The sequence below is a fragment of the Thunnus albacares genome, chromosome 11 (genome assembly GCF_914725855.1).
Source record: "Thunnus albacares chromosome 11, fThuAlb1.1, whole genome shotgun sequence".
Lineage (NCBI taxonomy): Eukaryota > Metazoa > Chordata > Actinopteri > Scombriformes > Scombridae > Thunnus > Thunnus albacares.
In genome coordinates, this window is record NC_058116.1 from 22,991,969 (window position 1) to 23,044,337 (window position 52,369).

At 40.6% G+C, this 52,369-nt stretch overlaps 1 protein-coding gene across 1 annotated transcript; it reads left to right on the plus strand.

Moving 5' to 3' along the window:
- The first annotated feature begins 12,103 nt into the window (after positions 1-12,103).
- On the plus strand, positions 12,104-44,381 carry wnt6b (wingless-type MMTV integration site family, member 6b). The gene is made up of 4 exons (XM_044366784.1): positions 12,104-13,205; positions 24,932-25,152; positions 39,759-40,063; positions 41,385-44,381. The coding sequence occupies exons 1-4, from the start codon at positions 13,126-13,128 to the stop codon at positions 41,844-41,846; spliced, it is 1,068 nt and encodes a 355-aa protein (XP_044222719.1). The 5' UTR covers positions 12,104-13,125; the 3' UTR covers positions 41,847-44,381.
- The last annotated feature ends 7,988 nt before the right edge of the window (positions 44,382-52,369 follow it).

Here is a 52,369-nt window from a genome sequence, read left to right on the forward strand (position 1 = left end):
TTCAAATCCACCCCCCCCCCCCCCCCCCTTCAGTCCTCAGTGTCTGTCATGTACTTTTAACAAATACCACAAGATGGTGCTGCATACAAACAAACGGACTTGCCTCATGGTTCACATCGTTTCAAGTCACAGCTGAGCTTAATTTCATCCACATGGAAAAGGAGGGAATAGGCCATGTGTGGGTATGTTACAATAACAGCTGGGAAACAGCATAAATCAGCATTAAAACGATCTCTCACACCTAGTCACACAGATCTTCTGTCCAGTAAGAGCTTAGTAATGGAATCACAAAAACAAAAACAAAAAAATAAAAAACCAAAAAGAAAGAAAGAAAGTTTCTCTTACTAGTCAATTAAAACGAGAAAAGAAAATCAGCTTTTAATTGCTGTAAGTGATGCTTAATATGTATAAATGCACCTAGTTAAAGCAATACAAATGCAGTGATTTTTAGCAGAACCTGCAAAACAACTGTTTCAGTTGAAAATTCGTCAGTTATTGAGGTTAAATCTTTGGAATCAAGCTAAGAAATGATCTTTGAAACTGCATCACTTATCAGACAATGAAGCACTCAAACGTCACACTGAGATTCTTCAAACATAAAGAGGAAGGGAATTCACCTCTATGATTTTTGTGATAAGCATATATTCTGATATTGGAGTTGAAGAGAGAGTCAATACTGCAACATGCTTCTTTATTTTAAAAGCTATTTGTCTATGTTGAGTGCCTTGTATGTGAGTGTGTGTGTGTGCCAGGTATTACTCATGTTGTGGGGACATAAACCCGTTTACAGTCACATTGTGGGGACTCGCCTCCCTTTTGGGGATAAAAAGCAAGTCCCCATGAAGTAAATCATTAAATTTTAGGGTGAAGGCTTGGTTACGGTACGGTTAGGGTTAGGAAAGTAGTGGTTATGGTTAGGGTAAGTCTCCAGGAAATGAATGTAAAGTCAATGTAATGTCCTCTGAAGGGATGGAAACACGACTGTGCGTGTGTGTGTGTGGCTGGTGAGAGACTTGGATGAATGCTGATCCAAAAGTCATCTGCACCCTCTATCTCCGAGACAATCTGTGTGTGTGAGAGTGTGTGTGTGTGTGTGTTTTTGTCTGTGTGTGTGTTACCCATCTGGCTGGTTCCCCTCTATCTCTTTGTAAACAAGCGGCAACACCACAAGCCCTCTGGACACGAGTTGGACAAAGAAGAAAGAGTAAAAAGACCTGGAGCTTTCAAATGGTGAGCAGGGACTTGATAAGATCTGTTATAATAAAGTTACTGTTCTGCCGGTAATGCTGATGAATCACACTGAATAGTCAGTCTGGCTGTGTGTGAGGGCGTTGTAAGAGTGAGTAAAAATTATGCCAGTTTTCATATCTTGTGAAAAATCCAATGGGAACAATTTAAAAATACTTTTCTAGCTAAATTAATACATATCATCATCATAGTCAAAATCATAAAAATAAATCTACCTTAGGTATGTTTCGGCTTTGAATTTAGATTAAAAACTGAACATTTAAAAAACAGCATAAGGACAAAGAGAACCTTTCTTTTTCTAGTGAGTGAAACTGGCAAAAGTGTGGGAAACTTACAAAATGTTATTAACACAATGGAAACACATGCCAGTACACACATCTGTCTATGTACACACAAACACACAGTGTATGGGAATAGCATCACACCGTGCTTTGGCCAAATCTAATCTAATAATCAAAGGTTCAGCTGTGATGTTATCATTACTCACGAATGGATGTGACGCATTTGGAGAACATGTCTACTCTGTCCCTCTCCTGCCTAAATTATTGCAGCTATTGGATTAAGAATAACACAGTCCAAATGGTTAACTTTTATGGGAAAATAGGAAAGTCTGGTAGTTAATCACATCAATGCTCAACTTGACAGAAGATCTTTAATGGTTTTCTGGGGTTGTGACAGTGGTTCCTCAATTACAATGTAAAGTTTCAGTTCAAATTATAAAAAAGATCAATAACATCGATCTAATTAATATAAGAGTTATTAGTTTTCACACAGTCGGTATTTCTATGTTCTCAACAGCTCTGCTTCTGTTTAAAAAAAGGCTTATTAGCTGCTGAGGGGTTGACGTCATAACCTGTAAAAATGCTGAATGCGTAATAGCCTGCATGCCAGCTGTTCCTGTTATTTTGTCCACCCCTACAGAGTAATGGACATATTTCTGAGCGTGTTTGTTCTTGTGGAAGCAGTACCAAAATACTTAACTTTTAAAAGTAGCAATATCACAATTTATTACAAGCAAAAGTCCTACATTCAAAACTTTACAGGCAATACAAATGTATTGTCAGCAAAATTTACTGAAAGTATGAAAAGTAACAATAATCATTATGTAGCAGAATGCCCCCTGTCAGTTTATATTTACTGTATAATTAGATTATTATTACTGTAACATGTTAATGTTGTAGCTGGTTGAGAGGGAGCTAATTTTAAAGGACAGGTTCAGAATTTTTAAGTGTGTCTTAAAACAATGGTCATGCCCCTAATGAACACTGACACATGTTTTTCTCGCTGTAATCATTCCTCTTGTTCATACTGGACATTAAGAGATCCCTTTATACTGCACTTACAATGTAAGTGACAGGGGACAAAATCCACAGCCCTCCTTTCAAGCAAAAATGTATTTAAAAGTTTATTTGAAGCTAATATGAAGCTTCAGCCATCCAAATGAGTGAAATTAAGTGAAATCTTTCAAATTCCCTCTTTTTGTTACGATCCTTCCACTGCAGCTGAACAGGAAAACACTGTCCGCCAAGATACAAAGAAGGATTTTTTTTTACTAAAACGACTGTAACTGTGGAAGATATCCACTTTATTTGACTAACTCAGACTGCTAGAGTTTCATATTATCTTCAGATAAACTTTTACATCCATTATTTACTCAAAACAAGGATGGTGGATTTTGTTCCCCATCCCCTATATTGTAAGCACATTTAGAGGAGATCTTCTAATGGTCAGTATGAACAGGAGGAATAATTACTGTGAGCAAAACCTGTTTCAATGTTCATTTGGGTGCCTGACTGTTGTTTGAAGACAAACTTGAAAAATTGTGAACCTATCCTTTAACTACTTTTATTTACTGTCGGGTAGTTTAATCTGCATCACATGTTCATAAAAAGACAACGGGTTATGTAGTAAAATCTTAATTTGCAAAGTAACTACAGCTGTCAAGTAAATATAGAGGAGTAAACATATTGAATACTTCCCTCTAGAATGCTGTGGACTAAAAGTGAAAAGCAGTAGAAAGTGGAAGCACTCAATAAAGTAGTATAATAGTAATAAAGTATCTCAAAATTGCACTTAAGCACAGTACTTGTGGAAATGTAATTAGTTACACTCGACCACTGCTGCTGGGCACAATCATTGACTGTTTATAAATATGGATGTCATGACTGTTTCCAAAAAGTGAAGCCAAAACATCTTGATTGCCCCCTGGTGGCTGGCTGCAGCACAGGTCTTAAGCCCTGCCCCCTCCATATTAGTGAATGGGATGTTAGCCAAACTAAAAAATTAAAGTACATGTCAAATAAATTGAACCCAATTCTGTCATTTTAGGTAGTTCTTATCACCCTGATGTTTGTCCAAGTACTCATTTTTCTGTTTGTTTCTAATAGTTATTTGACAATATAAAAAAAGGGGTGTGATGTCATGATTGACAGCTGTGACAGCCGCTCTCAAACCTCCATCAGGCAGTGGGATAGTTGGGGGGGTGTGTCCCGTGGGCCGTCATCCTCTGTTGTGCAGACTCTGGCTCCAACTGCCGGAGAGGAGATATTTTGGCTTCTTTTTTGCATAGCGGTAGGAAGTCGAGATGCATCGAACATATTTATATACAGTCTGGGGGTACAATTCACTGTGAAGAAAGCTCAAGTGCTTCCCTGGAGTCAGAAGTCATCTTGTGAACTAAGAATGTAAAAGTGTTTCCAGTTTTTTTTTGTTTTATATGTGGCTTCATCTTTACAGTTATGTCTCCAAAGCAATTAAATAATCCTGTCAAAAGAGGTCACAAGAAATCCTCTTATAAAATCAATCAGTCATTGAGGGGCAAGCACAGACACCATCTAGTTAAACTTTCCTCATCTATACTCTCTGTCTGTGTTCAAATATGGCTCAGCAGGAGGCGATTCTGTCTGAGATCTTGAACAATTCAAATTCCTCTGGCATTTCAAGTGATATAAGTTAGATGTTAGTGAGAAAAGATCTGTACCTGGTTTATTGGAAACTTGAAGTTCAAGTCTTTGTCATCGCCTCTCAGCATAGTTACAATTTATTCTTCCGGATAAGTGATCAACTGGTCTATTCCAAGTGTCTGCAGATTGTTATGATCCAAATAATGTGTGTCCAATTATGATAGGGTGTCTGAGTCAGCACTGGGTCAACCCTGTATGAGAGAGAAAGCAGAATATATCTGTATCACACCAAATTATGTAGCTTTTGTTGACAGATTACAACCACTCTCAGAGAGAGACAGTCGCCTGGAACAGGGTTTACTTCCATTACTTGCCCTAACAAGACCATAATTTCGCATATCTTCAGTTCCTTCCTTCTTTCTTTCCCTCTCGGTTCCTTGTGGACATGTAATGTCATGTAAGGTCATGTGGCGGCGAGAGGTATCAATATACTACAATACAGTGGAATATACTACAAACTAACTCACATTTTCAATGTGTGTGTATGTGTGTGTGTGTGTGTGTGTGTTTGTGTGTGAAGGAATTTCATGAACATGCCTTTCTTCTGGGGATTCCAGGGATGACTGTGGTTTGTTTTAAAAAGGTTAGGGCTGTCATGTGTTTCTGATTTAGATCTAATTCAAGTTGTCATATAAAATATTATCTCCAGTGGGATTTGTAATCATTCTTAATCATAATCACCCGGGAATGTGTTTTGTGTACTCTGCAGGGCAGGCAGGCATTTTTCTCTGGAAACAAAAGGGCACACGTGTGGCACAGAGGAAGAAAAGGAGAAAGGGGGTGAAAGAGAATCATATCCAGAGATAGGTGGTGCATTCTGGCAGACAGTAGGAATCCATTTCACGCCCAGAAGAAAGCAGTGTGAGAGGGAGAATGTGTGTGAAGCGTGTGTATGATAGGTGTGGTAGGACAGGGGTTAGGCCTGTTAGCTTTTCGGAGGTGGAGGAGGGAGGGAGGGAACACTTCATAACCCGGACCAATGCTCTTTCGGTTCAATCAATAACAGACCCAGGGGGAAACCACAAGTTATTGCAACTGATTGTTTATTAAGTATTGTTTCTGTACAGATAGGTCAAGTCAAGTCATGTCAGTTTTATTTATACAGCCTAATATCACAAATCACAAATTTGCCTCAAGGGGCTTTAAAATCTGTGTAACATGCAACACCCACTATCCTTAGACCCTCGATTCAGATAAGGAAAAACACCCCAAAAAACTATTTTAATGGGGATAAATGGAAGAAACCTCAGGAAGACCTCACAGTTTCAGCATGGATCCCATCATGCCTCGCTAAAATCTCGGCATGGATGAAGAAACACCACCTTCAACTTAACCTCTCTAAGACTGAGCTCCTTGTCATCCCAGCCAGTCCCTTTAAATAACAACAGATCAATGTCCAGCTCGAATCAGCCCAACTCATGCCCACGAAGTCTGCCCGAAACTTGAGTGTCATGATTGATGACCAACTAACCTTTAGGGGTTCACATGGCCCTGCAATTGCTTGGTCGTGTCGATCAGCCCTGTACAACATCAGAAAGATCAGACCCTACCTGTCTGAGCATGCAGCAAAACTCCTGGTACAGGCATCTGTAATATCATGCATTGATTACTGCAACACCTTACTGGCAGGTCTCCCCGCATGCACGTTCAAACCTCTGCAGATGATCCCAAACGTGACGGCATGTCTAGTCTTCAACCAACCTAAAACAGCACATCACTCCGCTGTTCATATCTCTCCACTGGCTCCCAGTTGCTGCCCGCATCAAATTCAAAACCTTAACTAAAATGCAACAGCAAATAAAATGGCTCCTGCCTACCTGAACTCCCTCATTCAGGTCTACACTCCCTTCCACTCACTACACTCTGCCAATGAAAGGCATCTGGTACAACCATCACAACAGGGCCATAAGTCGCTAGCCAGACTCTTCTCTTCTGTAGTTCCCCAGTGGTGGAATGAGTTACCAAATTCCATTCGATCTGCAGAGTCCCTCTTGATCTTTAAGAAAAAGCTAAAGAAACCAGCTATTTTGCGAACACCTCTGTACCTGATGGACTTATTATCTGCTTCTATGCACTTCATGGCAATCCATCTCATAGTTGTCATGTCACTAAAGACCAAAACTGCCTCATGATGGTACTAGAGGAAAAGTCAGGGGTTCACCGAAGTCAGTAGGATTTATCCACTGGGACCATAAATGTGTGTATAAAATTTCCTAGCCATCCATTCAGTAGTTGTGATGTTTCAGTCTGGACCAAAGTGGTGGACCGGTTGACCGGGAGACCAGCATTGCCATCAATAGAGTCATGCAGCTAAATATGGTTTCCACAGCCCTTTGGTCCTAAATCTAATATTGAGAGCATTCTTGAAACAATTTTATGAAATTCTTGCTTCAAAACACTTATACTCATCAGTTGACTGTCCCGGTGTGATTGTGTGAAATTATATCAGTTTGGACCAGTGTGAAATTAAATAAATGTGTTTGACAGAACATGCCCATATACAAAGTGATGGAGTTTAGGAATGCTGAGAGAAAACATTAGGAGTATATTTAAAAAGGGAGACACGTGGGGCACGGGTTATGCTGTGAGATCAAGTTATATCACAAGTACTAAATCTCTGCTCCACCCTTGACAGTCTTCTCTTTCTCTAATACAAATATCATACTGTATGTTTCACCATTGTCATTCTTCTCTTCTTTCTACTATAAAATAATTTGTAGAAGAAAAGATCTATTATGAGTTCAATGTAATGAGATGTGACAGCTCCTAGTCCTGTATCTATCAAGGCATTCTAAGATGAGACAGTCAGGAAATAAACAACTTGCGGGACTCCAATAAATCACAAAGCTGTTGAGGTCAACTTGGCATCAGGGGAAGGGAAGCAGGATGGTTAGAGAGACTACGCTTAAACCAGTGAACCCTGGTTCCAGCTCCTGTGTTGGCGGACGTTGGGTCTGCTGAAGTGTCTTTGAGCATGACACTGAGTTTCTGGCTCTCAGAGTTGTTGTGAATGCATGTTGCGCAATACAGTTGCCAGCACTGAGTATTTTGAAAAGTTTCTCATTTGGTGTGTTCGATGAAACTTCAACTTTTGAGAGTCAGCTGCTGAATATCAATTTTTTCAGGCAAAATCCATCTAGACACATTGTTTATCTTTTATTTTCAGGCAAAATATCTTGTGAGTGAAATGCAATATACAGTACTGTACAATGTGAAAGTATTAAAACATTGAAGCTTATAGTCATTTAGTAGCTCTCAGTGACTCTGGCTGACACCACAGTGGTGAAATACAGTGCTGGACACATATAAGAGTATGAACCATACACATATTGTACAACATGTATCTTCTGTATGTAGGCTGATGATGGCCATCTGGTTAGGGGCTGTGCAGTGTCTCCTCCCAGCAGGCAACTAAAGCTGTGAGCCAAGACCCCAGGCCCAACACCCTGCCGGACTTTGAAATCAGATCTTTATTGTCCATAAAGCCTCAGCCAAGTATGAAGAATCAGCCCTCCCTAACAAAACACACTCATCCAGCAGAGAGAGAAATTGGGGGAGAGTGAGAGACAGACAAAGAGATGGAGAGAGAAATTGGGGGGGTGGAAATACAGAGTAAGGTGACTGAGAGATAGATGTAAAGAGAGAACAGACAGTACAAAGCATAGTGTAATTGTCATGCTCATGCTCACAACTATGCTGCAGTTATTTATAGGCCATCGGGAGATAACTCAATTTTCATGACTTTCTAATTTTGTTGTGGTTGGTCCCACTTCACCTGTCAATAGAGAGCTCTCTATGGAGTTAAGTGTTCTCTGCTAAAATATCACATGTTCTGTTTTAGCCGCTGCACGCTCATTATTCACCTGTGTGTCGTGTTTTGGTCGCATATGAAGTGAGAAAAGGAAGGCAGTGGAGACAGAAGTAAAGAAAGCAAAAGACTGTAACAGGATAAAATAATAATCTAGGTTTGAAATAAAGTTTATATGCAATGATATGGAGAGGAGATTTTTTGTTAAGTATAATATTACCTTCACTTACTGTGACTTATCATAGTGTGATATTTTTGGAGATTTTTTGGGAAAGAAGACTTATTTTTGCCAAGTTTACATAAATTCAGCTCCGCATTGTTTCTGTAATGCAATATACAACGAAAGAATCCTGGACACACCTGGAGGAATAGCAGATACTGCATGCATCACTTCTGAAGAGTTGTGAAACTAGAAAACAATAGGGTGGATTCAGAAAGGCCTGATCACAAGATAACCAGAGGCTGATTTTCCATGGCAGGGCCAAGCCTGTCCTAAACGGATTATGAGAGAAAAAAAAAAGTCCAAAAGACCAAAACTGCACAGACAAATCAATGAGCTACTGGTGACAAGATGCAAGAAGTATATATAAATATATTATTTGGAAGGTTGTGTGGCTCAGTGCTAGAGGAGGAGATGTTTGAATAGAATTAGGCCTCTCTCAAAAAGTTGAATTATGAGGTTTGCTAGACACCACTTATTGAATAAATCACATAATCTTCATTACATTAATGCAACAATCTTACAAATCCAATATTGCAATTTCTCATCGATTTGCACAACCAAAACTACAATTACATGGGAAATCAAATCTCTATTGTCATATAGCCCAACCCTACCTGGAACCCCAGTAAGCCTGGAACATATTGAGGATCTAATGATAGAGAATGTCATATGTTTTACACAAAGCCCTCTGAGAGAGAGGGATTTGGGATTAAGGACAAAATTACTTTACATCAAAAGAACTGTTTGGTGTTTCACTCATTATCTAGCTAACTTTATAACACAGTAATATTACAGCATGAGACTTGGCCTCTGGGTTTTAAAATTAACTCAAAAATGTCTGTTTTGTTCAGGAAAATCCACTGAGATCCACACTCTGTCCAAATTGGATACCATCTTCACAATTAATTTAATTAAGCACGCAGTTTGAAAATGTCGGTCTTATGTTGCTTTTGGGTCATGTGGAAGTCACAGAATTAATAAGTGACCTCCACAACAAGCTGCTAGGACACATCTAGCAGACACGTAGCAATATTAGCATTCACTTGGAGTTATGTTTATGCTGACCTGACAAACAGTGAGTCTGATATTCACCCAAATATTTATACATTTACATTTATAACTTTGTTCAGTGACGCCTGAGAAATATTTGTGTCTTCAGCTGCTAGATGCTCTGCTATGTTCACAAGCTAATCACTAACTTTGTGTGTTGGCAATTTGGTTCTTTGCAGATAGTTTACAGCGAGTTTATCAGAACAGCTGGAAACAAGGTTGATGAGATCTGTGAGACTGAACCAAAACAGTAAAGTCTTAACACCAAAATAATGTGCTAAAAGATGCAAAAAAAGTTCTGCAAAGTTATTACTGAGATTAAAACCACAGATGTGACATGACCTGTTTTTAAGGTGTTGTTGCTATGTTGGTTATACTGACTGCTTTGCTATCTTTTTCTTGTAAGAATCATGTGTAGTGTCTTTTTGTTTTGGTTATCATAAGACAATTTTCCACCCTGGTCAACAGCAAACATATATTCTATTCTATTCCTCTCTTGGCAGAGTTCAGGGGAACTGCAGATAGTTATTTGTCGGATTGTCACTACAAGAGACCTCCCTAACATTATATATAGTAATTAGATCCATTTGTAATATAGAATATTGATTAGTGCAGCTTTATTATTTGAGGTAACATCCAACTGGTAATCACAAAGGTTAATTTTGTGTTTTCTACAAGTCTAGAATGCCAGTAAATAATACAGCAGGGTGTGGAAAGCATATTTACACGGATCTCTCACATCAGCGATAGTAAATTACTCAGGGTAACTGAACCCAAATGTAATGCTGATCAGGCACATTACTCTGCCTGTCAAACAGCAGGAGACAATCATCATCTTGATATGCACACTTGCAAGTTATAAACATGAAAATCATCACGTTCCATCTGACATGGTGGAAATGCTGCGTTAAGCATAAACTCTTTGCAATGAAATATAGCTCAAGTTATTAGGGGGAAACTCTTTCTATTGGATAAACTCAGAGGAACATTCTGCGACAAACACCTAATTTTTCAATGTGGTGGAATATTATATTATTTGATAGACCTCTTTCAAATTCTATATGGCTCTATCTATCAGAGAGGAACGTCCATTTAAAAGACTGAGATAGATCTGGGTGAACTGAAATAACGAATCATGAAAATGACTCACTAAAGTGTACAGGCCAGCTTCACCAAGCAGGAAAAGAGGCTGTCTCACAGATTTGCAAATGATTTTGCTTATTACTGTGCATCTGATTAGCTGACAGGCTAGTGAATCACTTAATCCTTTCTGGAGTTTAAAGAGCAATCTGCCTTTATTCAACACTGTATAGTCATAATCAGTGGCATGTGCACACCAGTGTGGATAAATTTATATGTGAAAGGTTTTTGTTCAAACCTGTATTTTCAGATCCTTTGCTTTCGCTAGCCATTCACACTGAAATGCTGAAATCTAAATGTGAAAACTGTTAAATTTTGTCTTCTTGGCCCTTTTGACAAGTGTGGTTTCAATGGACAGACTGACATTCACAGCCAGTTACAATAGCTACCTGATTCTCTGAGTGAAGCAGTCTATCAGCTCCGACTCCCTCTATGATTACGTTGTGTAGCGGTTTTCTCATCGACACCATTCCACTTCTATTGTCAGACGAGTGCATGGGTTTAGAAGAGAGACGAGGTGTCATAAATGCTACTGACCTCAGCAGTGAGATCTGTGATCATTGTCATTCAACAGAAACAGACAAACACAGTATGTCAGTCTCAACACTTCGTATTTGTATTTGTGTTATTAGCAAACACAAACTCAAACGATCACAGATAAAGCTGAAGCCATATTTATAAATGGTTGACAAGCTGTCAGTCATCAGCAAATTTGAAAAATGTGAGGGCCATTTATTAGTGCCAAAAAGGAGAAAAAAGCAATAGTGCAGAAAAGGTCTGTGGGCTGATTTGGAATGTGTTCCAATGGATAAATGAATGTTGGGAAAATTGCATCAGAAAGTTATGGTGTGCTTTGGTCAGCAACAGTGCAAAGTATACTGTACATGATTTAAATCATGCAAAAACTCTAGTGTGTTTTACATGGATTTGTTTCAAGTTGTTTCAACCTCTCCATATGGCCTGACACACAAAATGATGGAAAAGTCTGAATAAATACATGAAACCTACCGCAGGTTGACTATCTGACTCCATATTTTACTGAGGTTGACCGGGCAAAAAATTACAGTGGAGAGTTGTTGTTGTGTCTCTTTTTTTTAATTTTTGGGACTATAATCAGGGTTAAAATATGGTTAGTAATGACTGACTGAAGGTATATTATTAATGAGGGTTATGTGGAATGGAACAGAGGCCCTCATGAAAGACAGCGGTGCTTGACAGGGTGAGTTTGCCTTGTGTTACACTTGTGATTGATTGCATCACTGCAGTGGAACGAAGGTGGGTGTCAGGGCTTTTATGGGCGACCACAGTACAGTGGTGTTGAATTTCAATGGATATGCCCTTGGCCAGATAAGTGAATACTACCCAGTCACTACACACACACACACACACACACACACACACACACACACACACACACACACACACACACACACATTCAGTAATTCAATTCAATAAATTCCTATTTCCTATTGAGAGAAATAATTAAACTTTGGACACTTATGTGTACAAAAGCCTGGTGTGAAACAACAGGACACCTACAGTACACCATTGTCTGTATTTTTTTGTTTTTTTTTTTTTAAAGAAAAGAAACGAAAATAATGTGAATTTTTCAACATCTAAAGAAACACACGACCAACCTACACACCCACCTATATGGTTTCACAAAGTGCCAGTCCCCGATAGGCTGTTGGCACAAATATCAGAAAGGTACTACCACACCTGTGGTGACATCACCTCATTCCATAGACTCTGATTTCTGGTCAACCGTAAACACACATTTACATTATGGCAAGGCTCTGAGTATGCGTGTGTGTGTGTGTGTGTGTATGTGTGTGTGTGTTTACCCCGTTTCTGTTCTCAGCCGCGTCCTCCTAAACCTAATTGCAGTTTCTTTCTCTCTCTCTCTCTCTCTCTCTCTGCCTCTCTCTCTCTGACTGACAGCGAGGATTTCGCTTCGCCCGGAGCGACGTCACACCAAGGTGGGAGAAGACGAGCGCATTTTTCCTCACTTTGGATGTTTTCATCCAAAGAAAACACCCCCGACAGACTGTGGCACAGACGCCTCTACCTGCAGCCGGTGCGCACCGAAAATTACTTCACCGAGTTCATCAGTGCGTCAGTTCAGAGCGCGTAGAGAACAACCAGCATCCAGCGGCACCAAAAACGTTTTTATTTATAAGTTTTCGTCGTCATCATCACCGGACAGGCAGCAGTGCTCTTCATATTCGTCTTTAATATCATTTCATTGTTTCAAATCTCTCTTAGCGTGGCGAGTGTGTCCACCAGAGCAACCTCTAAGCGCTGTTTTTGCGGTTTCAGACGACTTTATTGCTTTGAGTCATTTCTGGTTCTCTCAACACGGTCTGACGAGGCTCTTTAGCATGTAATGTGCTGCGACTAATGGAGCAGAACGACAATGAAGAGGTTAACCACACCTTTGAAAGCGGACATCTCTTCAGCAACCTCTTGACCAACTTTGTTGCGCATTAAGATGCGCCCGACAGAAGAGGAGTTGGATGATGAACTTTTTGCGCTCTCGTTGACAGACAGTTTCCAGTAAGCTTTTTGCTGAGTCGTACCGTCAGAAACCAAGGACCTCTTATGTATTTAAGAAAAAATCAAACTCTGTGTTGGCTGAGCTTGTCAGTGTAAAATTTTCTGGGGAATCTCCTTGAGGATTTGCGGCGTTCACCATGACGGTTCGTCTATCTCGGATCCAACTAGCCCTGTTTTTTATCTTGCTCTGTCCGGTCAATATCATCGGACTCTGGTGGTAAGTGCTCTGTATTAACCACGTGTTGAATGTTTCTGTGTCTCGTGTCAACCTGGGATTTAAATGACCTCGCCCGACTTAGTTTTATTTGATTTCTGCGCACAGACGCGGGGCGTAATCGTGTCTTCTATATTTATCCACAGCACCATCACTCAGCATTGGCTTACCGGTGTTGTGGCTTTTCACCTAAATACTCACATTGTCTTCGGGTTGGTTCCAGGGCTATCTTGGGAGCCTGCGTTTGGTTTGGAGTCTGGTTCAAAAACGAATATGACCATCATAACTGTAAACGTGCACTGCAATCAAGGCTGCAATAATTACATTATGTAACACAATATGGATAATCTATAAAAATGGACCAACTAAGCAGAAAAATTAGTAATGACAAAAACAAACAACAAAATTGCCTGTTGCTTACATGTTGAAAGTGTTCAAAAATACCGTAAAACATGATCTGAACATTATGTTTTTCTATAGTAATGAATTAAAGCTTGTATATACTTTAAAAGTCTGAAACTAATTTATGATTCCCTGCAAACTGCTTGACTTGAGATTGCCCATGTTAGCCAGGGTAATGCTCAGGGTGAAGGAGTTCATAAAGCAGCATCTTTTTTTTTTTTGTTTTGTTTTGGGGGTAGCCTAAGGTGCTCAGAGAATAACAGGCTGAAGTAGGACAGAAGAGAAAGAGGCAAAGAAACAGGGAGGTGAGAGAGCTGTCTGCTGTTCATTGCCTGCAGTATAGAGGAGAGAGGGAGATTGGTGGAGGTGGTGTTGATGGTGTGTGTGTGTGTGTGTGTGTGTATGTGTGTGTGTGTGTAGGGGGGTTTCAGAGTCAGGAATGTCAGGTGGCCCTCTGGGCGCAGTGGATATGTCATCATAAAACAATCCATATAGGCTCAACTCCACAAGGTGTGTGACAGTCGGACAGACAGACAGCCCCTGCAGATCTGCTGATAACATATTTTCTATCCATGTGGGTCTCTTTCTGTGAACTGCTTTCGTTTTCTCGTGTGGTGTATTTCATTAGACAACATCCAATGTTTCTGTCTTCATCTCTCTCACTTGCTCTCCCTCTCACACACACATACACACACTTCTGCAAAGCAGCAGCGTTTGAATGTGAAGCTTTGTGATTTTTTTTTTTCCTCAAGCGAATCCTCCCACTGTTCATTCACAGCTCAGTCAAGGTCAATGTGGGTTGTAGTGTCACAGAGGCTGTGTAAGTCTACTGTCTGTCCTTGTATGACTGGCAGCTTTAGAGGACGCGTCTCCCCAACTTTGCCATTATTCTGCTCCTTCAGACGTGATCGCTGTAGAGGTTGAGGTAAACTGCAAAACTTGTACTCCTTGGAATTATTTCACAAGTAATCTGTGGATTTATTACTATGACTAAGAATGATATTCACAGGAAAAATGAATAGTTCCCATCAGTTTCTACATAAGAACATAAAATGAAATTCTATAAAGGCCCATCATAAAATTTTTTTGTCCGTGGAGTAACTCATGGAAACATCTGTGGCCACTGACATTTTGTGATTAAAATTACTGACTAACTCAAACATAAGTATTAAAAACTGTGATGCTGTAAATGCCATATTACTGGCTCAATAATGCTACTAATGGTAAAGCTTTTCAAGCCATATACCTTTCCCAAAATCTTGATTTAGGAGACATGAATACTTTCCATCAGTTTCTCTATAATTTATAGGACATGGAGTGGAGGAAAACATGTTAAACTTTGTTAAATTTCTAATTTGATGTAAGGACCTCTCCTCATGTAAATGCAGGGTTAACAATGTGTATTGATGGACCAGCAGGATTGGACAATGTCAAATTAAAGCAATGTTTGGGCAACATGGCATCACAGTAAGTACTGATAACAACCTTTAAGTGAAGGATATGGGTTCAATCCCTCCTGTCAACATCAGTCTGCTCCATTCACACTGAAATGCTTAAAGAGTCACATTTCCTCTTTATCATCTTTTTTTTAACTAAAAAAAAAAGAGTGCTTCTGCTGAGTCTCAGCTGTTTAAACATCTGGTCTGTTCCCCCGTGGCTCTTCGTCATAATCTTTACCAACCCTTTACCAAACCTGTCTCCAAGAAACTCATGAATTTATATACAAGTAAATTGCAACAGCAAATACTTTTTGAAGGAAATATAATGCCGCCCAAATTACGTTTTCTGTCAACATGAGTAAACATTTCTTGGAGACAGGGTGTGTATCTGTAACCACCGCTTCAGCTTATTATAAAATAATTACTGAGACCATATAACTGTGACAACTCAGGAGAATTTATTTAGGGTCTGGTAGGAGTTTACTACCTATATCCAGTTATTTGTATGAATTTCTGGACTGAAGCAGAAGCTATCCTTATTATACTTAGGATAATCACAGAGTACCTTTATCCTACTTCCTCACATAGCTTATAGACATGAAATTTAAAGAAGCTTACACTTCAATTAAAATGAAATGGATAGGTATGTATGTAAAATAAATGTAACCTTAGTTTGGTAACAAATCAGTATCTTCAAATTATTGTCTTAATAACATTAACACTTACAGGTTCAACCTGAAATGTATTGTGTTACCCTTAAACTTAAGGAGTCCTTTCTGAGTCCATGTGCTAGTAGTTCAATTGAAAAAATAAAGTGTCTCTTTTAGTGGGAATCCAAAGGGAGAATTGTCTTTAACTGGGGAATGAAATGCTAAAAGTTGTCCAGGAGGTTGTGCAGCAGCAGCCGTCAGTTCCTCTCCAATACCCGCAGGGCACAAGCAGTCCCTCTTCATCCGATGTCTACCTCAAAGCTAACGGGAGAATATCACATAAGCAGGTGACTTGAGGCTAGTGAGTTCAGAGTGGGCAGCTGGCTCTCACAGGCTTACTCTGCCACAGCTACACTTGAGCCCTTTTCAGCTCAATAATAAACAGTACTGTGCTCTAGGTTTAGTACACAATACAAACTATAACTCACTGTATATTAAATGCAAAATACACATTACTCCCTAAAATAAGGAGTAAAACTATGCCATCTGAAGCAACATATTCCTTTGACATTTAGCTTAAAACAACACAGTGTTTCCCCTGTAATTGTACAGGCCTGGTGATCAAATTTTTTTTTAAATGCACAAAACAACGCCAAATATCCATTAATTCGGAAATCAATAACGTTTGGAAGCCTCTGTGCAGCGCTCCGAAACGTGAGGCAACCTATGTGTCATTGCCTGGGAAACTCTTTGTCACGTAGCTCCTTTAAGGAATAGGGCAGTGTGTAATGTGTGTGTGTAGCGAGTGTGAGAGAGTGAGTGACCGAAAAGTGACAGCGAATGCAAGTGGAGTAGAGGAAAAGGTTAGCAGTAAATTGTCAGTCTGGCTGTAAATGTACAATAGAGGCTACAGTGTGTCAGTTAATAAATGCTGCAGCTTCTCTTGACCAAGGAAAGAAAAGTCCCAACTGTTGTTTCCCCAACTGCTGGAAAAGTGAAGGGGGTTAGCCCTGAAGTTAGCAACAGTGGGTTAGCCTTAGTTGACCATGATCACTTAAGGTGGACTGATCTTTAAGGTGAACCAGCTATTCTCATTTTAGTGTCAATCTCAGCGGTTCCTAAACAGAACGGAGAAATATGTAGCTGCTGACTCTCTCCGCCGCCACAGCAGGCAACCTAGTAAAAAAACATTGCAGCGTAAATGTGCGTTTACATTCTGGACACCAGAAGAAGTAGACTTGTCCACCTAACATGGTAGCTAATTAGCGATTAGCTTAACTTGCAATTAGCTGTGTGATCAGCTACATTGATTAAACCTGAATGATCACAGAATGGGTTAGAAGCAACAAAAAGTAGTTATTTTGTCTGAGCAGGCATCATTTTGAACAGCTTTTTTTTCCTATTTTTTCCGCTTTTGAGAAGCTCCGGTATCAGGTGTGAAAAATGCCTGAATTCAATTCAAAATGAGTTACAAAATTGCTGACATAAGGAGATAATATATACATTTAGGGGTCGTTGTGCTATTATTAGCATAAGCAGAGTTATTAATATGTGGTGTGGTCAGCTGCAAGGAAAGGAAAGAGAGCACCTAACAAGGACCTAAACACAGGTGATAAATACAAAAGACACTCTGTATGTCAAAATTCATTCTGTGTCGGTTGCCCGTTTCTGTACTGTTGTCAGCCGTCTCTTGACAGTGCATACAGGACATTTATTTTAAATTAAGCTGTAGTGGATTAAGAGAATCAACACTATGAAACCAGCTACTTCCTTTTCATCCCTACTGACATATGTTGTCATCTTCTTTCACTCACTCACTCACTTGTTCGCTGGCTCTCTCTCTCACACACACACGCACACACACACACACACACACTGGCAGACTGTAGTGCAGCTAGGGTGAAACCACACCTGTGGGTTGTTCCCCCGTCTGCCCGGACAATGATGCTCTCTGTTGAAAGCTGCTGGACATACCATCGTACATTTCTTTTTCTCCGTCTCATGCTCACTCCTCTTCAATGTCTCTATCTGTCTTTGGCCATACTTGTCTTTTGAAGGGAAAATGCCTATCATATAGATATGTTGTCGCTGACGGAAGAGCGAGAGCTACTGTGAGAGGAAGAGAGTTGAGAGAGATGAAATGTTGGGAGATAGCTATGCTTTCAGAGCCTCTACTGATTAGAGCGCTCTAATCATTTGGCCTGAGAGCAGAGACTCAGAGGAGTGAGGAATGTCTTTGCTCTCTTATACTGGTTTTGACTGCGGTGCTTAGCAGGGCCAACTTTGTTCCATATGTGTGTGTGTGTGCGTGTGCGTGTGTGTGTCAAAGCCACGGTTTGGCGGACAGCCCGCCTGGAGTGTGCCACAGGCCCACAGGTGCACACACACTGCGTTTGTGTGTGTGTGTTTATGTGTGTGTCAGTCCAAATTCATCTCTAACCAGTGGATCCTGCTTAATCTGTTTAACATGCACTCAAAGATGTACAAATGCACTAATTCAGTCATACATTTACGGTAACACACACTCACACACACACACACACACACACTCTACACTCAGAGCTGCCATCATCACCAGAAGAGAGTTTCATTGTAACAGATCTTATCTTGTCCCCTCCACTCCTGGTCTGAAAAGCTAGATGTCTAATCAGGACCAGAGAGATGGGTACAGATAAAGATTAAATGACGATGTGGGTTTGGCATCAGGTCGTGAACTGAATTGTGTATTTATGTGTGTGTGTGTGTGTGTGTGTGTGTGTGTGTGTGGGCAAGTGTCTGTCTGTGCTTGTCTGTAAGCACTGCAAGCACTGCAAGCATGCGTTTTTATACTCCACTATGTTCCAGTGCCAGACATACACAGGGCATAGGGCAAAAAAAAATGGTCCAAGAAATCTGAAAATACCCTTGTACTTTGATGAACAGGGGGCAAAAACAGTCCTCAAGGTTTTTGGAGTTGGCAGAAGACAGTTAGAAATGTAAATGCCAGCTAACGTAGCCGTAACGCAGTGTTGTCGGATTTGATTCCTTGCAGTTCCTACATAAAGTAGAGCTTTTGAGTTCTGTGTTCCTGTTATTTCTAACTGTTAATATAACAAATCAGAACTTTTCAAGGTTTTCTGATCTGCTCTCCTTTGTCATGGTGCCTGTGACGGTGAGCAAGCAATATTTTGACAAATTTTGTAGAAATAGAAATGGTTTCTGCTTCAAATTTGACAAGTCAATCACTTCTGACAGAAACACCAGAGAGTCCATCAGAAAACTTTTTTGTCCTTGGAGTAACATCTGTGGCCACTGACATTTTGTTGTTAAAATTACTGATGCTGTATATTGTCATTAATGTCACATTATTGGCACAATAACTATATAATATAATAGCTACGTGGAATCCCCTGCATTACAGTAATCAGATGCACCACAATGTAACTGTACTTTTCAAGCCTTTAATACTGCATTTGTCTTTACTGATATCTGGATTTGTCTACACAATCTATATAAATAAATAACTTATATTTTAATTTACAGACATGCATAAGACATTCATTCAAAAGGCAGTAGTAGCTAGCATCCTTAAAGTTAAAGTAACTAACATACCACAGCTTGCCAAAGGCTGCTTCCTAACATTACTAATTGATTTATGTTGAAAATAATATAAAATTAATTATTAAAAGAAAAGTGATAGTGTTAGGAACCCCTGATTATTTGCTATAAGTTAACAGAGCTATCCCATTACCAGTACTTCACTTAGCTCCATGTGCTGTATGATGTAGGCTACCACTCTCAGTCACACTCAGAGGTTCTCTTTAGATGAAAAAGCACCAGTTTTCCTATCAACTAGATTTATTCTGCTTTCTATATTCCAAAGCTAAAGCTGAGCCCTGGAAATCACAGAGTATATCAACTGTACACTCCTTCCTGAATAAATCCATTCTTGAAGAAATTGTATCTTTGGTCTGTCAGTGCCTTTGGGTGTGCCACAGTAACAAGTTGTTAAAACCAAACAAACGTTGGATGTTTTTCTTATGTGAAATTGCTTTGGTGGTGTTGGTTTCCTGTTGGTCACGCTTTATTGCTACCATTTAAATTGGGTGCGTTATAAATTATGAGTGCTGAAACTTTTTATCCTGTCAAATTTTATTGTTCTCAACAACGGAAAGTAATTGTTGAGGGCACGCTGACCCTCTCACAGTGTCTATGTAACCCTGCTAAGGCACTGAAACTGTTCTCATCCATCTTCAAAAATTTGTTTCGGACATCAGACAATTTCACATTTCTTTATCATCTTGTTTTATCTGTTTGTGTCTCCTTTTATCTCCTCGTTATCTCACACGGAACCCCTCACCGTCGTTTTTCCATTTCTAGACACTCTCTCCCCAGCTGCCTCTCTTCCACCCTTTTTCTTTTTCTCTCCCTCGCTCTGGCATCTCAGACTAGCGCTTGTCGTGACTGTCTTCATCTCCAGCATACTTGAGGGATTAAGGAGGGATGAAATTCACCCATTCATGGGTGGAGTGAAAAAAAAGAAGGGCCCCGTACAGTACAGCAATTTATCTATGGTGCCGTGAGATTCTTAATGAAACCTGAGGTCGCTCTGAGCACCAGTGTTTAATCTCTTTCTGACCCACATCTGGGCCACAAAACACTGAATAAGGCATCTAGGCATCAAGTTTTTTTTCAATTTTTGAGCTATATTACAAAAAAACTATTAATTGAAGCCTTTTAAAATAGTCCTAAATCATATGTTTTTGAAACAATTAAATGTAAACATATCCATTATGTGAGCTAATATTTTATCAAGTTATAAAAAGAACAAAAAAAGAATATGGCCATATCAGAATATTGCAGACATCCTTTGTAGGTTAGATTTTGGATGGGACCTGCTGTTATCTTGTGTAGTCCTGCTATCAGTGCTTTTGATTTGGGTATTTTTGTTACTGTCTTGTTTTATCTCTCACAGTATGACCCTCTGTCTGTGTTTTAGGACTTTATCATTATAAAGAACTACTCATCCAAGACAGTGTTTCCTGAAAGCCCTTGATAATATCATGGCTGCACATTCTTGTTGGTGTTTTGTTTTCTGTTCAGGATCTGTATCATAAATGAGCAGGCTGAGGAACAGTGGCACTTTGCATGGAGAGGATCTGATTACTGTCTTGACTTTGTAGTTCCCTCTCACACGTGTATGTCAGCTTTTATCTGTGTGTCTACATGTCTGCACAGTAGCAAGTGCACCTGCTTGGACAAATGTGCATGTCTGTGTGTATATGCGAAATTGAGTGAGTGCAAACTGTACGTATGTTCAACTATGCACATATATTCATCCTATTATCATTATTTGAGGGTCACTTTGATATGACGCAGTAAAATCTGTAGTTCACTCATTTGAAAGAGTACTCCACCAATTTAGCATGACCCTCCTATAACATTGTTGGACTCAATGGAGAGTTTTGTTGTTGTTTTTTTTAAAAAATGGATCAAAATCGATGCAGCAGAAGCAGAGATATTGTTTTTATGATTCCATGCATTGTTCTTCCTTGTCAAAATCGGACACTTACATTACCCACAATGCAACTCAACTGTTGATAGAGCAGGAGACGAAAATGAGACTTTTCTTGCAAATTAACAAATGTCATTGTCACAATAATAGCAAATTTTCGTTTTACATTCATGCTTTTCTCTGCTTTTCTTAGCACCTTGGACATGCACTTTTTGGATTCTCATTCTAATCTACCTTGCCGGGATGCACACTTTTATGTACCAAACCCCAAACAAGGGCAAGAATGCTGGGCTTAAAGTCATCCTGTTATCCAATTAATGCACCCCATTTTTGGGTATATCGCCAGCGATGCACCCTTTCACCTCAGTTCACTCTAATAACTCCTCATGCCCTGTTTCTAAACTTATATTCACAACAGTCCACTGGGGATTATGAGAACAGCGTTCAACCAAAATGAAGAGATGATTTCACTCTGTCGTGTCAAAAAAATGCACAAGCATTTTATTTTGATTTACGTACATACTACATATACTTAGTTTGGTCTTAATTGTAAAAACATTGTCTTAACTTAATTTAAACCAAAGTCAGCTATTAGAAACAGTTTGAACTCCTGCTATTGTTTGTTTTTCTGCTCTGGTTAGTCAGTTTTTTCTCCTTTCACATCTATTGTGCAGCTGCTTAAGCTTAGGAAGATACTGTTGAAATAAATTAAGTTGTATGATATGACATCCAAGATAAAAGCAGATGCCAGCATGTGAATTTATTGTGTTTATGTGTTATGACATGTCTCTGGTGCCAAATGTCAAACATGAAAACTTAATAAAGAGAACATTTTTACAAAGACGTCCATGTGAAATCGCTATCAGCTCTGATCGGAGAGAGTGTGAGCTGTGACATACGGGGGAAAATGACATATTGCTCCCTATTTTGACAGTAGCAAGGGAAACATAATAAATATAAATACAGTTTCAAAACAGATCCAACAAATTTAAAGTATGTGTTAGGCATGTTTATTTGTAGTGCTAAAAGAATGTAGTCAGTTAAAGCCCAAACCTCTTATGTAACAGTGTACAATACTGGACAACTGGTCTATTTGCCAAATTAAGCACTTAATCATATCTTTTTAAATTAATGTTTCTTTAATATGCAATAAGTCAGTTTTGGACAGAACTTGGAAACAGATTAAAAACAAAATGGTTACAAAGCACCTCAGTCCACGGCAAAGTCCACATGTACGCAAAAGATGCTGTTTTATAATTATTTATTATTATTATTGTTATTGTAAGATCCGCTCCTCCACAAAATAATCTTTGTTTATCTCTTTCATCATTCCACTCTGCAGTATTTGTTTTGTGCTAAAAGAGATGATAGGGAACTTTGTGAGGCAGAGACGTTGTAAATGACTCTGCCTCTTGCTTCCAGGACTCGGAACAAAACTTCATCCAGTGCATTCACTAGTTTTACAACTCTACACCTCCCATTGTAAAAAACAGACTGGCTTTTGTGAGCTGCTGACAGAACTGGCTTCCCAGCACTGCCCTTGGTACACGCACACGCATATGCACACGCATAAGCACACAAACACATACACACACTCACACATATAGGCACAAACAAGCAAATAGAGATGATCTTTCTCACATCCATAAAAACCAGAGCATACTGCATAGAAATACACTTGCACGCACGAACATCAGTTTTTTCTCTCTCTGTGTACTTTCTCTCTTGTTTCTCACACACACACACATCCTGATGGAAGTGGGTAGATAATAAGTGGTTGTCAAAAGTGAGTGTGTGTTGCTAAGTATTGTACTGGTACCTGCTAATTACAGTAACACATACAGACTCTGTCTGTGTATTTTAATTATCTGTGTGACTGCCATACACATACGCATGTGAGAAACACACACACACACACACACACACACACACATACTGTACACACAGAACACCTGTATTGAAAATACAGCATCGTTTCCATAGCAATGTTGTCAATACACTTTCAATGATCATAGAAGGAATGCAGTAGTGGGTGTCTTTAGAGACTGTGCAGATATATGTAAACAGAAAGCACATTTAGACAACTTGAATTATTAGAATGGATTACAAGAAAGGCATAACTGTAATCCATGCTATTTGCCATTATCGTGTGTTTAAGTCCTGCTTGATAACGGTATTTGGGCAGTTTGCCTCTGGACCTTCCTCTCCATGATATTACTGTGAATAATGTTTTGATTCAATCACGGCCACTGTATGTGCCGATATGTTAGTCTACCATATAAATACCTTTATTAAAACGAAAAGACGTAGGTTTTCATAAACTTATGCATACTGATGTATGTTGAGTTGAGGGCTGAGGATACAAGTCTGTTCAACATGTGCTTGTGTGCATCTGGCTGAGAACAAGGACTAAATGTGCAAGGATGAATGTGCATGTTTGTGTGTGAGTGTGCAAATGTCTTGCTCGGTATCAGACCGCCAGGAGAGGGGATTGGCAAGAGTGTTTGTTCTGCTTCTGAAAACAAACTCACAAAGCAGATGAATGATATCGGGTGGTGAGATTAACAGGGACAAGGCTGAATGAAAACCTATAAGGTACAGTAGTCTTTTGCTCTCTCTCGCTCTCTTTTTCTCTCCCTCTGTCTTTCATGCATACCCTTCAGACTCCTATTTCATGGTAAAATTATGGATCACATCTGCTGAGACGCAGTGACTAAAAGCTACTAAAAGCTAACTGCGGAGAAGAGGCAAGAGAGAGATGGATGTAAATGAAAGGGAAAGACGGTTAACAGCATAGAGAGCATGAGCGGTAGACCGCCCAGGCAAAAAGAGGAGGAAAAGAATGGAGGGTAAAAAAGAAATAAAAATCATCTCATAAAGCCACTTTCCTGTTATGCCACTGAAGTCGCCACAGATGCTGGCAGTGTTTTTCAGTGGTGAAGCCAAACCCATATTTCTCATTAAGAGTTAGAATAAACTATTTATCCTCATTACATATACTCATCTGTCAAAGCTATAGAGGAGGTCCAGGGCCCATATTCATCAAATACATGATATATGTACATACATATTTTAATGTTTTAAATATTTGAAGTACATGTCACACATTTGATTTATTTTGCCACACATTTAAACATTCATTTTTTCTTCTTTTTGGTAATATAATATCTACACTCTTTAATCTGGGATGTTTTTTTTTAGGAATACTGATGCAAAGGATATTTGTGGTTTAAGTGGTGACGGTCTTAACTGCTACAAAATCTACAGAGAAACTGTATCATCTGGAAACATAGTGTGTCTGTCTTCTGGTTTACCAAAATCAACTTAGCATTAAGATCAACTGTAAACGGCTTGTCTGTTAAGAGACCAACTGTTTGACTTCCAACTTTGTGAGGACCACACAGTTCTCCCAAGTGCGGTCCAACAGCAAGAAACAGATTTTTGAACCTGACGTCAGAGCTAAGATGCCTCTGGGAAACTGTGCTCTGTTGTCTCCCACGTGCCTATTCAAAAAGCACATTGTCGCCTCGGCCGAGAAGTGGTGGGTAAAGTTGGCAGACTTGGCAGCCGCAGAGAAAACTTAGCTTGCATTTGGTTTGTGGCTGCTGATGAGTGCAGCCACAATGTTTACCGTGCGATTAAGTTAACAGGTGTTGCTCAACAAAAAGAGCAGTGTGAACCTTCTATTGTTGACATGTTACTGAGAGATTGTTCTCTTCTCTGATGTTGTTTAAACCTTTCTAGGGCGGTGGGCAGTCCGCTGGTGATGGATCCCAACAGCATATGCAGGAAGGCGAAGCGTCTGGCGGGAAAGCAGGCTGAGCTGTGCCAGACTCAGCCAGAGATTGTCAGCGAGGTGGCCAAAGGAGCAAGACTGGGTGTCAGGGAGTGCCAGTACCAGTTCAGATACCGCCGGTGGAACTGCACCAGCCACAACAAGTACTTTGGCAAAATACTGCAGCAAGGTGAGTGAGGGAGGAAATGATACTGTATGTCTAGTTTTTGCTTGTATGATTACACCCTTTCCCCCCTGTGTTTTACCCCTAATATCTAGTATGGAGTGCCATTCGTACCTACTTGAAACAATAATTAGACATTTATTCACTTTTTGCTGAGAGCAGAATGAGAAGATTGATACCATTCTTACACGTGCTCATTCAATATGAAGCTACAGCCAGCACCCGGTTAGCTTAGCTTAACATAAATACTGGAGACGGGGGGAAATGTGTGTGTGTGTGTGTGGGGTGGGGGGTTTCTTGGCCTTGTGGGGCAGGTGGATTTGCAAGATCACGACATCACAAGATCACCCGAGAATCCATCTTGTCAGGCTTCAAGTTATGCGCTTGTGTCCAAACCACCAGTGGTTCAGACCAATCAGTGTCATGAATCCAGCTGCCTCATAAGGTAAGACGGGGATAGACGGTGATAGACAGATGGTTCATCCAATCACCTGCCAAGTATTTTTTTTGAAAGTGCCCTTTTCAAAACAGTTTCTATGGACGACTTCTCAGATGGTTCTGTTTAACAAACCATCTGGCGCGTCAGGTTAGTGACTTCCAAGGGTCACTGCAATAAATACGAGATAGAACAGCTTTAGAGGTGTTGTTGGCTGATTTCTTTTTACTTTTGGACAGAGCCAGGCTAGCTGTTTTCAGTGGTTATAGTCTTTATGCTAAGCTAAGCTAATGGTTTCCTGTAGCTTCATACTGAATGGACAGACACAAGAGTGGTGTCAATCTTCTCACCTAAGTCACGGAAAGAAAGCAAAATAAGCACATGTCCCAAAATGTCTAACTATTCCTTAAACAGAAACAGAAACTTTATCAGGAATGTGTCTAAACAAGGTATTAAAATACATGTTTACAAAGGTATAAATGAACTAAACAAGTTTTAGCATCAACGAAATAACACTGAACAGATCATAGCAGTTGTTTGGATTTGGTAAGGCACTTGTTTAAAAATGAAAACACTTGCATGTGACTCATTTTATAAATTTTTTTACATTTGATCTAGACGTAGCTGATGGAAGAGATATATATTCTCATCTCCTTAATGGTTCTCTCCATCAGTCCTTCAAAAAGTTTTTCACACGGTTATAAGTCCTTGTATAAATTTAAAAAGAAAACACACAACATGAAAAAATACTGTCATGTTCCATTTTTCAGCCACAAGTACCTTAGGATCTGAACCCATGACCTCATGACCGCAGCCGGCGGCCTTACGCCAGCTTGAGGTCAGATCGCTGTCTAATGGCAGTCCAACAGACAAGGGCAGCTGTTGTATTTCAGACCAGACATATTCACACTTGACTGACTCTCCTCTTCATCAGATTGGGCACGCTCGAAATGATCAGCTAAAATTGCCTTTTCTCTTAACATCTCTCTTAAGATCTCTTAACATCTTCCTCCAGGTCTTTGATGTCTGTAATATAGCTGATGTTGGGTCACCGCTGGGTCTTGTGCAATTACTGTGTTGGTTTTTCTCTTGTATGATTAGATTCATAGAGAGATGCCTGTCTGTTTTTTTGACTGGTACTACAGAGAGCCTTTATCTGTGTGTTTAGTCAACAAACAGTGAATATCTTTTATTAATATACAACACAAAACGTGTCAAGCATGTTATTAAAGCCATTTTGGGTCTCATTCCTGGCAGATGTGTGTAGTGAAATTTTGTGCTCACCTATCATTAACCTCACAAGCAATAGGCACACACACAATTCTTTCATCTTATTCGCAAATTTTCCACATTAGTATTTTACATTTTACACTGGATTGCTCAAATTTTCAATCGTAAGGGGTTTTACATCAAAGCTGTATTACTTTTCCATCTTGCAAGTTCTTTGTGTAACAGTAAGCGTACAGTGCATACAATTTTCAAGTTCCATTAAGGACGCAAAATACTCAGTTGTTTTTATTTCTTATCTTATTCGAGATTACAACACTTCCAGTGTTGCCAGTATCTGACAGAGAGAGAGAGAAAGAGAGAGAGAAAGAAAAAACAAAACAGAATGAAGACAGAAAGATAGATTGAGAAAAAGAGAGAAAGAGAGGGGGAAAAGAGAAGAATCTACCAGTAGAGACAGACTAGCAATTAATCATAAATTCCTGCCTGTCTATAAGGGAAGCCAAAGTGCTCCTCTGTTTTGAAGCCTTTGTCCTCAATTACCTGGATCTACTCTTAATGGCTGTTTATCATGAACCAGTAAATGTCAAAGTAAAAGTTTCTTAATAGTAGGGAAGATAATTTCTGAGTATGGCTTTGTATTTAATCCCATCTCTTTCTCTAAGTGGCTGACTTAACTTCATTGACCTCAATTACTTCATTTAAACTAGTGATTAGTTACATAAGTTAATACTTTAAGCATCTATATGTTTAATTTCTATGTGATTACAGTATATTTCCCGTAATTATGATGTCATAATGTGGGGTTTTATTTGAAGACAAACAAAACAATCCAAGTGTAAATTGGAGCACTCTGTATGTTGCTTACAGATAATTCATCCCAGTGCAAACTTGAAAACTTAACTGCAAAGCTACACAGAGCAGTCACACAGGCAGGAAGCACTACATTAGGATTTTATTACTGAACTGTGAAGATGCAGAGTTTTTATTTCTTTACTGTATGCAAATCTGCTGTTTTCATGATCTGGAGTGGCTACTCTAAAACTTTTATTTTAGAATTTTCTGCTTTTGCTATTTTCCTTTCACTCCTCATTGCTGCTGCTGCTAGAATAACTGCTCTTCACGAGGAAGCAGCTTCTACAATGAACTCTAAGCATTAACGTTAACTGCTTTATGCCTTTGCCTGTTTCATTGAATTCCCCATGGAGGATTTTTGCTTTTACCCATCCCAATATGAAATGGCTTTCTGAATGGGCAGTGAAGTTGTTTTGTCAAAGCAAAATACAACTGAAACATGTTTTATGTTGATACATCAGTTTCTAATGAGACTTTCATTTGTCTGAACATTTTTCCTTCATTAGCTGCCAGAACAAAATCATTCTCTGTTCACAAGCACATTTGGAAAATTGTTTGAGTAAATACTACTAATTTGCTTAGCAAATATTCTGAAGTAGATGTAATGATGAGGTCTTCTTTGTTTTTGTACAACTTTGAAATCAATTTTTGGACAAAGAAGATTTAATTTTGTGGTTTAATGGTGTGGGTTATACACAGATACACACCTTCAAACTGTACAATGAAAACAAAGCCACAGGGTGTTTGGGTCTGGAGAACAACCAGCTTGGCGGAACCATCCTTTTCTGACTCCCACTTAGCAAAAATATCCCCAGGCTATCTTTATCAACTATCCAAACATAAACCTCATAGCACTTCTGTCGTGCCGTGTGTTCATTAGCTAACCTTCCTCAGAAATGGGCTTTGCTTTGTAACTGTATGCCAGCATGTGTGTCTGAGTAAGAAACAGACTGTATAGCTTGTCAGTGTAGTAATGGGTTAAGGTGAAATGATCCTGCACTGATGACAATAATGAGATATTATGTTTTATATGATGACAATAGTAATGAATGCATTGCATCTCCAGCTGTAGGGTAATAAAATGTTTACTTTACGAGTTGAACACTTTTCTGTAAACTCATCAGATTATAAAGAGCGACTGAGGGAGTGAGGTGTGTGTGTGTGTGTGTGTGTGTGTGTGTGTGTGTGTGTGTGTGTGTGTGTGTGTGTTCATATAATAGGGGTTTTAGCTGATTTCACAACATTACTGAAACTCTGCCATTTCATATCTTTATTGTGAGAAGTGTGAATGAATGAACATGTCTACACAAGGATGACTACTTCTGCTTCGGAGTCCAAGTGTTCTCTCCTCTAGACATGAACCTTTCACGTACTGTCAGCTTCAAAAAGAGGTTGAAGTTCTGGTCTCCCGTCATTAATTGGTAGTTATTATCCTCTTTTCCTTCATCTCCGCTGTGTTCAAATAACATACAAACCCTGGAGCGGCAATGGTTTGCAGTGAGAGCAGTGCCAGCATTCAGTGATGCTACTAATCACATACGGGATGTTGCGGCTCTTCTTTGAAAAGCATGATAGATTGTGTGTGTGTGTGTGTGTGTGTGTGTGTGTGTGTGTGTGTGTGTGTGTAATATAATGCTGCTGTAGAATAAACAAGTACTCTTCCTCTGGGCTGTACAAAGGTTCGCAGAGTAATTAAAGCAGCCATCATTGTGTCAAAACTTTTAGAATTTATTGGGCCTCTTATTAATGATCTTTACAGGTACACACAAAAGTATAGAGACAGGTATACACATGTGTGCACACTCATGCAAATTGAGATCTCTCTATTTAACTGGTATTTATAGTAAGTGAATATAACGTATGTTTTATGGACAATGTGATACAGTGTCTCACCCTGACCTGATAGCCAGAACACACTCATCAGTAATAGAGCTGCAATGATTAGTCAGTTGACAGAAAATGAATCACCAACTATTTAGATAATCAATTAGTCTTTTTTAAAGAAAAGATTCCAAAATTATCTGATTCCATCTTCTTAAGTGTGAATATTTTCTGATTTCCTCTATGTCCTCTATGATAGTAAACTGAATATTTTTGGGTTGGTTGGGACAAAACAATGATATTCCCAAAACAAGGCTGAACAAACTTTTTTTATAGACCAAACAATTATAAACCAAGCAATTAATCGAATAATCGAGAAAATAATCAACAGACAATGAAAATAATTGTTAGTCGCAGGACACAAGTGCACACTATGTATTTTCACATGGCGATTAAGTCTAAATAGAAATAAATGTCAGGCCCTTGTGTTTTCAAAGGGGAGGTGTTTTGGCAGCATGAGAAAAGGTGTTGTGGTTGGTTTCTAGACCTGCATACCACGTATGACTCTGTTTGGAATATCACTAATTTGTGAACCATTGCTTTAATCATAACTGTATTTAATAAATATGAGTGATCATGCTAGGGTGGCACAGTAAAGTAGGTTAGGGGGTAAAGTAGAAGGTTTTCAGAGGTAAAAAAAAAAAATTTGGAGTTGATCCAAAAGGGACCAATGGAAAATCTACCAGAACATGAAGGCAGTACATGTATTATACTAAAAAAGAGTCTGATTTGAAAGAGTTTGAATACACTTGAAGATAATTTCACCTGATCCAAATGCAATAGACCCAAACAGACCTCCTCATCTTTATTTTGCCTCAAAAAGTGATGATAATGAGGGACCACCCGATCCAATGATGGATCCACTCTGGTATTATACATATTGACAGTTACCAGGAACCAAATGGACCTGAAAGGAGTGAGAAGTGGTCTTTTTGTGTGGGGTTAGCACATTTTCCCAGTGCCTGTGTGTGTTTCATCTAGGTGCACCGGTTTCCTCCCACAGTCCAGCGACATGCAGGTTAGGTTAACTTGTGACTTTAAATTGCCTGTGTGTATTAGTGTGAATGGTTATATATGTCAGTGACAGCAGTGTGATAAACTGACAGCCTGTCCAGAATGTACCCCACCTCCTACTATTGTGAGCTGGAATAGGCTCCAGCCCCCCAGGACTCTGAACACAATAGACAGTACAGTACAGATAATGAATGGATGAATGAATCATTTAGTTAGTCATTCATTTCTTCACATTTACTGATAGGCAATGTTTTAACACCTTATCTAATTTGACCTTCCAATGAATCTCTGGCAGAGTTGGTTGGTGTGAGGTGTATGGTTGCCTCCCACTGTCCTCATTGGAGATTCTGATCTTTGTGATCTCCATTCGGAAAAGATAATTGATGTGACCCCCAGTTGCTGCAGCTGTCAACAAATCCATCAAAACAGATTATGCTCAGAGTTAACACTATGTGAAAACAAATTTGTATTATTCCAACCCCTGCTAATCTGGCCTGTGAGGTGATTTCACAGAGAACTTAACATCCCAGACCCCCCTGTATCATCACCTAAAAGTCAGAGTATTAAAACAATATGTGCTAATTCCTGCAGAAGGGCCCTCTGGAATTAGAAGCAGACGTAGACAGGCCCAGACACCCGCCGTGGCAGAGAATTTGTTTGGAATTCATGTCTCCAAGGAAAATATGAAACAGGGTGCCTCAAATCATTCGATTTTTGATAGCTTCCTTTATGCATAACAATACTCTTGTCTCTGTATTCTGCTTCTCTTTCAGCCCTCTGCTCTGTCTTTATTTCCTCATATTCTCTGTTGTTTGTCTCTCTTTCACTCTTTTAGCATGATGATAATTTGCTCCAGGTTACTGATATCATCACTTACATTTCACCAGGAAAAAATAAACCAATAAACATTTTGCAATGAGAATTAGGTTAAATTTGATATTTTCTGCTAAAAGTATATCTATATCAACATGACATTTTCCTCATGATGTCTTCTTGCACCAAATGCAGTGTTTCTGAGGACATCTGGACATTTTGACATAGACTCCCAGCTGCTTTGGACACAGTTTGTGTTACTGTCGAAATATTGTACCAATAATGAGTTGTGAGCTGATGTTTCACACACGTGTCTCTAAATAGACACAGGGATGTTTTGGAGATGACACATCTTGAATTGATGTTTCAACTCTATTCTGCTGAACAGCAGGAATAGTAAGGTGTGGTCTTCTCTAAGCTGCGTGGAAGGTACACAGCACACACATGCACACGCACACACACACACACACACATACACACATACACAGTTGCAGACAGGCTCCACATGTACCACCATGCACATGTAAAGTCACACATACAGAACAAATTCTATGATTTATTTAATCTGGCACCAATCCCAACCAATCCCAAACAAACATTATGCAAGGTGACCAAATGTGAGATGTAATAAATGCTTTAAGTCTACAAAACAATGCTTTACACACACATATGCATCAACACACGCACACAAACTTCAATTTTGCCTGCATTGGAGACATCTCTGGGTGTTGGGGTGTACAGCTGGTATTGATATCACGGCATGCTGGGGTGTGCAGGTCTCGTCGCACGCCACCCATTCTGTGTGTGTGTGTGTGTGTGTTACCATTCCTAATGAATCCCATTCACTGAATCATGCGATATGGAGTTGGCAGTGTTGACGGTGGTGACTGCACGCTCACCGCCTTCCAGCTCTTAGAAATAAAAGTCCTTCACTTCAGCTCCATACACACACACACACACACACACACACACAATGGCTTGCTAAGTGGCTATTATTTTTCTCCTTCTCGTTCTCTTTAACACACACACGCATGCACGCACACACACACATACAGACAATCAGTCCCTAGTCTCTCATCTATCTAAGCGGAGTTCTGCCATTTAAATCATCAACATCCCCAACAAAACCAACTGCTTGCTTGTTCTAGGCAAGATTTACTCTCCAGCTCCAAGTTTCACTTTTCTTTTAAGGACATGGCTGGCTTAATTTTATATTGTATTAAATTTAGATATTATTCTGTCTCTCTGCCCACTTTCCTGAGCCAAGGCTGTACCAGCTACTTACAGGCAGCAACATGCAGTATACAGGGTACTATAGGTTGTGGATACCTAAGAAAGGATGCAGGCCTTACCTGTCCTCCTGCAATGTCATGTAACACTGGTGACGAGGATGGAGTTTCAGTTCCAACCTCCCTCTCCATTCCTCGCCTTGCTCAGTGAGCCATGGACTTGCTGGCATGAATCGTTTGAAACATTCATAGCAGCCATCAGATTAACGGATGCTAGCGACGACCGGAAGAGAACCATGCTCATCCACAACCTGGGCAGCAAGCTACAGCAGATTTTTCGGATTCTCTGACCCATCCCTACATACGCTGCATGTGTCACACAGCTGTCTGGACATTTCACTGTCCCACAGGACATTATGCTCCGTTGGATTGTTTTCCATCAGCACCAGCAACAGGTCCGGTGAGTCAGTCCACCATTACGCAGCTGACCTGAGGGGCTTGGCCAGCCTCTGTAAGTTTGGGGCACTGGATGATGAACTGATAAGGGACCAGCTAGCTAAACACACTAATAACCCGAAACTTGGGCAGAAACTTCTAATGTCCCCTGATGATTAAACCCTGGCAAAGGTTGTGGAAATAGCATTCCAGCTTGAATCTGCAGTTGGTTTAGTGTCGCAACTAGCACCCTTCAGCCCCTCCCTCTCCCAGCCCATGCTACTGATGTAGGCAGTGGGGCCGTCCACAGGATCTCCTAGCCCTGCACCCATCAGGACAGCTCTGAGGTGAATTTTGCCAGATGCCAGGGTGCTGCAGCACGCTGGACCTGTGGTAATTGCGGCTTCTCATCACACCCAACCTGAGCCCCAACCTGCCCTGTCAAGGGGCAGAGGTGTCAACACTGGCAAACAGAACCATTTTGCCAGGGTCTGTCACTCTGCCCCCGCTACCGCCAGTCCAATGCAACATTCACTTAGTCTTCCAGCACCAACAATAACAATTCAGTGAGCGCCACCTCCTGGCCATCAAAGTGGTGCACAGTGGAATCACCCTGCCACTATTGCTGGATACAGGAGCTGCACGGTCATTTCTAAATGTTTCTACCTATTCGGCAGCTCTTTCCACTCTGGACACCCACTGCAGGCACTGAGGATCTTTATGGTTATGGAGACTGTAAAATTGGCATGGTGGGCACAGTCACCTCTTCTGTGTACTACAGGACTAAGGCTGTCCCATTGTTCACCTTTCAATTGAGCAAGGACTTGTTTTGTGACCTGAGTTTCTCCCTTCTGGACAACACCTGGTCCGCCATCTTGACTGTTAGCTCACCTTGGCAACAGCGCTGGCCTTCTCTGTTCAACGGCTTGGGCCGGCTCTCTACCCTTAAGCACCAGTCCCTCCTCAACCGTGAGGGGCACCCTGTCATGCAGCCCCTGCGTCGTCTGCCCCTTGTCCTGCAGGATAATGTAACTGCTGAACTGCAAAAGCTCTTGGAAGCAGGCATAATCGAGCAGGTAGGCACATCTCCTTGGATTTCCAACTTGGTGGTGGCAAGGAAAAAGTCAGGAGGCCTGTGCCCATGCATAGACCTCAGGTCAGTGAACAAGGATGTGATCCTGGACAAGCATCCACTGCCCACAGTGGAGGAACTGACCATCAAATTCTCCGCCCCCAGTTGTTTCTAGAAAATCATGGTCACCATCTTCCCTGGCATTCCAGGAGGGGTCATCTACCTGGATGACATAGTATTACATGATGTGACACTGGCACTTCACGACGAATGCCTGACTAGGGTGCTCAATGTCCTCACCAGCCACAACCTCACTCCAAACCGGGAGAAGTGCATCTTCACTGTGCCCTCCATCAAGTTTGTGGGGTTTCGCCTGACCACTGATGACCTCAGCCCACTCCACTCTAATGTGGAGCATGTGCAGCTTCTCCCTGAGCCTTCCTGCCCAGCCCAACTGGCATCATTCTTGGGGAACACAGCCCACTCCCTGTGTTTCCTTCCCCAATATTCTGCAACCACTGCCCCACTATGAGAGCTCCAGAAAAAGGACACAACATGGATGTGGACTCCTGCCTGCTCTGCTGCTGCTCCCTGTGGCATTTGCCTCTCTGTCCCTCACCTCAGCTGAACAAAAGTACTCAGTGGGGAAGCAAGAGGTGCTGGCCTGTGTCTGGGTGTGTGGTCAGTGGCACATGTATGGATGGCACTTTACACTGTGGACGGACCACCGGGCCCTCACAGCCCTGCTTGCCAGAACTGGGTCGAGGCAGAAACCACTGAGGATCCACCACTGGTCAGAAAGTCTCCAGCAATACAACTTCACCATGCTTTTTACTCCAGAACATGGTGGCAGACCTGCTCTCTTGAGCCACCCACAACACTACACTAAACCTGGGCCCAGACAGAACTGATATGGAGTGTATCTATATGCTCCACACCACACTCCAGGCCACAGTCCCCCTTCAGGATCTCCAGCTCACATCAGTGCAGGACCCCAAGCTCTCCCAGCTCCACACCTTCATCTGGTAGGGGTGGCCCTCGAGAGTCCCAGAGGAGCTTATGCCTTTCCATCACGACAGGGACGATCTGTCCTGTTGGAATTATGTCTGTGTGGCCCGAGGACTCTGCACAGTCATCCCCATCACCCTGAGAGTGTGTATCCTGTCTATGGCACACAAAGTTCACCTAGACATTGTGAACGTGAAGACTGCATAGCCTGATTGTCAGTGGGAAGACTGGCCCACTGCTGCCGCAACTCTGCAGCAGTGCAGTGGCCACCCACACCTTGCAAACAGGTCCAGGTGGACATCTATGAGGAGTTCCATGGTGTCCCACAGCATCAGCGCTTCCTCGTGGTAGCCTACGACTTCCATTCAAAGTGGCTAGAGGTGGTTGCCACAGGCTCCATTAAGGCTTGGTTGGTCACAGACTTTCTTGCCTCTCTGTTTGCTCAGTGGGGAATTCCTAACATCATCACAACAGATAATGCAGTTTGTCTCAGCTGAGTTTGTATCCTTTGCGGAGGACCAGGGACTTAACCACATCTGCACAGCCTTCTAACACCCGGACGCAAACCGGGGGTGGAGAGGTTCAACCAGACAAAAAAACAGTGCCAGAGTGCACCTGGAAGATGGTCTTCCCTTCTCAGCTGCACTGCTCTTTACCTGCTGCAATCCTGGGCAACACCACACTCCACTACTGGCAGCTCCCCAGCTCTTTTGGAGCATGAGCTGCAGCTTCTCCTGGATCTAGCCAGAGTCCAGGTCAGGCCAAGTCACCTCAAAGACTGTCACAGACTTTTGACTTTCTAAACTAGTGTTCAGGACAATGTGTTAAACATGACAACAGCAAAATAGACTAATTTAAAGTAACTATAAATTATACACAAATGTATGGACAAGAATCATGGGAGAAATTGGAAGAGTTCGCTTGGGGGAGAAATTTCTTTGGGAGAGAGAAATTTTCTCACAGTCAACAGTGGATGAAGCAGTAGGACTTACGAGGGGGAAGGTTTACAAGCCGGTTAATGGTTCGAAATAAAAATCTGGAATTGTAGTGGTAGGTGGTGATTAATTCAGAGAAATATTGGTCTCTTGCCTCTTTTGCTTTTTGATTGTAGATGACCGGTTGATATATGATTTGTAAGTAATGCAGATGGAGTTTACTTGTCATTCATCTGCATTTTGTTTTCCTGCATGCTTTTTTTTAGGTTTCAGATGTTCTCATTGATCCATGGGATGAATTGAAAACATTTTTTCATTTTAGTTGTAAATGGGGCAACAGTGTTCAGTGTAGCCAAAGAGATCTGATTGAATTAGCTTAACAGCTAGTTTGGATCTAGATTAAATCACAAGTTTCACCAGCTGTGTGAAAGAAGAATTTGATGCCACAGAGCTCCAAGTCCTGCTTTCAGAAACCAGCTGGCAAAAACAGTTTTAAACAACAAGTTTAGCTGTGCCAGTAGTGGTATTAGAGGACTTGAAACACTTTAATAAAAAGGGAATGGTTTGATATGAAGTTGGATGATAAAAAAACTAAATTTATAGCACAGCGTTCCATGATGGGAGTTGGTCAGGGGTTGTGACAGTCATGTAGATTTTCAGCCTGTCCTCACAAGACAGACGACAGTATAGGGGTCTGTTTCACAAAGCAGGTTCAACAAACTCTGAGTCTAATCCTGAACTCTGAGTTGATCTACTCTGAGATAAGAAACTCTGAGTTTCCGGTTCCAGAACAGCTGATTTGAGTCAGTTTAATCAACTCAGAGTAGTTTCACCTGGAGTTAAGCGCGTGCACCACAACTATAAAAAGTAGCAGCATCAATGGTGCCCCGATTCAATGAGTCACCATGGCAACGGGGAAGAGGAGGGCTGCGTTTTTCGCCCCACTACAACTAGAAATCTTAATGCTCTCATACGGTGAGTTTGAACATGTTTTCAGAAAGAAGTGCAACACCGCTGCAGCTGCGAAAGAGAGGGAAACGGCGTGGTAGAACATTGCTGCTCGGGTCAATGCCTAAGTTTAAATGTAGTCCTTTGCAATCACAATAATATTACAGGGGAAAACTGCTTGAATGGTCGCCTATTAATTTATTTCATTTAGGTGCAATCCCGCAGGGGAGAAGCTTAGGATGAAATATAAAAACATTGTTCAAACAGGTAAAATCTTGGCACAATCTCATGGGGGTACCTCATTTTGATCACCAGTTTTACATTTTAAAGTAAATATTAAGTGCCTGTTTGACTGTGCAGTTGTTTTATCCCCAACATAATGCTGGTTTCACACACATAAATGTCCTCTCATCTATATCATGTTCTGTTAAATAATTAAGCCTATTCAAACTAACAGACTTCTACTCAGCCAACAGAAAGAAGGCAGATGCTCGTAAAACGGGTGGTAGCCCAGCACCGCCACCTCTAACGGAGGCAGAGGAGCTGGCCCTAAGCTCAAAAAGATAATTGAAACGAATATTTAGGCTAATTCTCTGTGCAGTAATACTGCACCTTCATCCACAGGATCGTAATCAAAAGGACATGCCATGTTAGTAAAAAAAGTCGCCACCTACTGTGCCTAATGGACTTCTAATATACTGACTCTGATTTTTTTTTCATGATTTTTTTAAATGACAGACGGCAGAACTAGGCTACGCCAAAATTCACCTGCTGACTAAATGAGGAAATCAAATGGAGTGTGTGGCTCTGAAAGAGGGCGGAGACAGAGAGAAACTCGAGGTTCATTGAGAAAAAACTGGTCCCGACCAGGTTAGGTTCATAGAGTCTGTTACTATGGTAACTGACCGAGAGTTTAAGTTACCTCTCTCTCTGAAACAGGCTAGAGTTACCCCTCTTTCTCTGGTTTGAGTTACCTCCCTTTTTGAAACGGAAAACTCAGAGTTTCCCTCATTTCAGGGTTCAATTTTCACTAAACCTGCTTTGTGAAACGGAGCCTAGGTCTAAAATTCAGCCGGCAAAAATGACCTGCAGTTAAATTTTCGCCATCTAGCGGCCGTTGTAATTATGACCCGGGGAAGTGACAGTTCAGATGACGTCAGTATAAGGTGACTTCCTCATTAGGAGGAGGCAAAAAGTGGACTTTGCCACCATCTAACTAAACTGCCACCATCTTATAAGTAAGTGCCACAAATTCTCTTAAATCACCGCTGTGTGCTGTTAAGAATAACGTGTGCGTAAAAGTAGTAAGATTATTTTGAGCCTGTAGGCCTCCCAGATTCATTCATAGTTTCTTGTCAAGCAAATGACAATAGCTGCAATAACTGAGGATAAAGACGTACTGAGCCGAGGGTGAGAATGATGCTGAAGCCACTGGAGAGGACAGATGATCAATTTGCAGTTGTGGTTGTACATTCCTTTAGCCAGGAGTGTTAAGCTCCGTACCAGAAATAAACCAGCAGCTGTGGTGTGTATGAGTCGGTGAGGGTGTGTATATGTGCATGTGAGAGAGAGAGAAATAGCCATCCTCTGAGCCCTACAAATCCACTGCTGCTTGAGATTGTAGTAATGGACCAGGACTGAGAGAAAGGTGCTTTTATCCTGTTCCATGTAGCTGAGATATTGGCCCTGTTCACGCCTGGCAACATGTGTCTTGGGTAAAATGATCACAAGTGGACAGCTCTAAGTACAGATGTGACAGCACTCAAGACGCATTGAGGACACATTGAGATCCAATTGGTCAGACCACATTTGGTGGTGGTCTGGGCCGCATGTAGCCACATCCTTTTAGCAGTGTGTACGCGAATGCGTCCTGGGCCACATTGATAGACTGCCTACTCAACTGACATCCTCTGTGTAAGTATGTACTCATTTGTGCACCAACAGCATCATATTAAAGTGCTAAACAACAAGAAGAAGCCACAACAATGGGCAAAATGGATTCTTGTGGCTGGAGTTCACACAAAACACGCTGTTTGATTTCCATTTGGGCTGAAGAGTTTTGATTTTGACCACGCACCAAGGTCTTTGCAAACTTCTTCTTCTTTTAATCTCTGGCAAACTAGGCACAGGAAGTGCATTTGCTGCCTTCCGCTGGTTAAAAACATTTGGTCTTTGCAAACAGGAATGATGTATGTGTTTATTTGCATATAGAGTGTGGAAGTGAGATCCAGTCACAAGTGGTCACTCAGGATGCATATGGAGAAGCGTTCTAATGCCAGGTGTGAACTGATGTACTTCGAGCTGTCCACTTGGGATCAGATCACCCAAGACACATGTTAATGCCAGGTGTGAACAGGGCCATTGACTGACTGAGTGGAGAGACAGGTGCCTAGATGGATGGAAACTCTTTTACTTGTAGTGCTCTCTCCTTTTGTCCTGCAATTGATTGTGGAGGGCAAGGATGAATAAATACAGAGAGCTCTATGAAAAATAGTTAATTAATGAAAAGATCAAAGAATGTTTCCACTCCTGTTGAAAAGAATGGTATCAATCTTCTCATCTATCTCTTAACACAGAAGCAAATAAGTATTGCTTTAATAGACTTTACCAAAATATTGGAGTGAAAACAAGTTCCTATTCTGAGTTTTAGATTTTGGTGGTGGGCCTGTTTACATGTGTATAATTAATTATTTTGTGCATTTTGGTGACTTTGTTTGCAAACCAAACTTAATCAAATTAAAACCTCTCTTGCTCTCTAGATATCCGGGAGACAGCATTTGTTTATGCCATCACAGCAGCTGGGGTGACCCACGCAGTGACCCAGGCCTGCAGTATGGGAGACCTACTGCAGTGTGGCTGTGAGGCAACCAGGAACAGAGCACCTCCAAGGCCGCCATCGTCATCCTCCTCGGGGGACGGAGTCAAGTGGGAATGGGGGGGCTGTGGAGATGATGTGGAGTTTGGTTATGAAAAGTCGAAACAGTTTATGGATGCCAAGAGGAGAAAAGGCAAGAGCGACATCAGGACGCTCATTGACCTGCACAACAATGAAGCTGGGCGACTGGTAAGAAATAGTTTCAGAATGAGTACTACAGCATGTCTGTGCAGATTCTGTTTACATTTTCAGTGGGTAGAGTTAAAGATTAATTGAGCATAACTCTAATGTACTTCATAAAAAATATTTTAACCGCTAATGCTCAAAGATTGTTGCCACAAAGATGTTGCTTGTCTTGTGGAATGTCCCATCATTCCACGAACATGCAAAAGAGAAAGAAATCACCCCCGGCCATATTTGTGTAGCGCCGTAAGCTGATATTCTAACAAGAATCAGGTTTCTGAAACACAAAAACAAGAGCGTGCCACACATTTTGTTTTCAAGCCTCCGAGGCAGGTACCATCTAACATTTCCAGAGCCCTTGTAGAAGTTTAAAGTTCCTCTTTGTTGCACCTATGAACACCAAGTGAATTAAAGCCGCGATAAGTCAAGATGCTACCAAAACAGTGGGAATAGAGTAGCAACTTTTCCGATAAGTTAATCATGTTAATTTACGGTATAGCTCACAAAATATCCAAGATTACATTTTCTTTTAGCTGTCAGTGTTTTGTTGGTTTCAGTTTGTTACACCCACTCGCAGAAATGTTGACACATGCACAAGCAAAACACAGAGTTACAAAGTTCACAGCGGTTGGGGTCAAAGACAGGTATTGGGGAGGAGAGAAGGGGAGGATTTTGGGATATAGTGCAATTGTAGCATTAGTGAACAAACCATTTTGAACATAAGAGGAGACCTGCACACAAATGCCCAGAGGTTGAGAAATAAGTGTGCTGTGATGCGTGTAAATGTCTGTTTATGTGCATTCATGCATGTGTATGTGCGTACACGTTGTGTGTGTGTGTGTGTGTGTGTGCATGTGTGTGTGTGTGCAGTATGTGTGTGTGTGTGTGTGTGATGGGTTAATTATGTGCAGTATAAGTGAATGATCTGTTGTCAAGGCTTGTTAGATGTAGGAAGGCCAGAGGCAACGTGGAGGGGGAGGGGGGCTGGGGAGTTAAATTCCTTCTGAATAGCGTCTGCTTTTATCTTACCTATCTATCAGTGTGTGTGTGTGTGTGCATGTGTGTGTGTGTGTGTATGAGTGTGTGCGAGAACCAGTGGCTTTGTCTGTGATATAACATGAAAACACAATAATAAATTACTTCTTTAGAGAACTTGTCATTTGTCAAAAGTAGTCCTTGTTCACTTCAGGGTACAAGTCAAAAACTTTCATTTGTCTCCTTTTTTTCTGTTTGATTAACCTTCTCTTTTTTCCACTTCCTTCACCTCTCTCCTCTCTCCTCTCCCCCACCACCCTCCACCCAAAACCCCAAACCCACCACCTCCCAGGCGGTGAAACTCTACATGCGGACAGAGTGCAAGTGCCACGGACTGTCGGGCTCGTGCACCTTACGCACGTGCTGGAAGAAGATGCCTCATTTCCGTGAGGTAGGCGACCGCCTGCTGGAGCGCTTCAACGGTGCATCCAAGGTGATGGGCGGCAATGACGGCAAGACCCTGATCCCAGTTGGCCAGAACATCAAGCCGCCGGACAAGCAGGATCTGATCTACTCAGACGAGTCGCCCGATTTTTGCCTGGCAAATCGGAAAACTGGATCACTGGGGACACGGGGCCGCATGTGTAACAGCACAGCCATGGACATCAGTGGCTGTGATCTGCTGTGCTGCGAGCGTGGCTACCGGGAGGAATCAGTGGTGTTTGAGGAGAACTGTCTGTGTCGTTTCCACTGGTGTTGTGTAGTCCAGTGCAAGAAGTGCTTGGTCCGGAAAGAGCTTAGTCTCTGTCACTGATGAACTGATGAACTGGAGTTAAGAGTAGTCTAATTACTTGGTTTGTTATAATTACATCTTTTCCTTTTTGAGGTTTTTGCATTGGTTTTGCAGATGTGAAAGAAGGACAGGGTTTTGCTTTGCATCTTGATCCTTTTTGCACCAGTCATGGGCCAGATCATGCCCGCAAAATTGTAATTTCAAACTGTATGTGACACAATTTCTGGCTATGGTTCCCTGGGGTTTTGACACAACCTTTCCAGAAAGACGCAAGAGGTGCAGCACAAAGGCAAGAGGGACTAGAAGAAGTAAAATAGAGAAATGTTTCTTTTATGAACTACCTATTTGTCATTTCTTGTTTATAGAAAAGGACCAAAGAATGTGAAAGTGTTTATTTTCCATCTTAGTGAAAGAGGAGGATCTGTGCTCGGAGGACCCATATGTGACTAGCTGGCACAGTTGGTTAGTATCTCCTCCTTCCACTACCAGATCATCAGCAGTGCTTGATGTGGACTGCTTTCCAAAACCAAAACCGACATTTAGACATGCTGATGCACCTGATTTGATTATGGCTTTATATAAACTGGTCACTAATCTACAAGCGCCACACTGACTATTATGAAAAAGATTCTTTTTTTGTACTATCTGGTATTTAAAGTTCTGTAGAGACATTGCTTTCTATCTACAGTATGCTGTAGGATAATAGAAAGATTAAGGATCTCCATTGGGCCCAAATTCAGACACTTTCACCTTACTTTGATGTATGTGATCATACAATGACTGTTACCAGACAGTGTACCAGTGTAACTCTATTCTTGACTACGCATTACCTAGAGTCAAAGCATCTTTATATTTTACCACCCTCAAATCTTTAAAAAGTTTATCAGTCTGTCTCTCAGTTACAGTAACTGTGGCCTAACCTAATACAAAAAATGCTGGATCTTATTCTCTTCTGCTACAGTGTCAAAAAATCATTTATAAAAGGGAAATGGTGTCACATTATCACTTTTGAAGAATGCTGTCAACACCATGGTTGCAGCTGTGGACTTGGACCTGCCAGCGAAGACTGTTATTTATATAAAGATATGATGACAAGACTACTCACTTCCATCTCTCTCAGAAGCACTTTGGATATCACTGCGGTGGACTTCCTTAATAGCTTGGCAATAAAACCTTTCGAGGTTGGCTGTTTGTTCTAAACCAAAAGAGAAACCTTTATTTACATGACATTGGTTGGTATCAAAAAATGTATATGATGTATTGTGCTAATCTGTTATGATATACAGGGCTTATGTAATAATGCACTTTTGGTTGTTAGCTTTTTTTTTTTTATATGTGCATATGTGTGTGTGTTTGTGTGTGCGTGCGTGTGTGTAAATGTGTTAAGTATGTGTTTGTGCAGGTTGGCCAGTTACCATCATTTCCTTCAGCTGACATTACATTTCATATATCTCTAACTTGTCTGACGTTAAAGTGCATTATGTTGGTTATTGAAAGCACACTGCTCTTTGACTCTCTGTCTCCATGTGGGGCAGATAAGATCTTTCTTTTGTCGTTCGTTTTCAGGGGAAGTGTGTTTATATTCCTCCAGCATGATGTGTGCGTTTCCCATAAATCTATCATGTCATCTCATTTACACTTAAGTTTTATTACCAGACAATGTACAGTAAATATACTGAACTATAACACTACATTGCTTCAACATGTTCTGTTAAGGTTGTTTGTGTTTGAGTGAGTGTTCAGGTAGGATGTTATCTTACCCTTAAGGACTCAGAATCATCTTCTTTTGATCCTAGTCTAGTTGATTGTGTTTTTTTTTTCTTTTCTTTTTTTCAGGATGACTCAGATCTGGCTGGTTTTCCCAAAGTTACCTTGTTACTTTCATTGACTGCTGTATGACAACCTTTTTCAATGACCACATTCATTCATGACAAGTTTTCAGGATGGCTAAAGTGGGCAGTTGTTTCCAAGTCTCTTGTGTAGGTAAAATCTGTGTACATAGCTTTATTAAGTTGTAACTTTTCAGCTAGGTCAACATCATTTTAATTGCAATTTCAAAATAACACTATACAGGTAAAGTCCATTTTCAGTAATTGTGGGTGTTAGTATCTGTACATTTAAGAGACAATAGTTTGTTTTTGTATGAACAAGGTCCCAAAGTTTTATATTTTGCAGTTTAGCGTGTACAGACTCTGCAGTCTGCTGGACGTTGGGTAATTACTAGCATGATCATTATTACATCAATAAAGCACACATGTATTTCACGTTAGTATGAGATCAGTGAATAAACTTGTGTGTGACAGGGCACATCTTATCAGTACCAGCATGTCCACTTCCTTTTTTGTTCTGTGAAAACAATAAATCTATGTACATGGTTATCATGTTGACTTGCTTTTCAGTTTATTATTGTTGCCGCAAATTTGTTCATATTAATATAAGGCCTCATAGATATCATCTGATACAGTATAACAGAGCTAGTTACATAATGTGATGTTTGTGTGACATTTTGGGCTGATGTTGCAGGTATAGCTTTAACCTCTGTGACTCTCCTTGAATGAGAGAAGAACAATTAAGTCAGTCAAGACAGAGTTACATCAGCAGTGCTCGGCTAATTCTGTGTCCTTCTTTTACTGACCTGTCAAGTGATGTGAACCTCAGACCATTTCGATATCTGCATATGTTACATAAAGCACATTCCAAGCACTTCCATACATTATTCTAAACAGGTATGGTGAAAAAAAACCAAACTGTGGCAGTAAGAGAGCAAATACTTAAATTCCAGCTACGATGCCGACATCTTTAGCTCAACTATTCATCTCCAACAACTACCTGTTCACAGATGTTACACAATTCATCATTTTGTCATTTATTTTGTCATTTATTTAAAATTTGTCATTTATGTTGGTTGTAGATTTTGTTCTGCTCTTTATATTTGTGTTCTACAGAAATTGTTTCATATGTGGATGTTATGCTGAATTGTCATGAGGCATAAAAGTTCATGAGTCACATTCAAAACACTATTCAAATAAAAAAAATGAAAACATCCTTGTTCTGATTTAATTTCATTTTGTCTAACAACTTAGAGGTATAGGATATATTAGGGATTATTAGCAACCCTTGTTTTGCTCATTTTGATCATTTACATGTTTTCCAGTATATTTGAACTTATTCATTTGCAACCTGAACAATGCAACACATATCCAGGTGTATGCCCATGCAGAAAAAAGACAGTAAGAAACAGCCTTCCTTGTATATCATATTTTACTTAAGTAAGTGTTTCTGTGTTAAGTGTAGGTGTCACTCTGGATTTAATATATGGTTTTATCCCAATCGTCACAAAAATATTCCAAATCTGTTATACTGAATACTGTCTATATTCTGCAAGGAGGAACAGGAGCTTCTTGAGATGACAACCAGGTCAAATTTATATAAACTTTAAATATTTACTGACAAATATCACTTTTTTCCAGACCTGTTAAATGGCTTTTATTCACCCAGGTACAGGGTCGAGTTAGGTTTTCACTTCAGTGACGATTTTCACCAAACTAGATCCTTTCCGCACCTCTGCCTTGATTAGATTCGTTTTGCCACTCAGCAAAAAGAGGTGTTGTTTTGAGGTATTTATGCCGCAGATATGAAAAGACGTGTGGGGGGGAAAAAAAAAAAAAGAAAAGCGGGCCTGTATTAGTTTGAGCCGTACAAGTTGACACAAGTTCACATTTTCCAGGAATTTGTTGCACAGTGGTGTGTAGAAGAGTCGGGCCAGCAGTTGTGTTTAAGACACAGAGAGGTAGGCCAAAGAGGAGGAAAATGCCAAGGGGCACTTGTCTTCTCTTGTCTCCTCTCCTTTGCCCTCTTGTCTCCTCTCGTTTGCCCTCTTGTCTCTTTTCTCCTCTCCTCTCCTCTCCTCCTCTCTCCTCTCCTCTCCTCTCCTCTCTTTCTGTCTTTAAGCTGTGCAGGCATTCAGTGCTGCATGGGCAAAGCCAGAGAAAATAGACAAGTGAGCAGATAGATTTATTGGAGCATTGGTATAAATATAGTTGCCTGTCGACATCTGTGTGCATGTGGCTGCATGTGCCTGTCTTTGTCAGTCAGTGTGTGTGTGTGTGTGTGTGTGTGTGTTTGCGCGCACGTATCCATATGTGTTTGTCCGTGGGAGTGCCCAGCCTGGTTAGAATGGGTGTATTTTTCCATGTGTCCCTCTGAGACAGAAATCGTGCCTCAGGAATGTAATATCGTCCCCACTAGAGATGAGTTTTGTCTCCACCTACATTTACTGTTAAGCGCATACACACACACACCTACACACACACAAACACAGCCTTCACACAAAGCATTAATGAAGGGTTGCCACTATAAATGGGTCTATAGTGTTACGCTACAGACAGTTATTTCCGTAGATCAGTCAGATTGAGTTCTGCTGTTTCTTATCTGAGACATTGGAGCCCTGGTGGTCCGCTGCTTATATTTACTATGCATTTATAGTATGTGTGTGTTCACTCGGACAAAACAAGGGGCTTGAACATGAATAGAAAGAAAGAGATTATATAAAAATGAGAAATGAGTGGGCCAGCAGGGGGAAATGAGAGACAAGGGAGGGAAAATTAATGAATAGAGGAAAAGGGAAAAGGAGGGAGAGACTGAGAGAAAGATAACGAGAGAGAAAGAGACACGGAAAGAGAACTTAGAGGTAACCCGACACGATAATGCTCTTCCATTTGTGTGAACTCTCCTCCAATCCTCTATCAATCTAGCAGTGAGATGTTGCTTACACAAAGGGCACATCTAGAGATCAACTCTGTGTGGGGTTTCATCTGATACCAATGACTGTAATTATAGGAGTGGGAGAGACAGACACAGAAAGAGAGAGAAGGGGGGGGGGGCAGAAACGTGTTTAATACAAACTGTGAAATGAAGAAATGTTACTTCTTTTGCAGATGAAATATGCACTAATAGCATAATTTATCACGCTTTCAAGATAGAGACATGCACATTCTCACATTTGCACACACTCAACACACACACACATGACCTCCACGTTGGTTCAGTGTGTTTGGAAGAGACAGTGATCTTTATGAGTTAATGCAGTCCCTGGAGGTGATGGCTCAGCTGCTGCCTAAGTTCCACAGCCCACCCAACTAGGCTGCTTGTGCTAAGAGATTTAATAGTCCATTCTGTGCACATTGCATCTCCGCCTTTTAGGCACAGCTTGCCTCAGGTCCCTCAAATGACATTTACTACACAACAAAACACACCAGGAGTATTTGACTTGACTTGTACATGGTTGTTCCAAAACATGAGGTGAGCTGAGCGCTAAGTCAGATAAATTGCCGTGCAGATAAAGCTCAGCGAGAGTAGTTTCATTTTAAAATGTGTTTTGGCAAAAGCAAACCCCCTCCTTGAAAAACATGTGAGAAAATAGGGGTGCATAGCTGCTCACAGGCTTTTTGGAGAAACCTGCCTTCATTGCAACATCATGAAACAACACATGTCCACCGGCTGCCTCGAGAAAGACTCATTGACGCACATCATTGTCGTGGGTGGATAAACAATGAGATGACCTTGCAATGTACTCATCTCTCTTGTTTAACCCCCACTATTCTAACCCTTCCTGCATCTGTCCAGTTACTTTCTCTTTCTCTTTCTGTCACACACAGTCTTAATTGCGATTGTGTTATTCATCAAACTCCGTAACAATCTCCCGGCCCCCCTCCTCTCCTTTTCTCTGTTATCTTGGGTTGTGAAAACATGGCTGCCAGAGGTTGGTGGGAGACAGAGGGGGCCTGCTGTCTATTGTGGCTGCTTTGGCTCTGTGTCTGTTCCTGTGTGAAGGCAGGGCAGGTCTCTTTCTCTTTAGGACAGAGACAATAAACATGGTTGTTTGTACAACAAAAGTCATGGAATTCCTTGATTGGAAGCAGACAACCAGCCTGTTAAAGTGTGTGCATGTGTGGACGGGCAGCATGCAATCAGTGTATAAAGCCTTCTTTTCATTTGTATGTTTCTCAGAGGCATGGAAGTGAGCAATGGGTGCATCATTGTTCAAATGAAGAGATGTCCTTGGCTGAAACCATCAGCAAGTGAATCTTTTACAGTGTTTAAGTGAAGATACTGTAACATCCTTCTTGTTTAGCCTTTTCAAGGTAGAGTATGAAACTATTACAGTATAGCAGAGCTATATAGTGTTTATAAAATGACATCAGGTAGAGCTGCAGAACACTGTGCAGGCGTCGGACAGAGACTTTAGTGTTTGAACACAAGATGGCGTCCTTGGAGCAGAAAGTTGATGCTACGCCTCCATCCTACCAGGCATAGCAGACTGCACTGAGAGGACTGATGGTAATGGTAATAATGATAAAAAAAAAAAAAAAAACAGTATTAAATATCAACTAAAGTACATCCAACTACATTGAAATAAACTAAAGATCAAGTAAAATTTAGCATATATGAAGTAATGAAAATAATGGACTGAAAGGAAATATGGCACAAACACATGACTTGCACTTTAAGGCATTTTAAGTAGAGCCATCCTTTGCCATTTGGCTTGCCTTCAATCACCTCAGCTTTTCAGCCAATATGAACATTTATGCTGAGGTTATGTCTATGTGTGTGCTTGTTTGTGAGCATTACTGCACTGTTTTTTGTAGGTCAGAAAGAGAAAGAGGAGATTTTATTGACATTTTTAGCTTAGTAAGCCATATAATTATCCAACTGTTCTTTATACGGCAATTTTGCGCTGAAGCTACGATAAGAGTTTGTAAACACATTCTTGGATCGACTGGGCCCGCTACCTTGCATACCTCCCTGGTTGAATTACATAGACAAATGCTCACACAAACACACACACACACACACACACACGCACACACACACACATACAAACACACATACACACACAAACATTTTGAAACAACAATAGCATGCACACATGTTGTAATCATCCCTAATTAGGGATGCCCAGGGGTAAGTGAGGCGGTAAGAAAAACAAGCACTTCTTATTTCCTCTAAACAAAGTCAATGTGTGAGTGTATGTGTGTGTACATATATTTGCATTTCATACAGTATCTGTACATTTTCAACTTGGTACAGGGACAGCCTCTTGGACCCAGATTAAAAAAACCAAACCATAGGTTTACATAGCAGATTATAAGATTTTGATTTCATGTACTGTATTCTCATTCGGTCTGGCGTACTGCTGGGGTGTGGCAGGTAGCGCGTTGAGTTGAGACAATATTTTTTAGCTGTGAAAGTGTTTTGCCTTTATTAGGTAGTGTGCAGTGAAGAAGAAGAAGCTAAGGAGGGATGATGTGCTAAGGGCTCAAAGCCAGGACATCAAGGTCACGTGACGCGCACCTTAGACCACCAGGGCACTTCATAAAAGTGTTTCTGAGTAAGACCCCTACTAGCTTTCAGGGACTGGTGAAAAATGAGTAAAATAAATATCCAAATGTATGGGGTGCCTTCATGCACAAAATGCATAATTCATAATACTGTAATTGTCAAAAGTGGTAGTTATTCTTCTCTTTGGTACAGATTTAGTTTACTGTTTTATTTTATTCTTTTTTCCTTTCTTTAATGACGCTTGCCAAGTTAGTAAAAAGAGTGGAATGATAGAAGTATATTCATTATAAGCAAATTGAGGATCAGCCACATTATTGTGACCCTGTTAAAATTCCAAATGGGCTGGTGTTTTTTTTTTTTTGTTTTTTTTTTTTTGTAGCTTTTGTTTAACTGTGCTTATAAATTGTACTTTTCTTGGTACATTCATTTTCTGACACAACAAATAGTTCTTTTGCTCTCTCACTCCCAAATATGGCTCTTCCACTTTCTCCCTCTCCCAAAAAATACAACCCGAGAAATATTTTCTTTTCCATCCACCAGGGCAAAAAAAAAAAAAAAAAAAAAAAAAAAATCACAGAAGTTTAGCATCCCACTTTGGTGCCTGTTTTGTTAAAGGATCCTCAGCGGAGTTTCACCTCCCTTCAGGCAAGTGTTCTCTGTACATTTTGTGAATCGTTAGTATCATCCAAAACAAAGCCAGTTCTCACAGCCCCAGGATATTTTCATTCCCCGGAAAGACGGGTTAATTGATTAGAACCACACTGAGGTTGGGGATTGCAACACTGATACAATACATTGAAACAACTTTCTGTTCTAATAACATGCATGTGTTACCGGCACAGGAATGTCCAACAAACATTAAATCTACAGCTTAGCATGTGTGTTTGTGTGTTTTGTGGATTATTAGCATGAATTGAGACAAAGTGACATATTATACAGTAACACATGTCCTCTAAGCAGCATTTCTCTCCATTATCTGCTGTTTAAAAACTGTCCTATTTGTGCTTTCAGATAGCAATAAACTTATATCCAAATGTTTTGGGCAAAAGGGGGTCCTTTAGCGGATGAAAGAAAAGTAGAGTGGAGTGAGAAAATGGGAAAATGAGAGCAAAAACACTTTTTTTTTCAACTTTCTCTTTTTCAAACCATGCCATCGATCTCAAAAACTGATTGTTTAGTCATTTGACCCAGAACCTACAATGTCCCTCACTCTGCTCTCCGCATTTCACACAAAATCACACATAAACATCTGCTCATGCATGCAAAAACTTCCACACTTAGTTATCGACAGCCTCACGCACGCATATGCTTTCTTTACCCCTCTTTCATTCTCCTACACACATACAAACACACACACACACACACAACGCAAAGAATTTGCTTGTTAGAAGTTTGTTACTAGAGTAGAGCCTTGTAATTGACTAACCTCTGCTCTGCCGCTCTCTCCTCTGCTTTACTCATTTTCGTCGGCTCAGTCCAAAACTCTCCAAGAAACATGAACTTCGCTTGAACTCCCCTCTCAGAGAGACACATGGAGCAAGGGTGTGACAGACATAACTTCTGTCAGTTAATATACTGCACACTGCACTGTCACAGTGTTATTGGTCCATGTGCCGAGGGAGATTTAGGTAAAGAAAGGCCAGGACACAGGAGAAAAGCAAAGCGAGAGAAGACGGGGAATTTGCTTTCTTTATGTTGTAATTATATCTGATATTCTATCATAAATCCTCTCATAGTTAACTGCCACCGTCTACATAATATGGGATGTTTGAGATCCCAGGTTGAGAGTAACAGTGGTTTCGGTTCATGATAGTCCTGTGGATGCATTAAATGGTGAAAGTAACCATGACGCCTACTCTGCTATTTGTGCAACAATGAAGTTGATCTTAAAAAGTTCATGGGAGTAAAAAGGGGGGTGCTACTGAACTAATGAAAAGTCATTACTGTACTGTATAAAAGGCACACAAGTCAAGACACAATGTGAACCCTCTACAGTGTAAAAGGCGAGTAATATACTACATCTCCTTTTATATATCACTTTTGAGTTTACAAGTGTGAAAGACGTAATCAGACCAAAGTTACCATGGTTTCTAATCAAGCACTAAAGCAGCAATGTGGCTGAACTTTGTAGTTAGCAGGAAGGAAATGATCTGGCTGCTGTATATAACCAAAAAAAGATTTTTTTTTAAATGTTGGTAACAGTTTTGATCTAATCTAAAATGTCATTATTGTGCATTTTGGGTTAGGATACCTATTTAATTTACCTGTCATCATTTCAAACACATCACTATTTGCTGGACTTTTGTTCCGTCACGAAGGTTCGTTTTTTTGTTTTGTTTGTTATTCGAAAAAAGACATCTGTTGCTGTTATTATGGTAGATGTCTCAAAGCACTTACTATTTATGACAACGGAAGATAACTGGAAAATAAGTGACCATTGTCTCGGTGCGGGTGACTTTCTGTTGAGCCTGAGGCGAAGGCCACATGACAAATCCGGTCTTAACACTTACTGTATTTCAGCTTTTTGCTCCACATGAACCTAAAATTCTAAATCTGGATTTGTCTGACAGAAAAAAAACTCATTTCAAGAAGCTTAAAGATAAAATCCTATGTGTTTCATTACAGTAATAAATCACTACTGTTCCATGATACTACCATGCTAAAAGTTAACAGTCTGATTGCACAAGACCATAAACTATATATTCATAAATACTGTATGACCTAATCTGTTGACATGGCACTCGCCACCAGACTGTGAAAACTTAGGTTGGCCGTGTCTCTCCCTGCAGGACAATAAAGTTTCAATTGAACCAGACACTGCAACTCGACAAAAACACAGGCACTATGGGGAAAACTCTGTGTTTTAGTTTATTATTGAATTAAATGTTCAGCAGGTTCATATTTCATGTAGCAAAGCGAATGAGAGTGAGCGGTGCAAGATAAAATAATAAATGTTTTCAGGGCCTACAGGAAAAACATGTTATGACACAAAAACTTTCAGGAACAAAATGGGGAACTATGAAATTAACCTGGCAGGGCATTCTGAATGAACATTTGACAAAAACTAATGTTTTCCTGTCTCTAGACACAGGAGTCAAGTTGAGCTGAGACTAGCACTGAAATGTTTCCCACGTCATTTTAAACCAGTGTAATTGAACAGGAACATACTCCGCAGTGAAGAATGGGAAACAATTAAAGGTGTG

Bases quoted from the DNA above. Each gene is read 5' to 3' on its own strand.
- wnt6b (XM_044366784.1), top strand. From the start codon at position 13,126: ATGACGGTTCGTCTATCTCGGATCCAACTAGCCCTGTTTTTTATCTTG. The intron at 25,153-39,758 runs GTGAGTGAGGGA...CTTGCTCTCTAG, and splicing joins TGGCAAAATACTGCAGCAAG to ATATCCGGGAGACAGCATTT. The intron at 40,064-41,384 runs GTAAGAAATAGT...ACCACCTCCCAG, and splicing joins ACAATGAAGCTGGGCGACTG to GCGGTGAAACTCTACATGCG.